General features: G+C 32.6%; 3 protein-coding genes across 4 annotated transcripts in view; all 3 read right to left on the bottom strand.

Moving 5' to 3' along the window:
* Positions 1 to 8,061: 8,061 nt before the first annotated feature.
* Positions 8,062 to 23,394, bottom strand: LOC127721581 (potassium voltage-gated channel protein Shaw-like). 2 transcript variants are annotated; one of them, XM_052228354.1, is made up of 4 exons: positions 23,293 to 23,394; positions 15,283 to 15,599; positions 11,334 to 11,636; positions 8,062 to 9,571 (listed from the first exon to the last, which is right to left on the bottom strand). In XM_052228354.1, exons 1-4 carry the CDS (start codon positions 23,330 to 23,332, stop codon positions 8,711 to 8,713), a joined length of 1,521 nt encoding a protein of 506 aa, XP_052084314.1. In that variant the 5' UTR covers positions 23,333 to 23,394; the 3' UTR covers positions 8,062 to 8,710. The 2 variants fall into 2 exon arrangements, with proteins under 2 accessions (XP_052084314.1, XP_052084315.1); XM_052228355.1 differs by lacking the exon at positions 23,293 to 23,394 and adding an exon at positions 20,216 to 20,360.
* A 36,744-nt stretch (positions 23,395 to 60,138) lies between these two features.
* On the bottom strand, positions 60,139 to 69,462 carry LOC127721584 (interferon-inducible GTPase 1-like). The gene is made up of 5 exons (XM_052228357.1): positions 69,113 to 69,462; positions 67,387 to 67,505; positions 64,963 to 65,050; positions 64,343 to 64,417; positions 60,139 to 62,299 (listed from the first exon to the last, which is right to left on the bottom strand). The coding sequence occupies exons 1-5, from the start codon at positions 69,141 to 69,143 to the stop codon at positions 61,158 to 61,160; spliced, it is 1,455 nt and encodes a 484-aa protein (XP_052084317.1). The 5' UTR covers positions 69,144 to 69,462; the 3' UTR covers positions 60,139 to 61,157.
* A 2,544-nt stretch (positions 69,463 to 72,006) lies between these two features.
* The window catches only part of LOC127722353 (uncharacterized), a 4,172-nt gene continuing 4,089 nt past the window's right edge, over positions 72,007 to 72,089 (bottom strand). Inside the window, exon 4 of the mRNA XM_052229238.1 lies at positions 72,007 to 72,089. This exon is cut by the window's right edge and continues 25 nt beyond it. Within this exon, the coding sequence (XP_052085198.1) occupies positions 72,007 to 72,089 (83 nt within the window).

Here is a 72,089-nt window from a genome sequence, read left to right as displayed (position 1 = left end):
GTAATTGTTTCATGAATCTTCAATTATGACATGTTGAACATACAGCGACATCTACGTCATTAATCAAAATGCTTATTATTCTTGTGATTTTTAGACAATCACAATGTATATCTTCAAATATCACATCTGTTTTCGTTCACGACACAATGCAAATTATTAAAATATACTAGAAATATATATATAACATTTATTTATTTTGATATCAAATAGGTAGATTTGTAAATGTTAGATGATCTTTACAGGATTATCTAAAGATGACCAATTTGAAATAAAAATAGTTTCTTGTTTGTGGATTTAATTGAAAACTACGTGAAATAGTTATAAAGTTTTTATTGTTGATGATCCTAGCAATGGTTTAAAGCGAACTTTCTCGTCTTAAAGGGACATTGGCTACGAGATATTAGAAAAATAAAAATATGATTTTTGTTTGTTCAATCATTAATGAAAGTAAAAAAGTGAAATAATAATTCGCTTTCATCAGCCAGTTTGATTCAATTTTGTCAAAATAAGCGAAGAAACATAACTGGTAAATTATTCACTTGCAAGTGAATAATTCGACCTCATTGAATCCGTATGGATGTGACCTTTAATTTAACCCCTAAGCTAAAGATGTTTTACCCATGAACTAGGCGTGTTCACCTATCAAAGGGAAAAGAATGTCAACATTGGAAGTGAAACAAGGGTAAACCATTTGGTTGACTGATTCGATCCACAAAAAAAACATTCTTATACAGGTAAAAACGGTGATTAACATATTTGTTTAACCTATAATATGAAATCAAACAGACATAGAAAAATCAAATTGCACGAGTTCGCTATCTATTCATATCTATGTTTATGTTTATATCGGGTTATGTGACTGTCGGCAATTTTCGGAGGTCACCTCGATGGTTAATTAGATGGCGTCAACTCTAAAATACACACGAAATACTGAAACATATTATCGCGTTCATGCATCGTAAATTGTTTATTGTAGACTTTTTATAATTTGGATATACGTTTTAGTATGTTATAAGTCGAATATGAGAATTTGAGTCAAATCGGTGAACATGATTTTGACAGCTAATGCCCCTTTAAGGATGTACACTTCTGAGGAGCCAAAAATTTCTAGAATTAAACTTTTTTTCTTAACCTGATTTTTGGGTTTATATGACTGTAAAAAAATAATTGGCGAAGAAAAAATCATATGGTGGTGCACTTCTTTTTTTGCTACGGCCCTTTGAAAGTACCCAATTTTGATGATTTTCCCATTTTTCATCAGTTTTGCCCATTTTTTCATATCAAAATGACCGTTTCAGTTCAAAATTGGTTTACTTGTGTATGCAGTATAGTAGTAGGTGTCGTAAAAAGTGAACAGTCTACGATATTGTCTCATTAAGGGAGCTACCATTTGATTTTTATGGGGAGGGGGGCAGTGATGAAATTTGAAATAAAAGGCAGGACAGGAGTTTTGAGTAAAAAAAATGCAGGATGAGCAACTTGGCAAAAAAAAGTCAGGATAAACTAATAAATAAATAGAATAGAGTGAAAAATAAAAAGGCAGGACAGAAATTACAACTAAAAAAATATGCAGGAGAAAATGTTGCATTCTCTTCCTCCCTTCCACACTCACACACACACACATAAAGATCAAATGGTAGCTCCCTAAATGGATTTTTGTAATTTCTAGTTTTTAATTTAACTCCTGGTACTTTTATTTCATAATAAGCAGTTGTTGTCATCACATTTCATGTTTGTTTACAATATATGAATCGTGACCATCGCGTTTAAATGTAGCAAAATTAATTCTATGCCTGATTGAAACCAAATCGAACTCACCCTTGATAAAGAACGTATTCATTTTATAATGAAGGTCACTTGTATAATGTCTGAAACTGATATTGACAACCATGTGTAAATATATAGATTTAGAGATTAAAGTTTGTCTGGAATTTGAACTGGTATTGACAAAATGAAGATATCATGACGAGAGTTATCTGAATGGTCATCTCTTGGGAAGATATACATTATGAAATTTTACAATAATTTCTATAAGATCATGATTTTAAATGCATAACCTCATTAATGATCGTTCATTTAGCTTTCATTTAACGTCATCGTTACTTTGTTTGGCCAGTTTTTTTTCAGGCTAATGTTTCAATGATATTTATATTTACTTGTTATTGTGTTCTCGTTCATGGCCCATACTTGGTTAATTACGCATCATTAGTTTACATCTATTCCCTTGCGTCACCAAGGTACCAATATTTATGGTGCCATTCTGAGGTTGTATATCGATAATTTGGAGAACAATACTATCATGTTTGATGTGCAGAACCAAGCTATTAGCCTACTACAGACATAATGTGGTAATATGTCACCAGGTCAATACGAAGAATTTTGCCATATCAAGTACATATATATTCGAATTCCAGCACTTTTCATTTGATTCTATTAAAATGCATTATAAAACTTTAATCTTAGAGCTAAAGTCACTATCATTGGCATGGTGAAATATAAACAGCTGTAATATTGTTAAGATAACTTAAAGGCTTATAACGGCTGACAGTGTATAATGTCTGTTAATACCATGAAAGCATGAATCAGCTCAGTTTGAAATATTTCTGACATTAATTTTATCTACAAAAAAAGTCAGAAGATACAAAGGGGATAATCATAACTCACCAATCAAAGTAAAATAGACATGAAAAAACAACAAAAGAAAACAACAAAACACAAACTATAGTCTACACAAAATACAGAAATATAGAAAACAAAAAGCTGAACAACACGAACCCCACCAAATACCGTGAGTGATCACAGGTACTTCGGAAGGGATGCTGTATGATTAATCCCTGCCTTAAACAATATATACGTTATCCATTCTTTTCTTTTATGTAAAATGAGTTAGACGAATTTCCTGCCCTGCTTTGGCTGTACTTTGTTGTCCTTTTTGGTTTATTGCTATTCTGCTTTTAAATAAGCTTTGGATTTCCAAATATGTTGGCCTCGAACATCACTGAAGAGACATTTATTGTCGAAATGCGCATCTAGTGCAGAAGAATGTACGGGTGCCACATGTGGAGCAGGATCTGCTTACCCTTCCGGAGCACCTGAGATCACCCCCAGTTTTTGGTGGGGTTCGTGTTGCTTAGTCTTTAGTTTTCTATGTTGTGTCATCTGTACTATTATTTGTCTGTTTGTCTTTTTATTTTTGGCCATGACGTTGTCAGTTTGTTTTCGATCTATGAGTTTGACTGTCCCTCTGGTATCTTTCGTCCCTCTTTTATTCAATGTGTCTTTAAGTTTTGAATGAGAAATATTTGTGTAAAAGGTACAGAAGTCAAATATTTTGATACTTTTGAACGGGGAAGTAGACTTACAAATTATAGGTTGTACATATATGTACTCACTCAATTTTTAGTATTGACATCTGATTTACACCACCTCTGCAGTTTATGAAAACTGTCTGCAACAACAACGTCAAAAACTCGATAACATTCTGAATTTTAGAAAAATTGTAAGAAAATCCATAGAATCCTTTAAGTGCAATTAATTGTTCCTTTTTAAAACATTTAAATTAAACAAAATTTCACCAGCTTTAGGAATCATAATTCGGAGAGTAAATACATTTCAGTAGAAATTGGTCCTAAATCATATGCCTGTTTTAATTTTGCTTTTTACACATGATAGGATCGACAAAACTGAATTTATTTTGAAAGTAAAATTTAAAAAGACAGACATTTGGTGCTTATATAGCCAATACAGTGTGCAACATGCATAAAATAAATAAGAAAAAAGACAAACAAAAAAATCTTTAAAAAACATGTATTTAAATATAAAGTTACATACAAAATATAAGTTCATATTATTATAAGCAGCTATAATAAATGAGGGTCTAAACGGATGATGGGGTTTACAGAAAAGAGAATATAGGACGAAAGTACAGACATATGGGTAAAAAAAAGAATAGAGAAAAATACGTAAAAAAAAACCAAATAATAGAGAATAATGTGGTGTTCAATATAAGAAGGCAACATCCACTTTATTTGAACTTTGGTGGATAGTTGTCTCATTGGCAATCATACCAAATCTCCTTATCTTTATAAAGAATGTAAAGAATACAGTAAAATGGCTTATAAAATAAAAAAAATACAGAATTATGGGACCCCCAATCCAGAAACTCATAAATCATAAACTGCTTACGTCGTTTTGTATTCGTTATATTGAAAGTGCAAATCAAGATAATGGTTGATTAACTGATTGCTGCTGCTTCACGTCCAGTGTGCAATGTTTTAATGCATTTTCAGGACGAAAACACATTTACAAATAATACAACTATAAAAAGGTTTTCCAGACTTGGGTCTACCAGCATGAAGGTTTGAACATTTGAAAGTGAGGAGTAGTGTTATTTTTCTAGTTCCCTTGAAGCGGGAAAATAGTTGAAGCAGCTTTTTTTTTTACACGAGACAACTATTTCTGGATGGATCATATTGCTTTCCTAACTGTCATGTCGATTTCCCGTTGTTGAATTCGGATTCACAATTAACAACGAACGTCCCATTACCGTGTTTCTGTGTCTCCGACATTAATATATACTTTATAGCTTACATTATATACTATGCACGTCGTCAGATTTCGTGTAAACAATGCTTTGTTTGTCAATAAAGATGCTTTATATGCGGCAAAGTGACTAGATCTATATTAAAATTATCATGCAGATCTTTGAGTAAATTACATGTAACATCAGTCAACTGTTTTGTCGTCTGTCTAATCATTTTAAACTTAACAGTGAACTGTTAATTACGGAAGCGTATTAGTCTCCTTTTTATTATTATTTTTTTTCAAATTGTCGACTTTAATCTTGGAATTATCAACTTTCATCTTGGAAATATCAACATTGATATTGGATTTATCAATATTAAACTTGAAATTCAAGCTTTCATCTTCCGACCCTCATAATTGCGACACTGGTTTTTCCGACTTTCATTAACCTAGTGACACTCTGAATTGAGAGCATCGTGATTTTTGGCTCACTGGACTCTCGCCTCGGCCAAACAGATCACTTCAGTTTGATGTGCTTTACTTTTCTTTTTGTTCGTAATTGCGATTGCAATTATCGATGCACATCATTCTTTTCAGCAATATAATATAATAAATGCATGTACCGCATACATAATATACAAATGGTAGAGAGGGTTACTTCGAATTTGTTTGGTAGGGGTAAGCCATTTTTGACTAAAAAAATGTACCCATTTTTTATATAACGTTCACTACTATTTGGTACCGATATTTATACTTAAATATATACAAAGAATGACCTTTACATGTACTTATATACCTTATTTTAATTTTAAAAAGCATAGATTCAGGGACTTTATATTAATGTAAATATAGTCTCTGATTGATTAATATAACACAATTAGCCATAAATAAAATTTCCAATAACATATTTATAAAAGATATATAGAACATACCCCAAATCATTATAAAGTTAAATAATAATGAAGGAACAATGCATATCAATATAGAATGTCATCAAAAAGTAGTGTAATAAATTATATAATCTCGCAAAATTATGACCCATATTTTGGCATACCGCGTATATCAATTAATAGGAAGTTACAATCCCCTTTTCGTGGATATAAGGCTACGTGGAGCTATAAACAAGACTTAGATACACGTCTTTTTTATTTTACATTTTACAAAACAATTAGCCGCGAAAATAATTATAAGTAGACTAAGTATATATCGAGAAACACAATAAACTTTGTAAAGAAGTAAAATATCAGTCATTGTAAGGATTAAAGTTGATAATTCCAAGATAATTGTTGGAATTTCCAAGATCAAAGTTGGCAATTCCAAGATTAAAGTTGGAATTTCAAAGATTAAAATTGATAATTCCAAGATTAAAGTTGGAAATTCCAATATTAAAGTTGATAATTCCAAGATTAAAGTCGACTATTTGAAAAAAATAAAAAAAGGATGGCCCTAATACGCTTCCGTAAATAATGAACTTAAACAAGCACAAAATCATTTTAAGGATTATATTTAAAAACTCATACTAAAATTTAAAATAAAATAAGTCATTGCTAATTAGAAATTATTATAAATAGTCATTCATTTAATTCAATTGCTAGCTCTTCACTCGGTTTTTGATTAGGAAGTTTTCCTTAGAAGGGTTTGCTTCAAATGAGAACTAAAGTAGGCTGTCATATATGTTTTACTTTGAGCTTATAACGCATTTTGACCCAGGAACTGTCAATCAAGTGAGTGTGGAAAATTAAAGAAATAAAAAAAGCATAAAGTGTAAGACTCAAGGGAATTTATAACTTAATTTATCTCTAATTTTTACTACGAACTACTGAGGCGGATTTATGGGGGGGGGGGGGGGGGGGTACCCCTTATGGCGCTATATAATATATAGTTAATGAATGCATACACATTTACTACTCTTTACGTTGCCTTGTTTTTTTTTTTAAATCCTGGATCCGCATCTTATGTTGCTTGCATCAACGCCATTTTGGTCTCTTGTGGCAATCCTACCACATATTCATGTAATATATGTATGAAAGCTGGGACCGTTACCAGATGGAAGTAAAATAAATGCGATCATGTAAATTATCACTATTATTAATAAATGGTCGTTAATAAAGCAATTGATTATAATAAAATGTAATGCATCTATTATCACTAACCAATTTAAGCTATTGGGAGATCATTAATTTATTGCTTTAAAATAAAGGCAAACCATATATACGTCATAAATATAAGTCGTTTAACGGTCAGCCATCATTAAGGGCTAGTATACATGTTCTTCATGTATCAGGTCGTTAAATATAGAGTCAATACAAGGTCAATTTTAAACAGATTGATGGCATATTAATGTCCATTCACACATATTACAGACATATTATGGGCATTAGCACATTAGGAAAATAACCTAAGGCTTGCTTTGAAGTAGAACGACACGCTTGGTCGGATGTTAATATGCTAGCTCACAAGGTCAAGGTCTACACGTACAATTGCAATATCCTACCCGAACACGTTTTCTGACACAAAGTCAATAAATCTTAAAGTTTGATCTTACTTCTAAATGCCTGAATACCAATGTGAAACAACTCTTTAATTTCACACTGATAGGCACATATAGAATAGTGTGGGATTAACATGTTAGTGGGTGCACAACCTCCATAGACGTCTCTAGGTTTCAGTTTTGTTTGTTGCTGTGTAATTGACGTATACTCCACATTCCTTTTAACCTTATTGTTTTATAATAAGTTGTGTGTCATACATTTATAATTATTGTGCAAACTTAAAGCAAAAAAAAAAACAAAAAAAACAAAAAACAAAAAACAAACAAACAAACAATGCATGTTTAATGAAATACATGTATACGGAAATGTTTGCGCTAGTAATAGTTTCGCTCACTGCGCCCCGCCCTCATTTAAATCCGCTCCCGAAATGTTTACAAAGTAAAGTAACCACCGACAGAATGCTAAAAAAATTGTCTAATAATAAACTGTTCTCGTACAACTTAACAGTCTCCAAATTATTGATTTAAATTGATACAGCATAGCCGGAAATCGCAAAATCAAATCCGCTCACGAAATTTATACCAAAGTAAAGTAACCACCGACAGAATGTCTAATAATTAACTGTTCTCGTACAACTTAACAGTTTCCAAATTATTGAATTAAATTTATACAGCATAGCCGGAAATCGCGAAATCAAAATGGCGCAAATCAGAATCAGTCGGCAAATCTTTGTGTAGAAAACAAATCTTTAGCTCCAACATTGCTTAACATAAATCAATATACAAATTCTACCATATATTTAATTGATTATAATTTTATAATAAACATACATAAAAGCAAGATACCTACACATTTAAAAAATAAATAAAACCAACCAATCAATCAAACATGGTCGACGGTCCACCCTTATTAAAAGTGATAGACTAAGTGTCAAATTTTGTTTTTAGCGGTCTTCTTAGCTAAGAGGAAACATTTGTCATAAGCAGCTGTGCCAAGAGGTCATAATGCGCCTTTATTGTGTACATTGAAATTGTTGCAAAAATAAAATAGCTCTGTAGTAGAAACATGTACGAGAAAATATTTAGGCGCATAAATATTTTTTTGAAATATGAAAGTCCCATAACTCCGAAATGACAAATAAAAAAAATTTCAAAACCGAAAGTGAGTCTATTTTTACCAACCCAAACAGTGTCAAGTTTCAGTAATTTGACACAAGCATACTGAATCTAGTGCATGACATTTAAGAAACGCCTTTTATTTATCTGACGATCAAAGTCCCATAACACTATAAGCCTTATACATCATTGGCTTTCAAATATTCGACTTTAAGCGTTACTGATGAAGGTTAATCCAGAAAAGCGCGTCAGAGGCAAGAAATTTATAACGTGTTGTTTTCATTTTTTTTTCTAGAATGACGTACGTTTTTTTTTTAATCGAACAGTGTGTTATATTCACCAACTCCAACAATTATGTAAAATTTCTAGTGAATGAATCCAAGCACACTCAAGCTATGGTAAAATATGAGAAGAAAAAAACATTACTTAAACCTTGAAAATCAGAAATCAGTCTTCTCATTTAAATATCTTACTAATAAAAAGAACGCAAATAAGTTATTTGTATAGCTGCATGCTGCTAGTAACAATTGACGGACGAGCGAATTATTTTTTATATTTTTGCGGTATCCGTGGTCATATTTATCTGTACGAATTGTTGTTTTTGATAATTTCATTGCCACCAATAACAGGGTCCTCTAGAATCTCTGATTTTTCTCTTTTAAGTTTTTCGTCTTGGATTGCGAATTCTACATATTGGTAGTAGGTTATAAAATTATTAACTAAAATTGGTACTGAAAATCCTATCATTAATAAACCGCACATAGCCGTTAACGATCCAATCACATAGCCCAAAGCAGTCACGGGGTACATGTCACCATAACCAACAGTTGTCATGGTAATGAGTGCCCACCAAAAACTGTGAGGAATGCTGGTAAAAATTTCCTTATCATCTACATAGTAAATCAATGACGAAAATATCAACATTCCAACAAAAAGAAACGCTACCATCAACAAAAGCTCGCGCAAACTCGCTTTTAATGTATACACTAGAATCCACAATCCGGGCACGTGACGAACTAATCGGAAAATGCGCAATATCCGTGTTATCTTTAAAATGGTGATGATCCTGGTGAAAGAAGTGTGAGCTAGATGTTTGCTTATTGAAAACATAATGAGTTGAATATAGTCCGGCAAGAGTGCAAATAGGTCAATAATTCCCATTAATGATTTAACATAAACCAGCCTTTGCAACGAAAGCACAACTCTTAAAATATATTCAATGGTGAAAAACGCCATGCACGAATGATCAATGATGTCTAAAACCGGATTTGGAACTACTACTTCCGTTTTCGTTGTTGAATTCGTTGTTATATTTGTTGTGGCATTGTGCACAAATGAAATAGCATAAACAGTTTCCTTTACCTGAATACTCGGGTGTGTTTCAGCAAGGAATGACAGAATGGAGATCGCTACCACAAGTAGTGAGACCATTCCATAAACCTACAGTGTAAAAATATGAATTAGATACAAGAGTGATGAAATGATATATGTGACTGTAAGCTGAATGCGTGTAGCTATATCAATTTTTTTTGGATGGATAAAATTAGAGTTAAACGTCGAGTGGCAAATAATACATGAATATCAGAAGGAAATAGAATGATATGTATATGAAACTTACCAGGCAACAGATAGACAAGCTGAGTCGGAATTTTTAACGTGCTAGGATAGACATGTAACCCAACCACCCAACCGCAATCAATATTTTGTTTTTGTTTTTTTACTTCTTCATGTCGCGCGCTTATCCCAGAAGAGGTAAATACAAATGTTAAAGTCTTTGTTTGACCAGTCTGGGGATATCTGCCTTAGTTATTGGCTTTACCGCTAAAATGTCAGCCACGTCTAATCGGCTAGGCTAGTTTACAACGTAAAGGTTAGCAGGAAGACATGTCACCCAACCGAAAACAATATGTTTTTTGTTTTTGTTTTTGTTTACTCCTACTTGTCGCGTGTTGAGCGCAGACGAGGTAAATATAAATGATAAAGTCTTTGGTTTGACCAGTCTGGGGATAGCTGCCTGAGTTCTCGTCCTTTCGGCTAAAATGGCAGCCATGTCTGATCGGGATGAGGGCATTTACTCCAATGCATTGTGTTGGGAGATTGCCATTCTCGTTGAGAGGTATTAAGTAATGTTACACTGAGCCGGTATAAAAATGAAACGTCAGAATATAAAACTACTTATTTTCAGGAATTAATCCAAACAAAACAACGAAATATATATTGTTGAATTATATTATTAAAACTATATGTAAAATTCCATTGTGTGTACAATTATCGTGTTAGTTTTAGTTTTTGCTTCGGTATTTGGCAATATATGAGCTGCGTCGAATAGAAATCGACCTTATGCAACTGCACGTATACATGTACATGTACTAGTATAAGACATTGATTGATGTTGGAACATTCAAATATGAAATAAAAGATTAATTTTGGTCTGTTTTGTAGTGTTCTTATATCAACTCGATATTCAAATAATTACAGACTTTACATAGAGATTTTTTAAACCCGAAATAAGTTAACAGATGTATTAATATTCATTTGCATAAGGTCGATTTCTATCCGACGCAGCTCAATCATTTTAATTTAAAAATTATGTATTTTTATATCATCTTCAGTTAAATGTACATACATTGTACTACATAGTATTACATTTTCAAAATTTCTCCGCCAATCAAAATACCATTATGGTTTTATTTAAATCAAACTGAATATTTCTAAAGAAAACAAGTTTCAGGTTCAGCCTCTGCGCAAGAAATAAAGAAAATACGGCTGTAGCTAAACAACATTGTATCAAACAAATGAAACACTAAAAAATAAATTATATCTCCTTTATGATTCAATTATAAAAACTTAGCTTTTTCTTATCATTTTATAAGTAACCTTGAAAGAATAATCATGACACGATGCATAAATATATTTTTGATAACAGCAGGAAGAAAGATTAAAATTGATTTCTTTTAAACGAAGCTTAACTTCCTTCTTCCTTGAATTGATTTGAAATGGCATTCCAACTCCTCCTTTGCTTTAGTAAAAATATCCATTAATTCTTGAAACATCACAGCAACAACGCCTTCATCTATCTAGAGTTATACGTTTGACCATCTATCTAGAGTTATACGTTTGACCATCTATCTAGAGTTATACGTTTGACCATCTATCTAGAGTAATACGTTTGACCATTGCTGACTAATTTATTGACACTAACCTTTGCAGATTTTGACTTCTCTGGATGGTTGAGAATTATGGAGGCTTTCGAGCGGATTCTTTTCCATTTAGACATTTTTCTGTTTGTATGGGTATCGACTGGATAATCAAAGCTTCCATGGCGGTCCTTTTCCAGACGATTTAGGGCTCTCAGTGTAGAGTTATATGCATTGTAGTGAGTATAACAACATCTTTCTATGATGCTGTCCGGGATTCCCCAAAATTCCAATTCAAGTTTTGCTGCTGGACCGCACATGTATGGCGGCATATGAAGCTCTCCTGTACGGAGGTAATTCAGAATAGCCTGAAATAAGATATTATCATGTATGCATGTTTAACATCTAAGCAATCCCAATCGTTATCGTAAGTCGGTAACATCTTTATATGGCAAAATTCAGTTTCAGTTTAATTTTTACATATGTAAAAAAGGGGGAGGAGAAACGAAGGGGTAATAAAAAGGCTAAGTTGAGAATGGACAGACTACACCACTACCACTTATTTACTTTTCACTAAACACTACAAATACCGGTAATACTAAAGATTGGTCGAGTAACAGGCTAGGTACCCCATAAATAATTGGGAGTAATCAAGGTGTAAGTAGTTCCTGCTCAACATGTGGCCTTCGTCACAACGAACACTGCAAGAAAAATCACTCGATGATAAGTAGCATTTGGTGATGTCACGACGGTCTCCTTACTCTAATACGTGCTCACTTTGCCAAAATGTGTTCATTTAAATATGTTTTGGAGTTTAGTGCGACGTCCGTTTTCACTGAACTAGTACACATTTTTGTTTAGGGGCCAGCTGAAGCCCGCCTTCGCGTGCGGGATGTTCTCGCTGTGTTGAAGACTCATTGGTGGCCTTCGGCTGTTTTCTGCTCTTTGGTCGGGTTGTTGTACATGTCTCTTTGACACATTCCCCATTTCCATTCTCACTTTTATACTACATAGTATTACATTTTCAAAAATTTCTCTGCCAATCAAAATACCACTATGGTTTTATTTAAATCAAACTGAATATTTCTAAAGAAAACAAGTTTCTCGTTCAGCCTCCGCGCAAGAAATAAAGAAAATACGGCTGTAGCTAAACAACATTGAGTGACACAAATGAAACACTTAAAAAATAAATTATATCGTGATTCAAATATAAAAACTTAGCTTTTTCTTATCATTTTAAAAGTAACCTTGAAAGAATAATCATGACACGATGCATAAATATATTTTTGATAACAGAAGGAAGAAAGATTAAAATTGATTTCTTGTAAACGAAGCTTAACTTCCTTCTTCCTTCAATCGATTTGAAATGGCATTCAAACTCCTCCTATAAAAATATCCATGACATCAACAGATTCCTATACATGTAAAGTATTTCCAGTAAAGCTGCAACTCAAAAGTTCTTTGCCTTTTTATGTTTGATAGTTAAACATGTTCACTTTATGTTTGATAGTTAAACATGTTCACTTTATGTTAATAGAAAACAAAATCTATATAGTACGATAATGTATTCTATTTTTTTTTTACGAAAGACAGGTGAATGTATGTACAAATGTACAATCAAATTCGATTTAGATAGATAGATGATGTATCTTATTATCGGAAAATGTGAAATCAATTGAGTTTGCGTAGACGCAAATATTATATAATAGGAGGTACCAATCTTCGGAGAAAGATCAAAAACTATTTAACTATCGTCTTGTTTATGCAAGTTGATTTTATTTTCATTAGGGGAGTGATCATTTTAGAACATCTGAAGATATGTTAGAAAAATATAAAACACCTTTACATTTTAAAGTGTGTCAGGTAGTTTTATGGGATAGCATTTTTAATAAATTTTCAGTTAGCAATACTTAGGTTTCAAATTCTCTTGACATCAGTTGTTTCTGAGAGGTCCAGACTTAGATAAAACTATCTTTTTGTAATGAGAGAAATTTGCATTTACCTTATTCTCATATAATTTATAATTAGTGTATATTGCATATAATATAAACAAACAGTTATCAAATATTAATGCATTATTTGAGTACAAAACAGTTTATATGAATTACAAATCTAAAAGTAGAATGAATAACGGGAAAGGGGAGATAAACACTAGTGAGAGTGGACACAATCAACTCTCATTACGACTCAAAATTCGAGAGACGAGAACTTGCCATCCATTTCAGGACTTGAAAACACCAAATATACATGCTAATTAAGGATGAAGACGAATCAACACTTTAAGTCGAACAAAATACAGAGAGAAAAAGAGAATGTCAATTGAGCTTACAAGTTGAATATAATGTCGTGCTTGCTCGAAATAATCTTATTTAAAAATAATTCAAATCAAGTTCAAATTTTTACAATTAAAACTAGATATAATTATGCTCTCATCGTATCGTTCCTTCACTAAAAAGCATTCATTGACGATGTCATATGTTTAAAAAAAAAAATGTATATATTCCGTATTGCCAAACGAACGCCCATTTTAGCAAGGGTTTTACTGCCGGTCGGGGGAAGTCCAGAGATGACCACATTTCACATGCTTTTTGATAGACGGATAATGTTCTGATGACGTCGATGCAATACATATAAACAGAGGTACTTAAATTAGCGTATTTTAGTACAGAAATTCAACCAATTACAAAAAAATTGTCTATTTTATTCCATCTTATGAAAAAGATTTTGGGCTTTCATTTACAAGGGAGTATATCTAAGGTACGCAGTTTTGTTATCTTATAGATCTTGTAGTAAATTTATAATACAATCAAGTTAGGAATAGAACTAGTTTACTAAGCTTAATGACATGTTCCTTTTACTTTCTTTAGCGCATTCTTATAAAAGCTGATTTTCGTAATTTAATTTCACAATTCCTTTATCAAGTGTTGTTTCTTTTTTTGTCACATTTGATTTTTATGCATAATCCTTACAAAATACAAGTATTTTCATTAGCCTGTAGCGTCAACTTGATAAATCAAGCTTGGTGATATATATATTTATATGATATTTTTCACAGCTGCTGCAGCATAAAAAAACATACATTATAAATTATACTAAACAAGTCTTGTTGGTACTAAAATACTGCCTTAGTTATGTACTTGCCAGCAGGACAACAAGACTACTAATAATATATTTTAACTCTCGCTATCAGACAGCTAAATGCATAGAATCTGATCCAATAAATCTTTACAGCATAAATCACACCCTATTACCGGGTTTTTGCAAGGCAGATACAATAGGATCGGTGTTCTTGATTGCTATTAAAAACAATTACTTTAGCTATTGTGTACAGCATATTTGTGTCTGCATTTTCGATTGGCATTGCAATATAATAGAGTTTTCAATAGTGTAGAGCTGATGTTGGTCTGGTTACCTTTTGCATCTGCCGTATCGACAGCCAGTTATAAGGTTTGTAGGTGGACCTCCTAATTATGTTCCTCCAATTAAAGACATTTAAGATCTTTAAATCTTAAATAGTAATTAATTCAAAAACCAAATATTTTAAATGCGGTCGCTGCATTTTTTACCCATGTTTTTTTTAAATTTTTAAATTGATTTAAAAAGTTGCCTGCTAGACCCCGTATGCACCTATAATTTAGGCAGTACGGTCTATAACTATAACAGCCATACAAATATCGCTATATACCATATTCTCTGTAAATAACAACAACAAAAGGACTTGACCAAACAAAACTACTTTGATACACAACGTTTTTAAGTAGTTCAGTTTGATAAATAAAATACTTGACAATCGAGTTGCCGTCACTGTCAATACATTCAATGCATTACCATTTGTCTAACATTGTCTATTACTTTTAAATTGATAAACCAAAACTTATGAATATTTTTCAAAGTTCGTTTACTTCACTATACATACTATTAAATATAAACTGGAGAACAAACAACCACTTTTATTTTTTAATTTTTTATTTCTGAAGATTTATAGGACTGACACGTCGTTTTAGTTTCACTTACTTTGAACATGGCTGGATCCCTGTCGAAGAAATATTCCTTTTTATCAGACCGGAAATGCTTCCGAAGAAATTCTTCATTTGCCAATGGACTGTTAGGTTGACGGTAAAGTGTTGATCTGTACGTTTCGAATTTAACTCCTCCTATGTTAAATATGACAGTCTCTTTCGAGATCCCGATGTTAACAGTGATTTTCCCCTTTTCACTGTCGATTTTTGCCCCAGGAAGGAGGGCTATTAGAGGACTTTGCTTGTCGTCCTTATTCCTTTTACCCATCTTCTTGCCACACTTAGATTGGGAGGATTTTGATTTTGCCGAAACTAAAAAAGACATTGTATTTTAAAAAATTATGACAATAAAAGTAAAATTTTAATATCCCAACTATAAATAATAAAGACAGTGTACCGCAAAATCAACGAGTCATTAATTTTTATACTACCTGATAAGCTGGTATTGCCGCTTTCATAAATTAAAACGAGACAACTGTATACATAAAAATATTATTTTATAAATCTGGTCAAACCTGCTTCAAAAACTGAAAAACCAAACATGAAAATAAATGGTATATATTTTTTTTAAATGTATATATTTCTCGCTGTGATACATCCTCTTGAAATACAACTAGTTGATATCTAAAATTGAACTTACATGTAACCCCTAATTATTTTGTTTTTAAATCGGAAACCAGATTTAAATCAATTATATAAATATGAAATGCATGTGAATTTTTTTGAAGATCTTCTAATTATAAGTCATATACATATATACATGGTTTGATACAATTTGGTCTGTGTTGTAGTTTCTTTATAATTTAAAAAAAAATCTCCAATAAAAACCAAGAATATTTTTTTCAGAAGAACAAAACGAAATATGTCTTTTTTTGAAACGACCCCTCAAACATTATTTGTAGCACGTCTGGTTTAAATTATTGATATGCTTTAAAGTCATATGATCCTTCAGATTTAGCAAAAAGAATATGTTTTATATACATATACTTGAATGTCAAATATAAGAATAAGAAGATGTGGTACGATTGCCACCGAGACAACTCTCCACCAGAGAACAAATGACATAGAAGTTAAATATTATAGGTCACCGTACGGCCTTTAATAAAGAGCAATACGCGTACCGCATAGTCAGCTATAAAAGGCCCAGAAATGACAAATGTAAACCACAATAATTCAAACGAGAAAAACTAACGGCCTATTTATGTACAAAACAATGAATCAAGAACAAATATGATATACAGCTACAAACGACAACTACTGAATTTACTATAAAGCACGTATACATAGACTTTCTTTTAACAGAAACTCCCTTATTTCATCCAAATCCTTTGAAATGTACAGCTTTAATGAATTATTGTCTACTCATACTCCAATTCGCTGACACTTATTTCCGTTTGCAGTCATCTAAACCATGACATCTCTCGTTAGAAATTCGCCAATCAACCAACGCAAGTGCAAAGGAGAAATTGTGATAAGAAAAAAAAAAAACACAAACGCAGAGGAAGATAGCATTAAAAAAATGTAAACCAAAGTATTTAACAACTGTTATAACAAAATTAATTTAAGAAAGGGAACGCATGGAAAATAAATTAGGAAAAAAACGAAATGAAAAAAAAAACATCACTCTATCATCTCACTTATTTTTCACGTGCGTAATGATTCTGTGTTAATTGTTTATCAAACTCGAATGTTTACTAGTAGCAATCAACAATCACTGAATAAAAATACGAGGAATTATAATAGTTTCGTCCTGCATGAAATATTTGCCGTTGGACGTTAAGAAAGCAGCCATCAATCATCATTATTACATGTAGGTCTTAGGTTTTAAAAAGTATTTATATAAGCGATGGTTTTTCGATGTTGACTTTGTTGATCATATTGAAATACTGCTTCGGAATGTCCGTTTTTTTTGGGTGGTGGGGGGATAAAAAACACAATAACACAATTTGAATTTCTTTGTTTCCTGCGAACCAGACTCAAGCTAGCGAACAATAAGCCAGCGAACAATAAGGTGTATCAAGCTAGCGAACAATAAGAAATACGCGCCAAACTGATCATGCCTAAAAACCGAAGACTTGCATTAACATGAAACGTTCTTTGAATTCTGATGACAATCATTTCCAGTAGGAAGACGAAATGCAATACATTTTCACAAAGACTTTTTATTAAAAACTTTATTTTTTTATTTATTTATTTATTTATTCATATATTCAAGACAACATAATTGTTCTTGACCACAGGGCATCTCTTATAGGATTTGTAAAATTCCTTTTAGATTCTCCTCTCCTTTTTTGATTACCTTTGAGTAGAAACGGTTTGTCTTTATAATGATAATAGTGAATAAATAATAAAATTAGACTATACTTAACTAGTGTAAAGATAAAATTAAATCCACATGCTTATATGCTTTTTAAAAGAAAATACTATACCGATTTTGGAACGTAAAGTACAGAAATTTGTAGTCAGAATTATAAGTTGAAATAAAAGCTAATAAATATCCACAGTTTTCGTTAGGAATGATTGAAAACTGGCAATTTATTTATTACATTTTAATAGGAAATGTGTTTTATGTGACAATGACACACGTGACACGATATATGGATATAAAGATTTTAGCTACTTTAACAGACAAAATTTTCAAATCAAAGCTTTTCAAGGAGACATATTTAAAAAAACTCGGGGAACAGACGGAAAAACCGAAATCTGAAGAACAATTTCTTTACACTGATTTAAATTAATAAGAAAAGGATGCAATCACAACAACACGAACTATTTCATTTTAAAATTGGAATTATAACAATGTTATAATCGGGTAAACGGTCCAAAGTTGGGGTAGGTGACCCTACCCCCCTCCTACTTTAATTCATAAAAAAGTCCTTACGGCAAAGCTTTTGTCCACACTAGGTACAAATGATAGGCAGTTGCCTAAGATTACCTAGACCATAAGACCCAGGTTGGTAAAGTTACGGAACTTTTTTGATTGAGGTCCAAAGTTGGGGTAGGGTGACCCAACCCCCTCCCTTCTTTAATTCATAAAAAAGTCCCTACGACAAAGCTTTTGACCACACTAATTACAAACGATAGGCAATTGCCTAAGGTTGCCTTGACCCAAAGACCCAGGTGGGTAAAGTTACGGAACATTTTTAATTGAGGTCCAAAGTTGGGGTAGGGTGACCCAACCCCATCCCTTCTTTAATTCATAAAAAAGTCCCTACGGCAAAGCTTTTGTCCACACTAGGTACAAATGATAGACAATTGCCTAAAATTGCTTGGACCCAAAGACCCAGGTGGGTTAAGTTACGGAACTTTTTTAATTGAGGTCCAAAGTTGGGGTAAGGTGACCCAATCCCTTCTCTTCTTTAATTCATAAAAAGTCCCTACGGCAAAGCTTTTGTCCACAGTAGGTACGAAAACTTACAAATGATAGGCAATTGCCCAAGGTTGCCTCGACCTAAAGACCCAGGTTGGAAAAGTTACGGAACTTTTTTAATTGAGGTCCAAAGTTGGGTTAGGGTGACCCAACCCCCTCCCTTCTTTAATTCATAAAAAAATCCCTACGACAAAGCTTATGTCCACACTAATTACAAACGATAGGCAATTGCCTAAGGTTTCCTGGACCCAAAGACCCAGGTGGGTAAAGTTGCGGAACTTTTTTAATTGAGGTCCAAAGTTTGGGTAAGGTGACCCATCCCTTCCCTTCTTTAATTCATAAAAAATTCCCTACGGCAAAGCTTTTGTCCCCACTAGGTACAAAAATGTACAAATGATAGGCAATTGCACAAGATTGCATGGACCCAAAGACCCAAGTAGTTAAAGTTACGGAACTTTTTTAATTGAGGTCCAAAGTTGGGGTAGGGTGACCCAACCCCATCCCTTCTTTAATTCATAAAAAAGTCCCTACGGCAAAGCTTTTATCCACACTAGGAACAAATGATAGGCAATTGCCGAACTAAGGTTGGCTGGACCCAAAGACCCAGGTGGGTAAAGTTACGGAACTTTTTGAATTGAGGTCCAAAGTTGGGATAGGTTGACCCAACCCCCTCCCTTCTTTAATTCATAAAAAAGTCCCTACGGCAAAGCTTTTGTCCACAGTAGGTACAAATGATAGGCAATTGCCTAAGGTTGCCTGCACACAAAGACCCAGGTAGGTGAAGTTACGGAACTTCTTTTTAATTGAGGTCCAAAGTTGGGTTAGGGTGACCCAACCCCCTCCCTTTTTTAATCATAAAAAAGTCCCTACGGCAAAACTTTTGTCCACACTATGTACAAATGATAGGCAATTGCCTATGGTTACCTGGACCCAAAGATCCAGGTGGGTAAAGTTACGGAATTTTTTGAAATTGAGGTTCAAAGTTTTAATTAAGGGTTTAATAAGGGTTTACTTGAGTAAGTTGTGGCCTGTATTCAATTCAGTAGGTCTGCTCGATGTTCAATTAATTTCCATTCGTTAATTTATTTTTGTCAAAATGAAGTATCACGTTTTTAGTATGTAAGTATTGTAGAGTTCTCCATTCTCAAAATATCGGGAGGTATTACAATTAGATTATTTTGTTTTAAAATAAATCATCATCTTTATACATACCAGTAGTCTTACAATGCACGCATGTGACATGACTTCGAAAAAGTTTTTTTTTTTGCATATACATATATACGCTACTCTCATTTTTTCTTCTTCAAATAACTGTTTGTTTTTTTGTTTTTTTTTGTGATTGAGCTGGGGGAGGCGCTAATAAGACAGCACATTAAACTACATAATAAAATTAAAAACAGACATCTACCACATATGTGGGTGGTTAAATTTTGTTGTTTATTTTAATCTTTCCAACGTCAGCAGGGCTAGTATATACTAATTCACACTTAAAAACAAGTTATTCAAGAGTTTTAACTAGTTTAATAAAAATTTAAAGAGTAAGTTTGTGACTACTAACTTGTTCTGACGGCATGTAAGTGTTGCATGGCATACTTCAGCAAATCATGTAGCGTCCATTGTTTTCTATCAGTTCCGGTTTATCACAATCATATTTTTAGAGAAGAACAAAATATAGAACACTTTTTGTTTATTTGTTAAACGTCCCAAGTCATTTAAAGAATGATATATCTATTCACATGAATAACTTTAAAAGGACACATTATTAAAATTAATGTGATTTGTAAACAGGTAACATTCAATATCTACATTTTTGATACATTTGCATAGAGTCTAAATTACATGTAATCTGAACCTTATCTTTGATTTTAAAGGGAGTGTTTTATAAAACACACATTCTATTGGTTCCCTTTTAGCTCACACAGGATTATAGTATATGTTAATTTTTAGCTATCATGCTGACATGTTAATATAAATGCGATCCATGCATATACTAATATAAAATGATAAAGACAATCTTTTTGTGTGAATACGTACCATATTAAATTAAATTTTGTGAAGGCTTTGATACTGGCAGAAATCTTGGGTTTATTGGGCACTTTTCTCATGTTTTCCATCGCATTCAAATAAAATAAACCCAAAGGATCGATGGCGTAGAAATAATATCACATTGACTTCTCCCGTCCGATAGTAAGACCTATTGTGAGGGGACGTTTATTTGGTTGTATGGGATGCATAAATACGTAGTAACATTCAAATGGAGTTGGCACGCAAGTTGAATCCGATACTTCGTAACCCATAGTATCACACCCTGTCCACGTTACGATATATTGCTTCAAATATTTGAGGACGCAGGTGGCCTGTTCCTCGACTTAATTTCTGCTCCCCTATCCATGATTCGCCATATCTCTCGCCGTTCAAACAAAAAAATGGTCTCGCCCGTTGCAATTCGTCCCGTTTTACCCACTTTGCAGTACCAACATGTTCTAACATGCATTAGATGAGGTCATGCCCGTTCCAATTCATCCCGTTTTATCCACTTTGCAGTACCAACATGTTCTAACATGCATTAGATGAGGTCATGCCCGTTCCAATTCATCCCATTTTACACACTTTGCAGTACCTACATGTTCTAACATGCTTTAGATGAGGTCATTAATTTGCCCCGGTCTTAATTATGCATGAAATACTGTATTTGCCATAGGATGTTAAGGAAACACCGATCAATACATTCCCCCCCCCCCCCCCCCCCCCCCTTGCATTCATTTAATTCTGAGGTGAAAACAGAAAAAGTCTTTAAACTTAGAGGAATTTGAATCGGAAAGTTGATTAAAGAATTCGAAAGTTGATTAAACCTTGAAAACAACTAGAAGAATTTAAATAGGAAAGTCGATAAAAGCTAGAAGAATTAGAAGCGAAAACTGGAGAGAACCTTCAGGAATTTCAATAGGACAGTTAATTAATTATACATAGAATGTGAATATAAAATAGTCTATGAATATATGCTCGATTTAAAAAAAAGTGTGCTCTTAACCATAAAAGTGTGAGAAAATTTTGTTTTAGTTTATAATATTTCACACTATCTTGATCAGTTCCTTTGTGGTATCATCGCAAAGAGATGCATTTTATGACAATTAATTAATGGTGTTACTGCCAAGAGCAATTATGACAAATTCATGTATGCGAACCAACATTGTTTTTCACACAATGGACGCATATGCAAGATTTTACGTGTTGACCCCAACCCCCCCCCCCCCCCCCCCCCCCCCTCCCCAGCAGGTTACCATATATATTGGTACACAATTGTAATACTTGCATAGCGCCCATATTTCATCACTAAAGTACTAGCTGTATGTCCTTACAATCTTTTTCTCAATGTAAAAGTATTTGAATATATTTATAACAAATAAAGGCTACACGTATATATATATATATAAGTTTTTAACACAGACAGACACAAACATCCTTTTTTGCAGATAATTATTCCGGGATTCAGTCTTTTTGTTTTTGATAGGGGGTAGTGGTGGTGAATTGCATGCTTCATTTGATAGTATAATTTAGTGAGAAAAATAGCAATGAGTATAGTCAAGTGCATATAGTGATTTTGTGTCATAAAATAATACACCATATTCCTCTTTTACCAACGCATGCGCGGTGTAATCATAAGCGGTTCCTTTACAGAATCAAATAATGACGTATCTTTCCAATATACCAAGCTCTAGAAAACACCACGTCAAAAATAATATCAACATTTAATAGAAACTTTAAAGTCTTCTGTCAAGACCAAATGTCGGTAAAAAATAATACCGCATCAAAGAATGCAAAGTTATTGCAAGCAAGTATAATAGAATCACTCCCAGTTGTTTTGTCGGTTTTGTGTTTCACAGTATTTAGTTTATTATGTTCTGTTTTGTGAACTTATTTGTCTTTTCTATTCGACTTATGAGTTTTCGGTGTTCCCTTTGTATTTTCCGCCTCTATTTATGAAGTTGATGATTTAGATTACAACCATACATAATACATTTAGTATAGACGGCTGTATGTATATATGAAAGAATATGTAAAGAACCAAAAGAGATATAAAAAAAACATAGTCAAATCATTCTAATGTCAACTTTGCCGGAGAGAGTTTGAACTTTAGTTTCTCAAATAATTACTATATTTGTAAACGGATATTTTCAGAAAGATATGTTAAAGCTTGAAAATTTTAGTCGTACACTCAGCTATCTCTAACAATGGGTTGGAGCATTGATGACTTCACGGTTCTATCTAACTCAGTCATCTCGAAATTTGAGAGTTTGACACTGCGTATTAGTCATGCTAAATTACAATGATTGATTGTTGGTGTTTAGCGCATTTTTTTAGCATATGGAGGCCATCTTATATATACATGGAGGATACCGTAGTACAAGGAGAGAATTGCTGAACGTCAGCAGGAAAAGTGACAATCCTAGTCAATTAAGATCAGAGTCAATCCCACCTCAGTGTTGACAGGATAGTGAATACTGTAGAAAAACAAATTTTTTTCTCTTGATGAAGATGAATTTCATAGTCCACTAGGCCAAAGATGACCTACTTAATTAGGAGGAAATCTTTATGACACTTACTTTAAAAATAAATGTTTGTTATAATTCTTACCTTCTATTCCTCCAGCAGCTAAATGTGCATTGTCTTCCATTCAATCACCTTTGTTTATATTATAATATATGTAATACGCGTATACCCTTTGGCATAGATAAATGAAGATACTACCACGCAAACATATTGAAACCGCTTTAAATATATTTCTTTTCAAAAGTTAAATATTTTGACTTTTTTGCATTTAATGTAAATTTGATGACGAACCTGTATGTACTTCATGTAATGCATAAAGTTGACAAGGAGCACGTGGTGGTATTTTGTCAAACAATTTTGGGTTACGTGGTTACTTTAAAGGTAATTTAATTACCATGTTGTAAATTTGCATTCAATACGTGTTTTTGCGGTATAAAAATTAGATAAAAAAAGAGAGACATTAGGTAAAGTTTAATAAGAAAATAAAAGGAAGTTTTATCTTTATGTTTTGAACTTTTGAAAGAGTGGGTCACAAAAATTGATTTTTCGTCGTTTTATTTTCTCGTATACTATTAAGCATTTTAAATTGGTTTTGCAAGTTATAGAAGCCTTGTAGAAACTTAATGAGGTGGCCTTTTGCAGGACAAAACTTGTATTCCTAGCTTTGGTTTGATCAGCTCTTCGACGTTTGTACTAGGTTTATGGATTTTCAAATATTTTGGTCTCGAGCATCACTGAAGAGACCGTAATTGTAGAATTGCGTATCTGGTGCAGTAGAATTGGTACCGTTTATGATATCATGTCCCTCTTTTCATGAGGCTGTCAAAATTCCTGCCCTCATCTTGACCAATCCATTTTGTAGATCCTACATGTACATATCAAATTTATTGTTTAATCGTTCTAACTATAACTGAAATATTTGCTGCTTGACGGGTTGACAACACCGGTCAATAATAAACAAACAGTTACGTTAATTTTAGTAAGGAAAATTAATGTAAGCTACGCTTATTATTTATTATTAGGCCACAACAATTGGTTCCGACAGTGCAATATTATCATGAGTAGTCAAAGTTGTTAAACATCCCCACAGTAGCACAACAATTGAAGGTATTTGGAAAATTTGCCTTGTCGATTTTTGCAGATTAAATCAAGAAAAAAGGATATTCCTTTTGCTAATTTGAAGCAAACAATTTTTTTTAGATTGACATCTTCTTCTTCTCGAATTTAAGATTAAAACACTTATACCTATAATATATTTCTTTAACCAAATGATTTACCAAATGTTCACAAACAATTTGAATAAAACCAAATTAACATAAATAAAATTCATTCGTAATAGCCTTTGGCGTAGTTTTGAATGCTTTAACCTAAAATGTTAAAAAAAGGAGCTGTGGTACATGTATGATTGCCAAGGAGACAATAACAAACCAGATACTAAAGAACGAAATCGATGTAAACAACTAATGAAAACTTTGCAGCTTTCAACAATGAGCAAACTCATATCTCATAGTAAGCTATACAAGACACCAGCATTCCAAAATATGCACTGGTACTGTCGCAAAATTTGTATAAACCAAAAAGCATACAACTCTTAACATGAACCAATATTCGTATTATTTGAAAAATGGGGAAATCCTTACATAATTCAAAATACATGTAGCAGCTACACAACTTCAATATGTGTATAATACTTCTGTGAAATGTCAGAGATCAGGGTTAAAAACTGTAGGAAGGAGTAAATTTCACAAAATTCACACTATAAGTCTGATTTTACAACTTATGGTTTTCTAACGTAAGAAATCTTATTCCCGATATATTATTTGTTAATTTTGCCCGTTCAATGCCTTCTTAATATGAAATCGTGTCGATTGTAACAACATCTAAACCATACTTAATTTCTATTTTTTATTCTAAGTAGGTGGCAGACGATACCAAAGGGATAAAAAAACACACAAATCAAAGATGGACAAATAGACAAACATCAGTCTACAAAACACTAACTTATTTCAACTGTAAAAGAGGAAAAGCTTTTAAGACAGTTCTCTATCTACACTCCGCGGTATTTTACGAATACGAAAACGAAAAAATTCTGCAATGATAAACAATAAAAAGATCCTTAAATCAAAACTGACAATTCTGCATCAGTAAAGTTTGCATCAAGCTGCTCAAGTTGAGATTTGCCTTAATAAACACTTAAGTTAAGGAAACTCTTCCCTGGTATTTATGTATTACTGAAAAAATTATTACACCAGGGTTTTCGATATCATAAACTAGTCAAAACATTTACTAAATTTTATAATCGGTATAAGGACATCATTCGTAAATATAACTCAACATGCAGACATCTTATACGTTCGGGTATTTCACATCCAATCTTTTATGGTAATATTCTTTACAAAGCACAAAAATGTCAGTATTCACCTCAAAAGCTAACAAAACCTTTAAACAGACTTATTAAGAAGGGATATAGTTACGATACTGTTGTCAGGTCATTAAAGATTGCAAATTTTGCTTTAATATTGATTCACTTATAGGGTCTTTGCATCGGAATTAAACATATTTATTCTAAAGCCAGTTGTTGGCATGACACGGGTTATGTTCTTCTCATATATTTTATGATGGTATAATACTAAACCCCTAACAGGAGGGATTATGCCTGATATTCATATGATGAAGACATAATCTTTCAATCAGTTTAATTGAGGTCTGGAGTTGGCATGTCAGTAACATCTAGTAGTCTGTTGTTATTTATGTATTATTGTCATTTTGTTTATTTTCTTTTGTTTCCTATTCTGACATCGGACTCGGACTTCTCTTAAACGGAGTTTTACTGTGCGTACTGTTGTGCTTTTGTTTTTTCTACATTGGCTAGAGGTATAGGGGAGGGTTGAGATCTCAAAAAACATGTTTAACCCCGCCGCATTTTTGCGCCTGTCCCAAGTCAGGAGCCTCTGGCCTTTGTTAGTCTTGTATCATTTTTAATTTTAGTTTCTTGTGTATAATTTGGAGTTTAGTATGACGTCCATTATCACTGAACTAGTATACATATTTGTTTAGGGGCCAGCTGAAGGACGCCTCCGGGTGCGGGAGTTTCTCGCTGCATTGAAGACCCATTGGTGGCCTTCGGCTGTTGTCTGTCTATGGTCGGGTTGTTGTCTCTTTGATACATTCCCCGTTTCCATTCTCAATTTTATATAACATCTAATACTTAGTATTTTCTTGGTAAAAATTTAGCTGGTTTAAGTCACGCCCACAAAACTTAAGTGGTATGCATAAAACCCAATTTTGTTTGCTAACAGTGGATAAATGTATATTTACGTCCTACCATTTTGTGTTAATCTCACTAACAGACTAATTCGTTTTCCAAAAAGTGTTCACTATTTGTACACGCATGAAATTAGTGCTATTAATTTTCTTTTGATTCATTTGTACGCACATGCTGAATATAAATAATCTTGAACGTTGTATTGTTGAAATGTACAATGTTTTACATCGCCTGTATGAAGGATATTATAGAAATCTGTATGTACAAAAATCCTTATTTTCTTGGGGTGAGGAGGGGGCTTGGGGTTTTCAATAAAACAGATTCCGAAGAAAAATATTAAGTTGTATCTAAAAGGCAATTTATTTAATTACTGTTAACAGAATTTTGATATGGGTTAAGAAAGTCCTTCTCGACAATTTTTGGATAATTCCTCATTTTCTTCCAAGATCTATTTGAATTGCAGCTTTTAGTCATTTTAAGCATTAATTTTATAACTTGGTAAAATCTTCGGAAATACACGAAAAATAATCCTAAAACCTTTTTGATTGTTTTAAAAGGAAAGTGATAAGAAAAATGTTTTTCTCATGGAAATTAATGTAATTTTTTTTTAATGATCTGGATCCTGTATTGTTAGAGTTAAACAATATGCTCCTTATGTAATTGTTAGTAAATTGAATTATCATGAATACTATGGTAAAAGTATTTTGTACTTTAATGTTGTAGTTATCCTTAGGAAATAAATGAAATGCATGGTATATTAAGATTTGTACTTTCAAGATTTAAATGCGTTTTTTTTTACTGAAATGAAAACTAATAAATTAAATAAAGTGCATTGGTTGTTCAAAAACCTTAATAAAAAAGGAGTTGACAATATTTAGATATGTAAACTTCAAAGGGCAATTCATTCTGGTTTTTTTCAAATGCAACGGATGTTTAAAATAGACTTTGAGTAGGTAGTTATTTTTGTGATGTCTTTTAATCACAAAATATCTACCTTCTTATACTCATAAAATGTCAAATATAATAAAAATCCTTTTAACTTGACAAAAATATTATAATATAGTATATGAATTTGTACTTTAAAGCTTCAAAAGAACGTTTATTTTGAAATAAATAGGATAAAATGAAAATGTTGTTTTAAAATGACATACAACAATATCTTCCTACTCAAACTCCGACCCTCTATCAAGGAAATCATGATAGGAAATACAATCCCTGGAATATCGTATCAACTGGGAGATATATACTCCGTATGCAGGTGCTGCTGGAATGTTGCTACATAGAAATGGAAAGTTCACAATTGGGAATCTGAAATCGTATCTTTTGTCGTAAAGTTTTGTTTTCAACCGACCCTCATTGTCAATTTCTAGATGTAAATCAAGATATGGTCCCCATGAGAATGCCGATTGTTTGTTGAAAAACACGTCCTCCAAACGTAACAAAATGTTGTCAATCAAGAAATCTAGCAACTTGATAGTGTGAGTTTCAGAGAATCTTTTGTTTTAATTGGAGTGATTATTTACAAAGTAGGATTTATTCCTCCGTAAGACAAGATAATTGTACCTACGTTGGCCATTCTTTTATTATGAAACAAAGCAGGACCAAATCTTTCGATTTGTCTTTTAGTTTGGAATGGGGAATACTTGTGTAAGGTGTAGAAAAGTCAAATATGTCAATACTATTGCAAGATGAAAGAGTCTTAGATTGTATGTACTCTTAAATGTCTTTGGAATTTTTTAGTATCTACGTCTGATTTATGCCATCTCTAGAATAGGATGTTTCACAATAACTCTTAAGCCCGGCTTTGATTGCTGATAAAATTGATGTTGATAATTTAAAAAGATGTTTCGTGGAGCACTTGGAAGACTCAGCAATATAACGTTGTTTGTAAGGACACTTATGTAGTTTAGGTATCCAATACAGTGATGGAAGATCCAGTTCTTCATTTTTGGTTGAAATTCCAAAGGAACATAGAACAGACCTATGATTATCCAGGATTTACTCTTTGGTAAGTGTCGTGGGGTTATATGTTGAGTTTCCAAGTGAATTGTTAATACCTAAATCAATTATCAAGCAGTTTATGTAATGTCATTTACACACAACAACGATGTTGTTAGGGGCTTTATCTGCGGGGACAACAACATATTTATCATATACACGGGGTATAACAACCGTACATTTGATTCTGGACTGCATGTAGTCTTAAGTAGAAAAAAAAAAACAACAAGATGTGAGAATCCGCTCTTTTGTATACAAAAATGTATTGTTCACGTTGTATGCACTGTTTTAAAAGTCATCAATATAAATTAAAGAATTCCAATTTAAACTAGTACTGTACTAACTGAATGATGAACGCACGTATGTTTACAAACCTTGGTCAAATGTTGGTTACAAAATCTCCCTTAAAATGCAAACATTAAATAATAACTGAGATATGTGCTAATAGTTAGTGTATCTTTCTACAGAATATATCCCGCATACCTAGTTCATTGTAGTCATAATAAGTTTCTACAATAGTCATCATTTTATGAAATTGTTTACTGTACCGTACGTCAAGCGTGTTCGTAATAGTACTGTACCCGTTGGTAAAAACATAGAGAACACATATGCTGTCTCTTTTGAAATACCCATGTTTTATTTTTTGTAACGTCTTAAATATTTGAGAATTCTAACATTTCATATTGAATATTAAAACACCTGAATTTTGTATATATGCTAACTTCTTGCTGCCGCTTATTTGATATGGTTACGTTTCGTATGCCAGGAAATACGACAGCTGGACGTCTATGACGTCAAAAACCCAAGTTGAAGCATGGTAAAATTAATGTATAAACATTGAAGGTAAATCAAAGATTATCAATTTATAGTTGTTTTCAGATAGTTCCTTCAATTTCCCCTAGATTTAGTTGAAACACGGTTAATTTTCGTTTTGCAGTATTTGTTTAGAAAATATAACACTTTACTTAGGCTTCATTTTTTTGCTTGCAAGTATATAAATAGTGAAGAAAATTTACGTTTTTGTTTGAAGTAGAAATTGTATGTTACTGCATAAATTAATAAACAAGTTTTAAAAGTGTTTAAAATTAAAAATTATATGCTGTATAGACTTTTCATCATGTTCATAGCAAGAACCATTAAAATTGCATCGTTAGAATAAATGCACCGTATCCAATGCATATATGAAATGCCATTTTGTAAATTACTTCTAAACTGCTACGCTACGCATGTTATGTGTGGTAGAGACATGCATCATGACTCTAAGTTTAACTTTAAAGACAAATTGAAAAAAAAAAACAACACTAAAACCATTCATTGAGACAACTTTATACTGAATGCAATGAATGATTTCATTAAAACATTTAAAATTACATTTTCTGGTGAAAATATTTTTTTTTCAAGAACTGTTGATATTGAAGTAGAATTAGTACATAAATTTATGAAATTTTTGTTCAAATAGTTCAAATGTTGAAGATTACTCAGCGCTAATGAAATACATTTGTACTTTTTTAACTAATATGTGACTTTGAGATGAATAACAGCAATAAAACGCTGTTCCTTTGCTTTTTATGTGTTTTTTGCTGTGCATGTACTGATTTTGTGTCATGAATGAATCCCTTATTTTTCTATAATTTATTCGTTACTCAAAAAGTCGAAATCGAATACTCATTATGATTATGCTGATTTATTTACAATACATGTATATTTAACAAAAGCCTATGAATTGAATAAGTCGCTGCATAATGATGGTTTTTGTTGTTGGTATAGTTTAGCTTTAGATATATTCAATGAGAAGGGATAATTTGATACAGATTTTGAAACTTATGAAAAACCATATAGCAAAATTAAATATTCCTTAAAAAAGAAATCATACAGATTACACATAATATACATAAGGAAGCAGGAATAACAGGGCCAATGCAGTACAGCTCATATATAATACGAACATTTTTAAATCCTGATTTTGAGAACGCCTGTACATTGAATACGTATCTACGTAGTAAGAATAAAAAAATGTTACTTTTCTTTTATAGTTGATGTGTTTCCCTCGGTTTTAGTTCGTTACCCGGATTTGCTAAATCGAATTTTGACTATTGAACAGCGGTATTCTACTGTTGCCTTTATTTACTAAGTTTTCCCATTATTCATTTATAAATACAACATTGTTGTGTCGCTCGTGTCTAGTAAGAAAATTTTAACATCCTGTTTTTGAGAACGCCTTTTCTTTGAATGCAATGAATGCGGATCTATGTTTTAAGAATTTAAAAAAAAAAAAAATGTTACCAGGTTCTATTTTTCGATTTTGATTACCACATTTTTTGTTGACTAATTTGTTACGAAATCTTCTTTTTACGCCGAAAATCGCCTCTGTCAACTGGACCCTCTTAATTCGCTTATTTAGCAGATTGATTGCGTCGACGGATTTCGTAACTGTAACGTACATGCGATATAATAATCACTTGTGTCGTCATTCACGTGACACATTGTAAAGCCTCGACTCCTTAAAAACTAATGACGGAATTCAAAGAACTTGCACTGCAGCCGGTTGTACGAACGTTTCATTAAATTTAACGGCTCATTAAAGCGTCATTAACTAATGTGTCATTAAATCTGTTGTACAAGTAGTTTAATGAAGTAAAATATCATTAAACTGTCATTTAAAATCAATTAATTTAATGATGTCCATGGTGCATCATTAAGCGTTCATTAGCAATCAAAGATGGAAGCCAATATTTTGTTCGCCCAACTTTGACGCCAAAGACATGACTGCTTTTGTAGAGAACGGGTACACCATTTAGATCAAATGATGAAGTTAGATCACAGACTCTCTCTGTAGAGCTCCAAGTAAATGAAACAGTTTGCTTACAAGTTCATTACCACCTGTCAAAATACTGTTTCTAAATGACGTCATATAGTATTAAAAATGGGAGCGATTATATACGGGCACTATTTTGGTCCTGATCCGGATTCTTCAATCAAATATGTAAACCTCGTTGTTACACCTGAATCAACCCGATGAAAAAAGTAAATAAACATATTTTATCAAATGGTATAACAACAAACAGAATAGCGACTGCTAGTATGAGATTGCTTTGACGTCTGACTGCCTTTTTTAGGGACTTGCTTGGGGCATAGGATGTAAAAGCGCACTCCATAGAAAAAACATAATTGCCGATCCAGCGGACTTGGGGTTGTCCATTTCTATCTCTATAAATTCATTGCAATATATATATATTATATACCATTCGATTCAATATTCGTTTTTCTCCGCGAATATATATATATATATATATTATTCGCATTATTATCTCCCCAAAAAGAAAAAAAAAACTATTGATTTCCATCAACTCTCAATTTTCAGCAACTGAAAAAGTTTTCACGTGATTGAGTTATTTTATAACTGTAGACAATTCTTATGCATATGATATTAGAAGGATCCAAGAGGGCCCACTTATCTGTATTTAAAAGAGGATACAGGGATTTTGGGGTAAAATTTGGTCCGGGTACCCTCTTATAACATTGACAACAAATAAAATCTGTATTTGTAGGCTCTGGATTTGTATACGCTGTCCAGAATGAATTCATACCGATTTCGAGATAAAACGTGCCGCCCAAAGTCGACAATTGCCGGCATGTTTTCTCCATGAAGTGCGCTAGCTCTGGTGTCCAACGGTCCTAACCAAGATGTCTTGAAACAAGAAAATGTGTCCACAGTACAAAGATGAGATCGAACATTTATAGTTTTGACTTCAACATCATTATAAACTACATGTACCCTCACCAAAAACGTTAACTTTGTTAAAAGCATACTGTTTTGATCTGTTTTACACTATCACATTTTGAAGTTCAGTGAACCGAAAAATTGGGGTCAAGATCTTAATTCAGCATACAAAATAGAAAGACCTTGTCGTAAGGAACATGTGTACTAAATTTCAAGTTAGTGATGTTTACTTCATCAGCAATTGTGGACAAACTAAAATGTCTCGCCTGTTCTAGTGTTCATAATTGAATTTATATTGAAAGTATAAGTTTATACCACAATCATTTCCATTGAATAAATTTTTAAATGATCAATGTGCATTATTCAAGGTCAAGGTGAGATAAACTCATTCAGACTGACATGTAATCTGTACAATCATTTCATACACCACATGAAAAGTTTTTCAGAAACAAACCTCATAAAAAATTTGAACTTTGACCGATGATCCATCAAAATAAGGTCAAGGTCAAATAACACTTGCCAGGCAGACATACACACCTTACAATTATTCCATACACCAAATATAGTTCTACTATCCGTATAGCATATGAAAAAATGACCAAATCAGAAGCATGAGGAACACACATACCATATATTGTAATCCTATTACTTATAATAAGAGAAAAGTAACATAACAAAAAATCTTAATTTTTTGTCAAGTAGTCACTGAATCATAAAACTAAAGTCAAGAACAATGGTCATATGACAAATGGAAAGTTCATAACACAAGGCATCTATGTACAAATTATGAAGCAGATATTTTACCTTCTGAAATATTCAGCGTTTAAGTCAAAAGCAGCCGCCCCCGCCGGATCACTCTCCCTAAGTTTCGCTTTCTGCAACAGAAGTCAGGCGAGACAAAGACTGCCTTGACCAAAACCTAAATCTGTTTCAGGACGGACAGACGGACGGACGGATGGATGGACGGACGGATGAACGCACAGACCAGAAAACATAATGCCCCTCTGCTATTGTTGATAAATAAAACAATCTCGGATTAAGCAAAATATTTTTTTTTGTATGTTTTTTTGGGGGGGTTGGGGTATTCAACTCCCGTCATTTGGCACTGTTTTAACCGCGTATATCGGGGATTTGTAATAATTAATGGCCACCACTGATCATTCATGTCTGAATTATTACAAAATTCATCATATATCTGGCGAATGCTGAAATACCAGCCATATTAACTCCTGTGTTCCAATTCCCAGGGTTAGTATAATTCGAAATATGAACATTATCAAAGGCCGGTGAAACAAAAAAATATCAACTTCAAATGTATAGTTATAAATTGACTTTTCGCGGATAAGATTTAAAGAATAAATAAAACTTTCTTTTGGTGTACATGTATGTATGACATCTAAAACATTTTTATGCTACTGGCAGTTTCCTGCGAGTGTTGGGAGATACAGTGGGAGTAGATAAGCCAACATCATCAAGAGTTGTAAGAAAAGTATCCCTGGCCTTGACAGAACTACTCCCAGTTTAGGTGAAATGGTCGTCCGATGAAGAGAAGAAAGAGATTAAAAATGAGTTTTACAGAATGGCTGGCTTTCCAGGAGTAATTGTTTGTATCGATTGCACACATGTTTCGGATACAGCGCTCGTCTGAAAATGAACCTGTCTATATAAACAGGAAAGGGTACTCTCCAATCAATGTACAGACTGTTTGTGACAGGAAAGGTATGTACTTATATAAATACATCTGTCTGTCAAACATTTCCATCAAGGCTATATGCCATTCAGTCGTTAGGGTCTAATAAAACGTCGGACAGAAAACTGAACCACAAGTCAAGTCGAAACTTGAAAATTAATAATGTAAGCAGAGCTCACAATAAGATACCACAACTCCCCGCATTATGTAAAATACACCGTCTATGATAAACTACAGAAACTCTGGAATATCTTGAATACATGCGAAAACGATTCTGTGAAAGTTTTACAGAATTTTGTCAGCTGGATCAGTAGTTGCGAATAAATAAGTTCGGAACAATTGGGTGGACAGACACCCTCTCGCTAACTATATGCAACCTACTTCAAGAAGCAGTGGGTGTAGTACAAAACTATGGACAAAATACAAAATTTATAAGACAATGGGCGAAGAGAAACAGGCGTATCAGGTTTCGATGACATTTTTTTACAAGTGTACCAAATGTAAGATAACATCAAGTATTGGTTGCGTAAATTTTTAGACCTGTTCTTTTGTATTGTTCTGACACTATTTTACCCGCCCGCCCCCCAAACCCTTTCCCCCCTTTATAAAAAGAGAGAAAAAAACCACAACGCATTATACATCAATATACAATAGTGGAAGTTATATTGGGTTAAATTTATATAGTAAAATATCTTTATGCTAAGAAGATTCACAAATCTAGTAGAAAAAAGGCCAGGCAGTACCCACGACAGCCATATGTGAAGGATCAGCAACCTAAGAACCGTTTTAGAAATGGACAACAACGGTTGTTATTGTTCTTGGTGACAGTGGTTATGCCTGTAAACCATATTTAATTACACCATACTTGAGGCCATCTGACCAGAGCAAGAAAGATACAATGGTTCACACTGCAAAGTGTAGAAAGATATTAACCTTAGACCTATTAAGTATTTAATTAAATTTTTTACATCAATTCCACTTCATCAAGTTGACTGATATTCATTCAGTACTGTTGACTTATTGGATAAGCCGATCGGATCCAGGGGGGGGGGGGGTTTCTCAAATTCTACCCTAGTTATATACCTCTCTCACTTTCTCAGTCCCATGAAGGGGTACTACTTTGAGTTGATAATTCCAGAACTTTTATTATGGTGGAACAATATGTTATCAGGTGTCGATGGAATACTATACATCTACATAATGCTTCTTGACTTCAATTTGTTTAAGATTATAAGAAGGCACATGCTAGGGGATTTTTTTTTAAAATTATGAATGATGTATGCCTGAAGAGGAATAATCCAAATATGAACCTGGCGAAAAGTCGGTACACAATACAAAAAAATGCCGATTCGTTGTAATCTCATAAGAAAAAAACGTTAGACTCACAACTTTTATATGGAATTGCCGTGCCTTGTATAAGAATATAAATATCTATAGATGACAAACAGTTAATTATATGAAATGCAAGCAGAAAAACATATTATACCTGTTGTAGCAAGACTGGAATCCTTTTCAATTGCATCATTTGGAGAATCCACCCCCTGCAACCCAGTAAAACTGGGGCAATCCTTGTAGATTTCCACTATTTTCTCTTGTGTCTCGGACAAGGGTTTGGATGGTGGACCACCGCCAGTTTTCTGGTGGTCACGGGCCTTTTCCGTAAACGACTTGTTACCTCTTAATGCAAGTTGGACCATTTTGTCTTAATTTCTTTTGTTGATCTGGGGCACACACCTAAAGAGTTTACCCTTTTGGTAATGTGCTCCTAGACCAAACGCTTCTTTTCACGGAACTGGTACTGTGACTAGACTTAAATTTGTCATTTAATAATGTGATGTTTTGCTGTATCAGTTCCGTGATCAAGGTTATTTCAGTTGATTTAAAATTTTTGGATCTATTTCTGTGCGTTTTAGAAGCACTAGCAGAAATCTCCATAGTTGTTGATGGTAACCTAAGTCAACGAACTTTCTTTGTCCATTTTTTTTAATCATTTTTCATGTACTGTTCCTCTTGTTAATGCCAATTATTTCAATAAACATTACAAACTAATTGATAAGTCCCCGATTTGATCCCTATATAACAATAACACTTAAAATAAAATCTGCCACTTTATTATGCATCTTTTGTCCCTCTCCTGTACAATTACTAATGAGACATGATTTTAGCACACATGAATAAAGTCATGCAGTTGTTAGCACTTTTGATTATCAATAATCCTAATCATAGACCATATAAATATGTAGCGTCACATCAGCAAACAGTATTCAAAGACAATGTTGAACATCACAACAAACGGATCTGTCTTTACGTTTTCTGCAGACAAAAATGATTCTGTAGTTCTGATTGGATTATCATATTTGCTTGGTATATTGGTCATTCTGATAAACGTTCCGTCTGTAATAATTGTCTTACTTTCATTTTGCAGAAGGAATGATATGAAAAATATTCATGCACTTCTAAGTTTGAGCATTACTGATATGATGTTCGGATTTCTCTGGTTTATAGTAATTGACACAAACATTACAACAGCCAATATTCCGTACACAGAATGTGTCGTTCGTTTTATCATTGGCGCACTGTCTTACTTCGTATCCAATGTACATATATTTAACATTTCTCTTGACAGAGTTTGTACAGTTTGTATGAACGCTAAATTGTTTACAAACCACCGAGGAGCTATTACCATATGGACAGTAATTGGTTCATGGTTATTTGCTGCTGGTTCATTGGGTTTGATTCAAACTCTAAATGGTAGAGACAGTGGTGAGCGTGAATGTTCATTAAGTCGAGTTCTCAACCCAGGATTTCCGTATGCAGCTGCGTTACTTGCACTTATTCAAATTGGTATATTGACCAATGTTTCAATTATGATAGTTTTTTTTATTCGCCACCAGAATATGATGAAGTCAACGATAAAAAATGAAAGTAGAAGTAAAACTAGTAAAAGTGACATTCGCCTTTGTATTACAGTTTGTGTTGTTAGTATTGTGTGTACCTTGCTGAATGTACCATGGACAGTTTTAGTATTCTATGGATCAATGGTTGAATGGCCGTCTAGATTTGTCCGAAATTCTATTTTTTTCTTGACGTCGCTGACAGCACTTATCAATCCCATCCTCTATACTTATAGAACACGAAAATGTAAAGCCTTACTTCAGGAAAGTTCAGAGTTATTTAACCGTTGTATGAAATAAAGAACAGTGTTATGTAAGAGATCATTTTCATTTTACCTACCTTTGACTCCGGGGTATATGTAATGTTTTGACAGGTTACCTTCTCTGTTATAGTACATTCTGGTACTCGGTCATGTAAGAGCAAGTAAGACAAGTAAAATCTAGTTTACAATCGCTGTAATTTTGCGGTAAAATTAACTGTTTAATCTTTTCTATTCACGACAAAACCATCCGAAAGCAGTTATTATTTTCTTCCGATTGCACCGTTTGTAGCTTGATTTTACTAATCTTACTTATCATTAACTTTTACTTGTTATAAAAAAAAGAAGATTTGGTATGATTGCCAATGAGACAACTCTTCACAAGAGACCAAATGACACAGAAATTAACAACTATAGGTCACCGTACGGCCTTCAACAATGAGCCCATACCGCAAAGTCAGATATAAAAGGCCCCAAAATGACAAATGTAAAACAATTCAAACGAGAAAACTAACGGCCTAATTTATGTACAAAAAAATGAACGAAAAACAAATATGTAAGACATCAACAAACGACAACCACTGAATTACAGGCTCCTGACTTTGGACAGGCACATACAAATTGACCGATTTTCTACAGCCGTTCCAGATTACAAACAAAATAAGAAAAATGCGCGGCAAATGGATGAAAAGCGTGGATTTTCCCTCGAAATGGTTTATTTCTCATTTAATTGTGCACATTGTACGGAAAGAAACATACGGTAAGAAAAAAACATACAAAGTCATGAAGATTGCGAGATTAACAACTATTTGCAATACAATATTTGTATATTTGTGTACGGAACATAAGAAATGGGTCATGTCTAAATGCGTGAGCTGGTTTTGTTAATGTGTGCGACCCGGTTACATCCTAAAATTCCACAAAGTAGGACTTGGTTTCGTCATTGAAAATATGCATACTAGTACTTATATGAAGTACAATCTGACATTCAACAGTCGATTAATGGCTCGTTGCAAAAACAATTTCTATAAGACGACAACTTATTATTACATTTAAATTCAATTGTTTGTGATAATTCTTAACTTCTATCCTTCGAGCAGCTAAACGTTCATTGTCTTCCATTTAAACACTTTTGTTTATTTTAAGATGTTTGTAAAATATGTATACCATTTAGTAAGATATATGAAGATACTACCAAAACATAGCGAACTGTTAAGTATACTCTTTCAAAAGTTAAATATTTTGACTTTTTTGCAATTAATGTAAATAATACGACGAACCTTCATTCACTTCTATTAAAACACAAAGTGCTAAGGAGAACGTAACAGTATTTTTGTCAATCTTGTTTTCGTTTCGTGGTTACTCTAAAGGTTATTCAACACCCATTTGTAAATTTACATTGTGTTTTTGCGGTTTAAAAATCAGACAGGAAAAAGAGAGAGATTAGGTAAAGTTTGATAAGAAAATAAAAGCAAGTTTTATCTTTATGTTTTGAACTTTCGAACAAGTATGTCAAACAATTGACCTTTCTTCGTTTTGTCTATACCCTTAAGCATAACATTATAAACGCTTTTATAATATTATGCTAAAAGATATAGAAAAAACGACGAAAAGTCAACTTATAAAAGCCTTCCAACAACTTATTGAGTTGGCATATTGCAAAACAAAACTTCCACTCCTATATTGTGTCCCTCTTTTGATGAGGCTGTCAAAACGCTTGCCTTCATCTTGGCTAATTCATTAAGTAGATCCTACGTGCATCTATCAAATTTATTGTTTACCTTCTCTGAATATAACTGTAATACTTGCTACTGGACGTCAATCAAACAATAGTCAGTCATCAATAATTTGATAAGGTACATAAATGTAATCTTCGCATATTGTTTATCAACAGCAATAGAAGATCTGTATCCGCTTTTGTCAACATTTAGTGGTGTTTGATGTTGTGTTATAAATAAATACACCCAAAACGTCTGTTTTCAACGCATGTATAAAAAGCACCACGTAAAAAAATGGTATACATTTAAAACAACATCTACTTCCAAGACCAAAAAGACAAACATTTTAAGTTATAACTGCGGCCAATCTCTTTCAAGACTTACGACATGGGACAGGCACATGCGCAGTTGACAGGTTTGACTTGTTTATTTACTCCCCATAACCTTATCACTTGAATAATAAAAAAAACATGCATACATAACGTACATTAAACCATAAATCATTAAACAAGAAAGGGTGCATAAAAAGCACAGGTACCAGTAAATAACATTTAAAGTTCATGTTGACTCTTTGTCTAATTGCTGCGTTTTCATCATGAAGTTTACTCTGAGTACAGACACACCTGTGTATCTGGAAAAGTTTTAAGGCATAGCATGCCTTAGATAAATAAAATTTTACCAAAGGGTCCACATGATCCTTAATAACGCTTAGAACAATATAACTCAGTGATCTCGAAATTTGACACTTAATTACGATGGTTGATTGATTGTTAGTGTTTAGCGCAACTTTCAGCGTATTTTGTGATATATTGGAGACCAGCTTTTATTGGTGGAGGATAGCCTAACGTCGGCAGGAAAACTGGCAGTCCTTGTCAATTGAGATCATAGTCGAACGCACCTTGCCGAGTCGGGTTTCGAACTCACAACGTCAGTGTTGACAGGCTAGTGAATATTGTAGATCCGATGAGCTACTTTTTTCTGCTTAATTACGAGGAAATGTTCATGACAATAACTTTAAATATAACTGTTTGTGATAATTCTTACCTTCTATCCTTCCAGCAGCTAAATGTGCATTGTCGTCCATCTAAACACGTTTGTTTATAAATTATATTATAATATATGCAATATGCGTATACCTTTAGATACATGAAGATACTACCACACTAACATAACGAAACTGTTTAAAATATAGTTTTTTTCAAAGTTAAATATAATCACGTTTTTTTGCCTTTAATGTAAATTTTACGACGAACCTTTATCCACTTCATTTAAAGTTGACACGGAGAACGTAACAGTCTTTTGTATATTATATTTTCGTTACATGGTTACTTTAACGGTTATTTAACACACATTTTGTATGTTTACATTGAAAACGTGCTTTTACTGTATACAAATTAGATAAAAAAAAAGAGAGATTAGGTAACGTTTGATAAGAAAATAATTATCTTTATATTTTGAATTTTTGAATCAGTTGGTCACTTAAATTGATTTTTTGTCGTTTTGTATTTACCATCTAGCATACAATTTTAAACGGGTCCTTGCACGTTATAGAACCCTTGCAAAACAACTTATCGAGGTGGCCTTTAAAAAAGAAAACATGAACTCATATCTTATGTCATCGTTTCATGTGGCTGTTAAATTCTTTGCCTTCATCATGGTCAATCCATTTTGTAGATCCTACATGTACTTATCAAATTTATTGTTTACTTATTCTGAATATAAATGAAATATTTGCTACTGGACGTTACGCAAACAACAGTCAATGATAAAATAAACAATTACGTTAAGTTGTATAAGGTACATAAGTATAAATTGCGCAAAATGTTGATCTTTATGCCACAACAATTGAAGGTATTCTGTGATAATTTTGCAATATCGATTTGTGCAGGATAAATAAAGAAAAAGGATAGTTGTTTTTGCTAATTTGCAGGCTGAAAAAAAAAATAGAAAAAATTACATCTTCTACTTTTCAATTTTTAATTCTTAATACGAAATTAAGATATAAAGCGCATACACTTTAACAGCGAGTTCGAAATGAAAAAGGAGAAATTGTGATAATTAAACAATATACGCTATATGCAAAATCCATCTGCACAATCATATGATTCCGAGGGAGATTAGCCTTAAGATCTTGTAATGCATGATACTGGTTTCTGACTCTATTGACATGTTCTTTAAATTCAAAAAGTTGTGATTTAAAAAGTTTTATGAAACTGGCTCTATCACTTGATTTTGAAACAATGTTCATTCTTTGTCCAGCGTCGGTATTTACTCGAGACCATTCATCATATTGAAATGGACCACTGTCAGCAGGAAATAAAGCGTCTACGTCAAAATGGTCTGTAACATCTTTCACAAAAGCATCCGGACTGTCGCAATTAGTTATACCGATTTTATGTAGACAGCGGAATTTTAAAGCCATGTTTTGGTGCGTGATACATAAGCATGTGTTACAGGTAGCATATGAAACTAATGAGAAATTTATCGGACGATATTTACAAAATCTTGAATAAGAAAGTTTGATAGTTAAGTTTTCTTACCTAAACTTGAGAAACAGATTGTTTATGTGATCTGATAAAATGAGCTTTTGTTTCTGCTGACCGCTAACAGTTTTATAATCTGCTTTTCCTGGCATTACAGACGAGTTGTCTCCTCGGTTTAAAAACGTTTAAACTGCTGTTTTTATTTCTTCTTGTATTTCTGGAAGTCTCTTACGCAAAACTTTTTTCATTTTCTTTAACGTTGACATGAGAGATCTCCTACGGATTCCGAAAACCTGACTTGTAATAGATTTCATTTTGTATTTTTTTGTTACCTTCCCATTTTCTATGTTTTTGGTAAAGCAGGGATCAACAGCCTTAATTTCTGCCACAAGCACATTGTGAAATTGTAATTTACGTCTTACTGTTTTATATTTTGACAGCTCAAGACCGACATATCTCATTTCGGCATCCGCGGAAGTCAAAGGTGTGATGTTTTCTTTATTTTGTTGATTTTTGTATGATTTTGATTTTGATTCATTTTTTACTATTTTTAATCTACTGATTCTCTTTTTAAGTTTCCATACTTTTCTGTTGAAAGTCTGCAATTCTTTTTCCAGTTTGTGTATTTTTCTATTAGCTCTAGAAATAGCTCTACTAATTCTTTTTCTGGTTGACGTGCGTTTATTTGAAACATCATTTTGTTTAACTTGCTTTTCTTGTTTTTTTACTTGTCGATATAGCTTCACATTTTCTCTGTTGATTCTACGTTTTCGTTCTTAATCTCGTTTTGACAACTCGGTACTTTTTACATATGACTTCCTCGTTCGCTCATTCTCTTTTTGTAGGTATTCTTCTACATTTTGTAACCTTTTTCTTTCGCGATATTCCTTCTGATATTCAGCTTTCGTTTTTTTTCTTTGTTTCTGAAATATGAAAATTGGAGATGTTGCTGAAGCTGACATAAAGACAAAAAGAAACAATTATGAATATTTAATCATGTTTAAGTCATTGTACATGTAGTACTAGCTGTTATTATAGATGAACCCATGGCTGTTGATCGTCCAGTGGGAAAGAGTCAACTTTATCCACCAAAGTTAAAACAATCAGGTTGGAACTAATAAATGTCAACCGTATGGCCTTACACAATGAGAAAATCCCATGACGTATATTCAGCTATTAAAACGGACACCGACTTGAAAAATATGAAATAACTCAATCGTAAGATTTATGGTCTAATTTGTACTGATCGACACGCTGGACCGGATTTTTAACGATCTTTTGACTAGGACGAAGGGTTAGAACCCGAACCCTTCAACGCTCGAAGCTACCATTATCGGGACCACCGAGGTGGTTCTGTTATTTCAAAATAAAGTAACGATTGGTGGATAATTATTTGCTTAAAGTCATATGAAACCTCAAATTAAAAAAAGAAATGATGCATATGTTTTTTTTATAACTAAATGGATAGTTGTCATTATAAAACTTATGTACATATACTTTTTTCTGAAGAAAATTCTTTAATGTGTCCACATTTAGAAGAAGGTTACTTTTTTTTAATTGTTTGCTTCCAGGAAGCAATTCGCCGACATATTTTCTGTATGCAAGTGACCTTAGCGTGACCCTTCTCGTAAAAATCCGGTGATCGCAATACGCATGGATCTGTCATTAAAATAAACTATTATCTGATTTTATTAACCAACTTACTACAATATGTATAGAAATGCCCATGGTTTATAAAAGGACAATTTCGACAACTGGTCATTATGAACGGAGAAATTGCTACAGCCATGCATTACGAAATCTCAGTCATGCATTACGAAATCACACCCGTGCATTACGAAATCACAGCCATGCATTATGAACAGATGAAACGGGACATCGATTAAATCAAAATGTCTTTTATATCTTCAAATAAGTGACAACTTTTTTCAATTTTTTTTTAACTTAATATCATAAAAAAAAAGTTTAAATGATGTTCAGTGTTTTGTAACGACTTGAAACGGAAATATTACACAGCCTTTTTCGAGTACGACTTTCGATTATTATCACTGTTTCATTTCCGTCGATCAATTATCAGAACGCAGACTGCTCAGAGTAAGAATAGTTAAACTGTCTGATTTATTCTTCCCAGCTACTTTATATTTGCTAGATGAAATGAATTGTAATAGCATAAAATAAAGTACTTGGATGAGAAATCAGAAATTACATCTGACAATGTTGACCAAAAATCCATCGTGAATGCTGAAAGACAAGTTCAGCTATGAATTCCTGTATCTTCTTCACGGTAAGATTCTTACTCTTTGTTCAATCGAAGAATTAAAACCACTTACGGTAATAAAAGTGTTATGAACTGTCTTTTTTTTTGTATTGGTCCTGTTATAGATTCGTGGTTAGCTGTATTTGGATCCGAGACTCGAAGACTGTTCTTGAATGAAGTTGCCTTAGTTGGTTAATAAAAGTATCAATATATGGACTTTTTCATATTGGCCCTGTAACATGCCCTTGGTATTAATAATGGCCTCGGACAGTTGTAATGGCCCTCGGCGCTGCCTCGGGGCCATTACAACCATCCTGGGCCATTATTAATACCTCGGGCATGTTACAGGGCCAATATGAAAAAGTCCATACATTAATACTATAGTACATTTTATACACATGCACAATATCCATGCTTCTTTGTTGATGTTTACTAAGGTGACAATCGGTAAAATACGGCATCAAAATACGACAATTGATTAGCTGCCATATTTTCACATCAAAACAGACAGAGAGAAAAAAAAAATTGACGATTATACGATGTTTGCGTAAAAAATGATAAAATCGAAGACTAAGTTTATGATATATACATGCATTGGTTGAAGAATTGGATAAACATTATTTTTCACCAGTCACTCGTTTCATGTGACTTTAATGTCTAGTGGCAAATATTTTATGCCCATTAAAAATGAAGAGCACCATTACAGAGAATATTTTTCAAATAAATATTTGTTGAAATAAAGATAGAGATGTCAAAAATTAAGAAAGAGACAAAAGGTGACAGAAAGACAAGCAAGTCAGGATCCTATAAATCAGTGATTGTCGTTTGTTGGTGTGTATCATATTTATTTTTCGTTTATTGTTTTGTACATCAAACAAACCTTTAGTTTTCTAGTTTGAATCGTTTTACATTTGTCATTTCGCGGCCTTTTATAGCTTGCTATATATATGTATGTGTGTGTATCTGTGTATAGGTTTTTTCTCATGGTTGAAGTCCGTACGGTGACAAATATCAGTTGTCTACTTATACGTTACTTGGTATTTGACAGAGAGTTGTCTTATTAGTAAAAATACAACATCTTCTTGATTTTTTTTGTTAACAACAATACCGACATATTTTTACAAACACTACCAAGTGAGTACAAAATCCACCGCAATAAAAGATCAGATAGTGTGTGCGTAGTTATAAGCCATCTTTATTGGCAGCATCATCTCATTCAATTTTAAAAGAAACCATCAACAAGAAACTAAATAAAAATAATGCTTGTATGCAGTCTTACTCTGGCTATTATACAGCCCATTCTCTGGCAAAATGTACTGCCGAGTAGATTTTTTAATTTGTATTACTGTATTATTTGCACAAAAAATACGTATTCATGGTACATTGTTGATAAATAAAACGGACAATTCGATACTTATTTTACATCCGTAATGATTTTTAATAGTGTCAACTCGGCATGCCATACTTTATAGAAATGCGGACGTGAAAGAAAGCACTGTTCGCCAGAACTAAAGAGCGTATTTGCACAAAAATACGTATTCATGGTACATGTTGATAAATTAAACGGACAATTCGATACTTATTTTACATCCGTAATGATTTTTAATAGTGTCAACTCGGCATGCCATACTTTATAGAAATGCGGACGTGAAAGAAAGCACTGCTCACCAGAACTAAAGGGCGTAAGTTGTACTATTTTCGAAAGCTATTACAAAACAAATTAAAAGTCTTTCTAGTTTAACCTGCACCACACAAATGCACTTGTCAGTCTTCTGATAAATATTTTTCTCTAATTCTTCGTCAATTTATCCCTTTCTGCACCCATTGTATAAAAAAAATGTAATCAACGTGTGGTTCGTTTGATCTCAGTTCTTCATTGGTTAAAATCCGATTATGACGTCGAATTTTCTTGTTTTCCTCTGAATTTCCTATTGTGACGGCATGAAAAAAGACGACCATGCCTGATGACGTCACATAGAAAGAACACATCTTTTTGCAGATCAGTCGCAAAGAAGGAATAAGTTTGCCTGCGTATTGTTTGAAAATCATTAGAGAAACAGATTCCACCACCAAATCTCGTGTAATACGATATTTATCCACTCTCGACAGTTAAATTTGACTGTCTCGAGTGGATAAATATCGTATCACACTCGATGCAGTGGTAGAATCTATATGTATCGTTCGATCGTTTTGCTATTTTTTTAAATCTCGCTTGATAGTCTCCTAGATAGAATCGGTAGATTCTTGTAAACTATATTTTCTTCAAACTATGCAACGTTAGGTTCAGTAACTGAGTAAGGTGCAACATGGAAATCAATGTACGAAACATGCTTGCTACATTATAAAGAATCTATAAAGATCGACATATCAATAAGTTGCCCCTTAAAATATATTTTAACTAGCTGCCTAGGCATTTGATTTCTTAAGGTGATGACCAACCAGTACACAAAATGGGGGGACAGGGTTGAAACTGAATTGACATTTTCTTTAAACTACTAGAATAGCACCGGAGTCCCTAATATTATGTTTGATATGTTAACTTACACAGAAACACGATGTACGAGGTATTTTTTTTTAATATTTTTAATTTATGAAGTATTCACTGTCTGTTGAGAAACATCCCTTTGTATGTAGAAATTTTCACGCTAACTGAAAATAAAATTTAAAATAATAGGATTCTGTGTCGGAACAAACTTATATCAGTGTATGGAATTAATTGCTGCTACTTAAAATAGCATGCCAATGTGTCATAATTGGTAGACTAGCTATTACTACAAATTACCATTCATTATTTCACAAATTTAATGATTGCTACTGTTGGAATTGTCTCTCTTTACTCATCTGTTTCTATATCTTCACAGGACGCTGTATGTCTTCCATTCCCGGAAACGTCAAAATGCCATGGAAACGCGTGAAAATTCCCGACGTTTTTGAAGTGTCAACGGATATTACATTCCACGGAGATTACATTTCAAGGATTTTGCCATTTATCAAGAAAATAAGCATTTTTGTAGGGAAAAGTTGTAATAAATATTAATACGGACACCGATTCATACCTTTTGGATGTGCAATTTATATTCAATATTGCCGTAGAGTGAGAGACCCATATTCGCCGCATAATTCGTTCATTTCCACTTACATCCGACCTACATTCGAATATTTGGAACTTTTTATGAAGGTTTCAGAAATTTAACTATATGAAAAAAATGTTTGATAAAGAAATTATCTTCAAAACAAGGGTTAATTGTTCTTAAAACGAACGCAAACTCAAGAGGAAATCAAGTTGTTCGTGTACCATGGGGGACACATTTTCGCCGCAATGTATGATATGACAATCCTCATTATCCTGGTATATTATAAAAACGAATGTTTGCAATTACATGAATCAGCTTGAGAGATCATTCCTATACGATTTTTCTCACAAATATTTACTTTAAGAATGCGCATGATTGCCATATAAATCTTACATAATTGCCAAAATCATTTAAAAACACCTGCGTATTTCTCAATATGCGCGAATAACCTTGGAAATGGGATAAAGAGGAATATAAACAATTGTAACATTACAAACAACCTTTACCATCTAATTAGGCAAGTATTGGGTAAAGGCACACACATTTTACAAAAAAAATAGCAAAACGGCGAAAATGTGTCCAAGGCGAATATGCGCCACCCACTCTATGTTTATTAAACACCATTCTACGGAGATTACATGCTTAACAAATCTCTACAGGTTTAAAGTTTGTTCTGTTTTCTAGACTTATATGAATTGAACTAAATGACCATTGATATATGCACAAATATTTGTATTGTCCTTTAAAACAAATTTAACTCATTTGATGCCATTTAGAGTGGGGCGCACATATTCGCCGGGGACACAATTTCGCCGTTTTATGATTTTGAGGTGTAGAAACTTCAAAGGATTGCTGAAATGGAAGAAATATGCCGGTAAATTATATTTTTATAACAAATATGATTATTTTTGAAACTTAAAAAAATTTCGGCACTTACCGCAAAGGACCGAAAAACGGACAACGATTTTCGGCCAATTTCCTGAATGAAAAAAAGATTTCAAAGAAGTATTTCTTAGTAATTCTTTGACTGATTGCCCTAAATTTCAGTTCTTTACACCTTTGAAATGTCTGCTATTCATCTATAATGAAACTGATTTGATAAATAATTTAAAGCTGCAGTTATTTGGTTAAAATTAAATAGATGTGTAAAAACGGCGAATATGTGTCCCCCTATGACAAAACATCAGGAAATTTCAAATAGCCTTTAATCTAACTTTTCAGATGAATATTTTCAGAGAAACACGTTTTCAAGCTAAGCATATTTTGCTTTTGATGTTATCGTCATATAGAAATATCAGTATACTTCAAAAACTTAAAGGTCTGAACATAAACTGCAGAAAACATGGAAAATTATGGCGAAAATGAGCACCCCACTCTATACTGCTGAATATTTTGTCATGAGTGAGTCTTTTACTTGTTAACGGAAATTACACGTTTTCGAGGGAAACATTATCACGGCTGTATAACCACTATCGCTGTTAAATATGTACTAAACTTTATAAAAATAAAAAAATATAGATGGAAAACAAATATAAAAGCCTCATCTAGGAGTATAAAAAGGCACAGCTATATAACGCGAAGTCGTTAGTTTCGTCCTGTTACTGTAGGAATGTCCATATTTAGACTTTCAACCATAATTGAGACCTGCACATGCGCATTTATTGACACAAATATAAGAAATGTTTTGATGTAAATATCGAGGGATAGTATACAAAAATAACAAATGCTTATAGTCTTTTAAAATCTCGCGTAGTAAGAGTTCAAAGATCTGAGACATATCAGTTTCTTCATATGGGCGCTTTACCGGAGAAGCAGTGATAGTGTCTTGAAATATGAAATTTATTTGTATGAGGCTAAAAAACTGGGGGAAATGCGAGGTTCTTCCCTCTGTTTTGTGCCGAATACAAATAAATTTCATATTTCAAGACACTATACGTATATTGTCTTTATACTGAAATCGATAAAAAATATCAAAAATAAAATACGTAACAAATTTATTGTTAAAAAGAAAAAAAAAGTGTTCAGAATTTCCCTCTTGGGGTACCATTGTTGGGTATTTCCCTTTATAGCGTAGTAATTCATAAAGTCCAGGCGATAAGACATTGATATTTTTAGGAAATAGAAAGAGAAAATGAACTAGATTAATAACAGAGTGACATTTAATAAATATGGTATGTAAATCAACAATTTGAAGACATAAAGAGTTTGAATTTATAAAAGTTTGACAAATATTACTACACAGTGTGTTCTATCGAATTTTAGCGCGCGGCCATTACTGTTGAGGCGGTTTGTCCATGTAAACATTGAGGGAGTTGATGTAGAGAGTAGCGCCATAAAACATGGAATTGATACGGCTGGACATGTTGGTTTTCGAGCTAATGGAAGGTGCCATCATATCAAGGTTGTTTTGTTGGTTGACAGGCTGAGACGAAGATGAGAGGACTGTTGAAGCTGTTGTGCACGGTAAGCTTGGCCCGGTGGAAGTGTGACAAGTTTCTTCGCTGCTTGTATTACTTAACAAATTTTAAATTTTTCTCTGTTTGTTTTCTGAAATTGAACTGTAACTGTTTATGGAATTAACATTTTTGTGACCCGAAATTTGCATAATGTCCGTGTCAGGAATTTCATTTGATCTTAGTTTCTGAACAAGATACTTTCGGGAACTGTGGTGTGTTAAACGCTTGTTTTTATCTAACCCTCCTTCAATCTGCATGGTTTTAACTATTGAACCAATTTTTCTCTCTCCTATTTTCTGGCGTAGAAACCATATTTAGGAACGTGTGTCGGCCAATGAAATGGTGCGTGGCGCCAATTAGAATGGGTCCTCTGCATCACTAAAATTGTGTGGCCTCTTTGATTTATATACTTCATAGTACTTAATTGGATCATATATTTTAGGCGACACTTCTCTAACGTCTGCAACATTTGCCCCTGTTCGAGTTTTTGTCTCCCTTTCATTTAATTCTAGGTATTTTGTGCCATCAGATGCCGTGTTTTAAGTTACATCTCCCCAACTTATCATTTTTCACAATTTGAGAATAATAGTTTATTTATGAACGAGTTACACCAGTGGACTTGGTCAATCGCAGTTAACAATGTCATGATATCAGACAATCCGTTCTTACTTTGCGGTAGATTGCCAATGAGAAAACGATCAACCAGAGACCAAATTATGTGTATGAAAGCCTACTACAATGTATCAAAATCTATAAAAGGCCAAAATGTCATATTTGGACGAGAAAACCAAATGTCTTATTTAAATGAAGACTTTATTTCATGTTTGTTGTGTATTTATTCTTATGCATTATACTCCATTCACCTTAATTAAGTGACTAGTCTCATTTTTGTATTTTTTTTTTTTCAGAGATTCTGATTTGCTAGCTGCAAGAATTTGAACACCATACCATTCACTGACTAAGGAGTAGTTACATGTATACATGTCTGAATTTGATACATATTTGTGAGTGATGAAGTATTGTGCTAGAATTATTTATAGAATTAAAAACTCCAAGCTGTGACAAAAACTTTTTCTACTATGATGCAAAATTTCACTAGCAGTAGTTTATTACAGATGAAAGATGTGTCACAAATATAGAGAATTGTATAAAATGTGACGCTATTAAGTTTATTCTTCAAGTGAATTTATATGCATGTATTATTCAGTGAAACAAAAGTGACAACCAGATGCAGTTTGTACATTAAATATGGACTTCGTAACTGTTCGCCACAAAACATATATAACTATGCGGTCTGAAAGTGGCGTTATACACCATCAATCAATCAACATATAGATGCATTTTATGTACAATGTATGTACATTGTTTATTCACCTGAAGTTAGAAAATTTGATTACCCGTACACTCGAGCAAATGTGCAGTAAAAATGATCCGTGTGGTTTCTAAATATATTATAAAAATAAAATGTGATTTATTCCTGTGATTATTTCAGCTTTTTTTATGCTTGTTTAAAAGAAACGATGTGATGTGATACGATTGCCAATGAAACAACTGTATCGACGAGATCTAGGAGATAATGGTGTGTGATTTATGACGTATGTCATATCGCTTTAATATTGTTCTTTTTTTTGATGTTAGTTTTTTTAAATTCTCTGATATCAATTTTTTATTGCATTTAGCAATACCTGTCTCGGAACTTAAATATTATTTCATATAAAAACATACCGAAGGGAGTAGTGTTCTGAGACGCCTCTTAGTCCAAATTGAACACAATTGTTCAGCCATACTGTGTTGAGGAGGGCTTTTGGAGAATTGTCACCAAGAATATTCTTGTCAAATAGCATGCTGATCTCCTCATCTGTTAATAGCTGAGCCCTTTTAGGTTTGTTGCCCTTGCCTTTTTGTTTTAATAGTTTTTGCTTTGCCTTTAATGTTTCTCTGGTAGGGTGGAAACTCTCATCATTGTCATCTCTCATGATAGAGTGACCATATTTGTGACGCCTGAGTTTTCTCTCGACACTACTTATGAAGCCACGGATAGTCGACGGTTCATACTCTTGGCCATATTTTTTTCGTACAGTAAGAACAAAGTTAGAAAGAAGAGATTCAAGCTCAGCAACTGGTATTGTTTGTATTTCTCTAGTTTCATTTTTCTTTCTAAGAAACCTGGTAACCAATGCTAGGTCATAAAATGTTTTCTTTGCAGTGTTTTTGTTTTGTTGCTTATGAAGAAAGTTTTGTACACCAGTTTCATCAAGATGTAAAACATCTCTTCGTCAAACTATTTATCTTCAAGTTCCATGTTTCATATGTTGTGTTTGGAACAGTTGCAATACATGTATTTGCAGTATCAGTGGTGTGTGTATCACTATCAAGGGAGTATTAAAGACATACTTCAGTACGTCCTTGATCAGCCAGCATATCTATTTGGATGAGGACATTTTCTAGATCTTCATCAATATTTGAAGTTACATCTTGTTCATCTTCTAACATATTTAATGGAGACCACAGGAGATTGAAATTTGCGACTTCGTCCGACATTTTTCTGGAAATTTTAGCAGACGAAGTTTGGGGGGAGGGTTTATGGCATTGGAATATGTTGGCTTTTTAAGAATCAATTGAAAATGTCAAAAATTCTAAAAAGCAAATATATAATTTGTTCAATAAAACAAAACTATCGAATCTATTATTATTTTTATTATTAACACTGACAGTTGATCGACAGTTTAACGATTGTTGACACAATAGCCATGGAAGTGACGTGACATTATTGAAATAAAGTAGTTCCGGTAAGTAGGCGTGGCTAATAGGTCAGTCGAGGTCATTGACGTATAAAGCTTACGTTTATACGTATAGCTTTATCTGTATAGTAAAATAGCTGATTGCAGAATAATATCAACAACAACGTCTGTAAAGCGACACCTAATTATTCGGTGTAGCTTTATAGACATACTAGCTCGTCACTGTTACTTGTGTAAAGCATTGGCGGGTCAAGGATACAAGTAAAGATTGGGCGTAACTGCGAGGCAAACATTTTTATGATGATTTTACAAAATACAACGCATATCTAAGACACAATTACTTTTAACAAACACTTTACCAAATGTATACAAATAATTTGAATAAATCAAAATAACTAATCAAAATTATTTATAAAAGTATTTCGAGTGTTTCTGAATACTTAAACCATTAAATTTTGAAATTAAGAAGCTGTGGTATGATTGCCAACGAGACAACTATCAACCATACACCAATTAAAGACGAGATCGATGTTAACAACTAATGGCAGCTACGCATTCTTTAGCAATGAGCAAAACCTATGCCATGGCAAAAATTGTGAACTTGACAGGTACTGTCCTCAAATTTGTATAAACCAAAAAGCATACAACTCCTATCAGGAACCCATTCTTGCGATAGATAATTTATTAATTGATTTTAAAATATTATATTTATTCAAATATCTTGAGACCAACCCTTTACATAAATCAGCTTTCTTTCAACTATTATGGTAACTTCTTTTAAAAAAGGAATTTATATTTGCTGTTTATGTATGATTTTTAGTAAACCTTTGCCATATTTATATTTATACTTGCTGGCTATGTAGGAAACAGAACAGTGTTTTACATTCTCAGATTTTCTTACAACCTTACCTTTTAGAAAATCACATTCTAAAATGCTTAAAAGGTTTTGACAGTCGGGACGACTTTGCTCCATTTGCAGCATTTACAGGAAAGAAATTTGGATGGTCTGCTTACTTTTAAAGAGCAACTTTCCTGATAACAGGAAAACTATTTTCTGTTACAATCTGTTTCCGTGTAAGACTTATTTTACGTCAGTGTACAATCCCAATTAAAGTACAATGAAGTTATCAGCAAAACACATATATATACAAAATAAAAGATATACAGTTGCATGAATCTGGGTTGAACATTATGGGAAAAGTTGGTTCCAAATATTTGATACTTTCTTTTAATTGTCACTTATTAATAATACAATGTAATGGTTTCCAATTCTAGGAAAAAAACATTAAGCAGTTCCATAATAGCAAATGCAAAATTTGAAATTTTGCGGTGAAATTACAAGAATATGGGTTGAAAACTGTACGTGGATGTAGTAATAACTTCGTTTAAATGAAGATTTTGATAGAAATCAACTTATTTCCTGTCTGGAAAATGGGGAGAGGGAGGAATCCTTGCATAATTCCCAATTCTAAACTAGATGAAGCAGCTACACAACTTCAATATACGTGTTTACTTTCTTTCAAATTTTAGGGATATTGATTAAAAACTGTAGGAAAGAGTTTCACAAAAATGATACAGTCATTTGTAGAATTTGCTAAAAATGATTTAATTTTTTGTCTATTAAATGGGGAAAAACTGTAAACAATTCAATACTACATATATAAGCTGTACAACTTCAATATGTAGGAAGCCTGTGGGAGAGATTTCATAGACGTGGGTTTAACCGATAGAGGAGTTCATTACACAAAATAGGAACCGATATTTCCTCGCCCAACTAACAGAAAGTCGACACGCCCTGTTTGATCATATTATGCCTTTGTTTTTACAACTTATGACTTTCTAATGTAATAAATCTTATATCCAATATCTTATTTGTTATTGTTCCCGTTCAATGCTTTCTTAGTATAAAATCGTGTCGATTTTAATAACATTTAAACCAGTACTTATAATTTTTCTTCTAAACAAGAGGCAGAATACACCAAAGTTACAACAAAAAATACAAGTCATAGATGGACCAATAGACACACAACAGTGTAAAAAAGACACACGTAAAAGATGGACAAATAGAAACACAACAGTGTACAAAACACACACGTCAAAGATGGACAAATAAACACTCAACAGTGTGCAAAACAGACACATTAAAGATGGACAAATAGACAAACAACAGTGTACAAAACACACACGTCAAAGATGGACAAATAGACACAAAACAGTGTATAAAACACACACCAAAGGTTGACTACTAACCACTCAACAGTGTACAAAACACACACATCAAAGATGAACAAATAAACACTCAACAGTGTACAAAACACACACATCAAAGATGGAGAAATAGAAACACAACAGTTTACAAAACACACACGTCACAGATGGACAAATAAACACTCAACAGTGTACAAAACACACACATTAAAGATGGACAAATAGACAAACAACAGTGTACAAAACACACACATCAAAGATGGACAAATAGACACAAAACATTGTATAAAACACACACATCAAAGGTTGACTACTAAACACTCAACAGTGTACAAAACACACACATCAAAGATGGACAAATAAACACTCATCAGTGTACAAAACACACACATCAAAGATGGACAAATAGAAACACAACAGTGTACAAAACATCAACATCAAATATGGACAAATAGACACGCAACAGTGTACAAAACACACACGTAAAAGATAGACAAATAGACACACAACAGTGTACAAAAAACACACATCAAAGATGGACAAATAGACACTCAACAGTATACAAAACACACACATCAAAGATGGACAAATAAACACTCAACACTGTACAAAACACACACGTCAAATATTGAAACACAACAGTGTAAAACAAGACTAAATTCTTTCAACTGGAAATGTGGTATGCATGAAACATCTTAAACTAAGTATTTCCTTAGTAATATTTAAGCTGGTTAAAGTCACACCCACAAAACTTAAGTGGTATGCATAGAACCCCTTATGTTAAGATAACGCCTCAGATTGTCCTTAAATATAAGAAACCTAAGCAGGTACCTTTAGTTATAAAAAGAAATGAATAAGAATAAAAATAGTAGTATGCATTTCATGCGTTTATTTATCTTTTGGTTCATGTGTACGTGTATGCTTAAAAAAAATAGTTAGAACGTTGTATTGTTTAAATGCATCATGTTTTACATAGCCTGTGTGGAGGAGTCTATGACAATCTAAATGCACAAACAATCTTTATCTTTTTGATGGAGGAGGGTGAGGCATGGGGTTTTGAATTAAATAGTTTCTACAGAAATATATAATGTTGTATCTAAAATGCAATTTATGTAATTACTGTCAACAGAATTTTGTTAAGGGTTAAGAAGCTAATTTTTTCCAAGACCTATTTGAATTTAGTCATTCTAAGCATTTATGACTAGGTAAAATCTTCGGAAATACGGGAAGAAATGATCTTTAATCCTTTTGAACTGTTTAAAAAGGGAAGTGATAAGACAGTTTTTTTTTTCCTAATGGAAATTATTGAAAAAAATTTATTAATCCTGTATGGTTAGAGATGAAAAATATGTTGCTTATGTAATTGTTAATAAATTGATTTAACAGGACTATGGTTAAAGTATTTTGTACTTAATTTTGTAGTTTTCCTTAGGAAATAAATGAAGTGCATGTTATATTTAGATTTGTACTTTCAAGCCAAAATGAAGATGAAAAAAGAAAATATATAAAATAAATTGCAAGGATTGTTTAAAAACCTTAATAAATGATATTTGAATTTGTAAGCTTCAAAGGGCAATTAATTCTGAAATATGTTTTTTTCAACTGCAATGGATGTTTAAAAATGACTATGAGTAGGTAGATATTTGGTGATGTCTTTAAATAACAAAATATCTTCCCACTAATACTCATTACATTACAAATAATATAAATAAAAGTCGTTTTAACTTCAACAATATATATATATATATATATATAACAAGTCTGAAAGGGTACAACATCACCAAGAAATAATATAATCATGAACAAATGTTAGATATTTCGGATAACTAATATCCTTCTTCAGTAAGATGTTAAAATAGAACACGACAAATTTATACTATCATGTTTGTGTTATATGAGTATGTCCTGCTGAGTACTTGATCGACACACGGAATTAGAGTTTTAACGCACAAGCTCAAAAACAATCAGGAATACATATAGCACTGCAAAGGTACATTTTCTGATTCTGAGACAATCCGAGTTTGTTCTCTCTGCTAAATGCAACGAACGTGTCGGTTAAGGAACAAAGACGCAACTTTGGTTTGACCAAGATTTGGATCAAACTCATGACCTTCTGCACTCGAGGCGATCACAGCAAATCATTACTACTAAATTGATATATCTGTCCGATTCAATTTCAATAGAGACGCCCTTATAGTTAAACACGTGTACTATACACCCCCAGATACATTTTAAAGATTAAACAGCACAATTCGATCACATTTAATGGTTGCAATCACAGAAACCCGCTGACCATACTGTTAAACAAATTGAAAGACTTTCTATTTGAAGACTGATATGTCCAAATATATCAATTCGTTATGATAGTTGAAGGTATTATACCACCGTTTTCCACATATTAGTCTTTGTTAAATTGGCCTTTTAAAGAAATATTGTTTAATGAACTTTGTTTAATGTTTAATAAGAACAAGATTGTACTAAACTTAGCTATGAAGATAAATATTTCTAAAGAGTGAACAAAAATTTTGATTTGAAAAACGTGCATATAGCTTGCTGTTCGGTGTGAACCAATGCTCCGTGCTGAAGATCGTACCTTGACCTATAATGGTTTACTTTTATAGATTGTAACTTGGGTGGAGAGTTGTCTCAATGGCACTCATACCACATCTTCCTATATCTATATAATTTGTCTATTAACTCAACAAAAAGCTTAAAACTTTATTGGTTCCAGTATAGAATAATACACAGAATCTAAGGCACAATTATTTTTTTATCTAAATTTAAGATAAAGCAAAGTGATCAAAGAGAGGCGAAAGATACCAAAGGAGTTTAGAAACTCATTAGTCGAATTAAGCCTCTTCACTTTGGCATCTGCTGGTACCAGTCGCTTTCATAACAAGATTTCTACACATAATAGAAGTGTGCATGTGCACATGATTTGAATGTTTTACCTAATCTCAAGATACCAGGACTTTGGATCAAGTCCTTTATTTTTTTACTCAGAATAAAAATAAAAGATAGATCATCATACATAGTGTTAAATTTATAATTCCTTTTGGTGTCTTACAGACAGCGCCACATTTTCAATTTGTACTTCAAGATCACTGTATGTCAAATTTAAAGTATGTGGAACTATACTTAGGCATATGACAGAACAGAGGGGACATCATCCTTAACTAGTTCGTATTATTGTTTTTTGTTCTTGTTGTTGCATATAGCCACATGTATGACTAAATTATCTGTATGAATTTTACAATAGAAAACCATCCTTGTCAAGTGTGTTAAATGTTGTATTTGAAAAAAAAAAATGAGTTGTGTTGTGACCAATTCACTGTTGCCAAAAAACTATTTGTTTTACTATTTGGCTTTTTTTCCGTTATTCAATTATTTATTATTAGGTCTTTCCACTTTTCCGTGGAAAGACCTATTGCTTTTGTTCTGATTATTATCATTAGGTCTTTCAACTTTTCCGTGAAAAGACCTATTGGTTTTGTTCTGATTATTATTTTGTTTTTCTTCCGCCTATTTTTTTTCTTTTGCTGTTTTGTTGTTTCGCAAGATGTCGCTAAGATATTTGGATTATGATATCGAACAGTTTATACGCTTTCAAAACTGACACTGCTTAATCGAATACTTTTCCATGTAAGAGTTATCTTACTTCGCAACCGTATAAGAAACCGACAAATCTGTTTTTCCAAATTGCTCGTTATATCCTCAGGATGTTTTGTTTAATTTTAACCGAATCTGTATAGAGATTCCATATGAAAGTTATTTCCCTTTCTGTATTTGATATAAGTGAAATGTATTTGTTACTGGAAAACCATAGATGATAGAGGCCTAGGGTCATTTGATTTTCTAATTTTCAGAAATCTTATAAGATATCGACAAAATATTTCTACACAATTGTTAGTTGCGATATGTCGATCATATATATCAAAGACCAAGGATCGTTTGATTTGTGATTCATGGTTAATGACCTTGAAATTGAGGTCAAGGTCATAGTTAGATTTGATGTTCTAGATTTTGACCTTTACTTTAACTTCATATTTATACATGCTATAGCCATTGGACTTTTTGCATTTGGTTGCAAGCCATATAACTTTGAAAATTCTAACCGGAAATGACCTTGTGTGAACCGGAAGTAGCTATTTTTTGTGCTTATTTAATGTAAAAGTACATAGAACTATATATTTTTGGTATCAGTTTCAAGTAAACTATCAATTACTACCGGAAGTGACATTTTTCACACCGGAAGTAACAAATTATACTCCTTATTTCAAACGAAAGTGTATAGAAACCATATGTTTTTTAAATCAGCATACAATAAGCTATCATTTGACACTGGAAATGACATTTTAAACTTGATTTTAATATTTTTGTATCAAAAGATCTCCTTTCGGGTGGAAAGACCTTCCATTTGAACAATTGGTTTTTAATTATTTTTTTTTCTTTCTAACACGGGACCTAGGCTATCAATTCCTTTTTCGTGTGTTCCTAGAGGCAAGGTCCCACGTGTTTAAACACGGGAACTAGGCTATCAATTCCCTTTTCGCGTGTTCCTAGAGGCTAGGTCCAAAGTGTTTAAACACGGGAACTAGGCTATCAATTTCCTTTTCGCGTGTGTTTAAACACGGAAACTAGGCTGTCAATTCCTTTTTTGCGTGTTCCTAGTATGCGTTTAACCAACCAACCAACCAACCAATTAACCAATTAACCAATCAATCATTGCATGCATGTTTCGGTTCCATGTGTTTAATACAGGGTCCAAGATCTCATTTGTTTCTTGTTTCAAGAGACCCTATCCCACGCGTTTAACTAGTCAATCAATCATGTTTGATTTATATTTTTCTCTTTTTTTTCTGCATTCTCTAAAATAAGGTCTGTCTTTATTGATCAAAACTACGAAAATATGGGATTCAAAATAGAATAGTAATTCATATTTTCGAAATTTAAATGACTTACAAGTACTAACTAGTTCTATTAAATATATACTTCTAATGTTAAGCAAGACCAGGATGAGGTATCGGTACTTTATATATCCAACGAACAAATGTGAAAATTTTCAAAACGGTATGAAGCAATAAAAAAAAGAATGTATATTTGTTTAAAATTAAGACATACCTGGCATGAATTAAGTTTCATCTGGTCTAATACTTTTGTAAAATTTCGATCAATATTTTGTTGCTTATGACAAAATAACTTGCACTGGAAGTAAAGATTTTTAATTGCAAATGAAATGCAAATTAGCCTAACGAGATTGTCCTGATACTGTGCCCTGTTATGAGCAAATGTGTCCTAATTCTGTGCACCTATATTCTGGTTCTGTGATCACAATTTGTTTCGTAAAAGTTTTAAATATTCGAGAACAATGATGCAGAAAATGTATGTTCATGTGATCGATAGACAAAACTCCTAGCATATATATTTGGAGGAGAAAATTGTCCACATGAGTGATTTGAAATGTACAACAAAAGACAAATGTGATCGATAGACAAAACTCCTAGCATATATATTTGGAGGAGAAAATGGTCCACATGAGTGATTTGAAATGTACAACAAAAGACAAAAGTATTACATATGACAGACAACAACCTACGACAATATACGAAAAACTCAGACTCATGTCACGAACAAGGATATTCAATTTGCTTTCCATCGTAGCTTACTTTTTCTCATGGAATAGCTTTAAAATTCGACTTATCCGTCACTTCTACTTTTTTATTTGGGTTTCAAATAGAAATTACGTCAGCATTACACTTAACAATATGGCATACAGTTTAACATAAAAGACACATTTGTCCACTAAAACCTAATGCATTCGAAAAGAACAAGTGATATAATATGTTGAAAATCAAAATTAAGAGCAAACAAAAAGCCATTGTTTTGGTTCCGAATGGTTAGAATATAACGCTGTATTTTCTGTACTCATTGTTCTTTATTTCGTGACCAACTCAAACAGAGCAGCTTTGGTCATACTCTGTAACTTTTACATATTCATCAGCACAATTCTTCGTTTTCAAATCAATTATTAGTACTCATTATCAATTGCCCTAATCTTAGTAAACGCAATGTTATCAGATTAGAATTAGTCTCCAACGAACATCAGAATCAATATAAATTAAATAAAGTAAGTAAGGCAGCTTTATTGCGCTTGTTTTTAATTGGCCAATGCCTTTTTCGTGTTATTATAGATATGAACAGCATAGATACAATCAGTTCCGACCATTTTAGATTAAATAGACAATCAATGAAAATATCTTTAAAGGGGCACTAGTTGTAGAATTCATGTTCACTGACTTTATTCAAATTCTCGTATTTGATTAATAACCATGTAAAACATTTATTCAAATAATAAAAAGTCTACTATAAACAATTTACAGGGCATGGGCTCGATAATATGTAGCTTCGTTTCGTGTGTATTTTAGTCTTGACGCCATCTAATTAACTATCGAGTTGACCTGCAAACACCTCCGATGGTCATGTACGTGATATAAACATACACATAGATATAAATAGAAATCGAACTCGTGCAATTGGATTTTTCTATGTCTGTTTTATTTCATATTATAGATTAAAAATGTATGTTAATAATTGTTTTTACATGTACCTGTTTAAGAATGAGTTTTTGTGGATCGAATCAGTCAATCAAATGATTTCTCTTTGTTTCACTTTCAATGTTAACATTCTTTTCTTTTAAATATCCGAACACGAACATTTCATGCATTATCAATATCTGGCTATGGGGTTAAATTTCAGTTCACATGAAAACGGATTCAACGAGGTCGAATTATTTACTTGCAAGTGAATAATTTATCATCAATGTCTCATAGCTTAATTTGACACAATTAAAGCATACTGGCTGCTAAAAGCGAATTATTATTTCACTATTTCACTTTCTTTTACAATTGAACAAAAAAAGTTTTATATATCTCGTATCTAGTGTCCCTCACTTGATTTTTGATTTATGATTTAAAATAGATAATGATTTCACTCACGATGTGATTGCAAAATGAATTATAGTAGTAGTCGATTTACAATTGAAAACGATATTCTACTTATGACTAATATTGTTCGTTTCCTATTATTTCCAAATTCGTTTCTTTCTATATGTTGTCTGCTTAAAGATTTAAAGTAATGAAACTCGTTGAACTTAACAGGATTTTCAGAAAACCCGAATATAGTTCTTATAATTGTTTTGTAATGTACATATACATTGTGTAAGAATCCATTTTGAGTTCGTCCAACAGGCTTGTCAGGTACTTCTTGCAAACTCTGTACTTCTTAATCACAGAATAAATCGGCACTAACTGTACACCAAGTCCTGGCATTACTTCCTGAAAATCCTTTAAAAGTTTTATAATATGTTCGTCAGAGAAGTTGTGTTTTAAACCTGGGACATCTTTTGAGCATATGCTGTCTAGTTCAAATACTCTAAAATACATTGTAATTTCATTTCGTATATTACAGTCATAGTTGAACTCGTTGTACTGGTCTTGCCATAATGATGAATGAATATAGTTGAAATACATTGCATGTAAAAATGCCACACGGGGAAGTCTGTCTATTAAATCCTGGTATTTTTTCTGAATAATTTCCTCCGTAAAAGCAGGAATCGAAAACAGAATTGCTTCAAACTTTACCGTTGTTACTTTTTGTTGCATGAATTTAATTAATTTGCACATGTCGCCTACAGATTGTTTTGAATTTGAAATGATAAATACTTGCTCATCATTTAAAACTGGCATGCTTTCTGTTGCTCTGGTAATGGTATCCATGATATCTTTAAGAACTGTCTCTTCATTTTTACCCATTCGTTTACCATTTTCTATGTCTATATCAAGTTTTGTTCTCACAAAGCAGAACGGTATTTTTGCTTTTTGTAGCTGTCCAACCAACCATTCATCTTCGGGTGTTGGAACACTTACAAAAAAAATTATAAACATATCGTACTCTAATATTTTGACTTTTTCAAGAAATTTCTTTCTTGTTATGGTTGTAGTGCCATATCCTGGTACGTCGAAGTATACTATTTGCTTAAAAGTAGGATGTACATATGCTTTAACCTCCAGTGTTGTGTCTCCAAAACCTTCCTTCGCATACCCTTTGTCTCTATAATCAACACCTCTGATCGCATTTATAAATGAAGATTTTCCTGCAGAACTTTGGCCAGCAACTGCAAACTTTACTCTCGCTCTTTTCCATTTCGTTGCTTCCACCATCAGAAATTTTGCAGTGGCAATCACACCATCATTTTTTAGTCGGTTTATTATGTCATTTTCGATATTTCCCCTACTTTCAGTATCGATGATAGTTTCATCTGTGCTTCCTAATAAAAAAAAAATATATAGTATAATATCACAATTACTTCCTCGGTACCAATTGTCGTGGAATGGGGAAGAAATGAAAAAAATACTATATTAATGTTATGCTCCCAAAATGTTTTTTTTCTGGGTTTATCTGTATAAATAAAGCTCAACGCCGAATATATGAAAACCAGTAAGCTGTGAAAACCGAAATAGCTGAAGAGCTAGAAGACCAAAAAATTTACCTCAAATTGTCAAATCCGTTACGGTAAATTTTGCCTTTAGAAGTAAAAACCTTAGATCCATTGTAATTTATAAACCGGCAATTTCAAAAAGGTTTACTATAAATAATGGCAGTACCGATGTTCTGAATACCGAGCTGGTAATACCCTCGGGGAACTTGTATTTTCGTGGGTATTTATTTTCGTTGATTTTCAAAAGACGAATACAAGCCCATAGAAAACGTGCATTTAAAGGAACATCTAACTTCGTGGTTTAACTTTACCAACGAAATCCACGAAGTTGGTATCCAACGTACAAAAGTAGTTTGAACTGAATGAATATGTTGACTCGGTAAATAGGCAGATATCTTAGAAACTATGTACACGTGTACATTTTGTAATTTTTTTTCTTCTCTAAAACTGGACGTTTTTGTATTTTATATATAAGGCTAAACTTGTTTGATGTGGGTGTTAATGGAAAGTCTTTTGTAGAAATTATTAAGTACACGGAGAACAAACTTTTAAAGACTGATATCTATGATAATCTACTTTGGTTATATTGGGAACAGTGTTTTCTTAAACTTAAGGTTTTAACCAGAAACACGTTACATGGAATCATTTTATTAATCCATTTAATGGAAAAGCGTACAATCGAAATTCTAGTCAGTGCATTACAAAATAGTTTATTAAAAGGATCAAATATCTACTGATCGTATTCTTATTGCATGTGTTAATGAACAGGCTCTACAAACAGTATGGGTAATAAATATTATGAAATCCCGTTGGTTATAAGATATGTCCAACTTGCAATGTGCCACATTTAGAGCAGGATCTTAGTACCCTTCCTGAGCACATACGATCGCTCCGATGTTTTGTTTAGTATACTCTTATTTGTCTTTTGTTTGTTTTTCTTTTTTGACTTGGCATTGTCAGTTTGTTTTCGATTAAAGAGTTTGAATTCCCCTTTGGTATCTTTCGCCTCTCTTGACTTCATAAACATGTGAATACCTACCCTTATTTCAGAAATGCCAAAATATATGTTTTCAAAGTGAAAATAATATGTCCTACCATATCAACAATGTACAGTCATATGATTTATATATTTATGTGTTCATTACCGAAGAAAGATTTATATTGGTTGGATAAAATGTGTCTGTAACCAAGTAAAATATGTTTTTACTCGTATATACTTGACAACTTCAGACGGAGGAATAATAGACGGACGAAAAAAGATAATTCCTGTTTGATGCGATTATGTAAAAGTTTAGTGTAGTCAGCCAACATGTCATAACTCATTGGAATTAAAAAGACCATTCAAAACAGTTAATTTTTGAAAACAACCAAAAGGCTTTTTATACTCCAAAAATAATCTTTTCTTTTGCATGATTACGACATTTGGTAATAGTATTTCTAAAAGTTGTCAGTAAATTTGACATATGACATATAATGTAAAGGTCAAAACGCTTCCAGGAAAATAAGACGAGAAGAAAATTAATTAGTGTGTCCTTGAATCAAGTTCATAAAAGAAAGGGACCTTAACATTTAAGAAGAGGCTTGTAACTGGTGTGGATAGAGAATAATTATTTGCTATTTGATTAACAGGGGGGTGCATGGCAGTTATTGCAAACGAATTTATAATTTCATTCTTATGAGCCTTGCAGGATTCAGATCGCACCACACCAAGTTAACGACCGGTGTTCCTGTTGGAAAGAGAAAAAATACTTTCCAAGCACTTGAAGTTTATATGTATCCCTTAAATCAATATGTTTTAACTGTCTATATTCGTGAGGTTGTCAAGTTTTTTTTTTACCATAATTATAATTTAATAGTATTTTACTTAATTACCTGACGGGAAGTTTGTAGTTGACGCTGAAAATTCATGACCTCTTTCTTCATCTGAATCTTTTATTTCTTCTTCAACTGAAATCAAAGATATAAAATACCACAAAATGTATACGATGCACTTTCTATATAAAATTGCATGTTATTGGTTTGAAATGAATAAACAGAAAAATAACATGAAATTTATATATCGTAGTCAGTAGTTAAGTAAAATTATTTATTTTGATGATTTCATGTTGATGTCATATAACTGGTAGAATCTGATAAATGTATTTAAGATCTAGAAAAAAGTAAAATAACAAAAATACCGAACTCCAAGGGAAACTCAAAACGGAAAGTCCGTAGTCAAATGGCAAAATTAAAAGGTCAAACACATTAAACGAATGGATAACAAATGTCATATTCCTGACTAGGAACAGGCATTTACTTGTGTAACAACAAATGATGGATTAAACCTGGTTAAATAGCTAGCTTAATCTCTCACTCGTATGACAGTCGCATAAAATTTCAATATTTTGACAACGATGTATTCAAAGATCTGTAAACAAATTTTCACATAACCTGTTTAAAATATAATAAAATTTCAATTCGTATCAAGGTTTTTGCCAATACTTAATATTCACCTTCGGTCATTGCCGCTTTCATTTGTTCCATGTCATAATCCTTGACAGAACTAAGAAGTAAATTTACAGCTTCCTCTTCATTTCCGTTCTGATTATTGATTCAAATAAAAATAAATTAAAATTACTAATGAGTTAAATAATTGCAATTATTATTACTGTTGTCTGTCGAGTAGTGGACAGAATTGGAGACTATCTAAAACGATATTACAAAATTCGGTACACATATAATAAAATTTTCAATGTCTATTCAACTTAGAAATTGAGAGTTTCATTGATAAGGATATATGCTGGACGCGAATTCCCATAATTTTAGTCCAAGATATCTAGTGATTTTTCTTCTTTTTTTAAGACATCGAACAATCAACTTTATAAAGTTTGACCTATTTTACCGAAAGGACAAAAAAGATATGAAATGATTTGTAACTGTAATACTGCTGTTGTCTGCAAATAAAGGGAATAGTAGTTTACTGTTCGACAATGCAAAAACACTAATATTTAATCATAATATTTATGACTTTTTTTCTTATATTTGATGTATATGCATTTCAAGGTCAAATTGCATACGGATTATATTTTAAAAATATTCGAAGGTTTTTATTCTATATGGTGACTTCTTATATACAAAGTTGTGGCCTCATGTAGGACTCTTATAATCTTATCTGAGTTGATTGTGGTTGTTTTTTCTTTTGCTTGGCAAATCATAGAACATGACATGTAACCAGATTTAAGAAACGACCATTTGATATTCCCGGGGGGGGGGGGGGGGGGGGGGGGGGGGCAGGATGATTTGTTTTGGATCGGTTATTTATTTTTGTAAACTAAGAGGACAGATTATCTATTTTCTGCACTATTGAAGCAAGATTTTTCATTTTCATTAAAGCAAGGGACTGATTATTTATTTTCACAACTATATTTATATATTCGAAAACATACAATTTTAAAATTATTTGTTTATTATAAATGATTCATGTATAGTCAAGTCATTATGTACCATTTAATCAGAATTAATTATTATCCTCTGCAGAAATGAATCTCCTATATTCCCCAATGCATATACATGTATTGCATACATACACAGTATTAAAGTTTGTTTGTAACTAAGGCTCTTTTAAAAGTATTGGCAAACATGTTTTGCCGAGCGGAGCGATGCAAAATTTTTTTTGAAGGGTTTTTGAACCGCTGAAGGCCCAAGAAGCTATAGAACAAATGATGCAAAATCGTGCCTTCTGGATGTTCCCCAGACCCTTTCTTAAACTGAAAATGCAAGTTCTGTTTTAATAATTTTATGACAATATTTTGGTCTCAAAGCAAAATCACGTTATAGATTCAGTGTGAGACTTAAGTTTCTAGGAACAACATCAAAAGACAAATGTGCATGATAAAGCAAAAATGTAATTCACATAGTTAAGTCTGTGGCTGCTGTGTTTTTTTAAACTCATGATCAAGTTAATAATAAAATTACTAAATTACAAAATGAATGCAACACTAACAGAATACAGAAGGGCAATCAATGAACAAAAGACAAATAAATAAGAAACATTGATCCCGAAAAGTCAGGGGCTACGTCTGAGGGAGAACAGAACTTGCTTCTTGCAAGGCACTCACGGTGAACACAATTTGATATGGAGACAAGCGTTTGGTTTTGAAATTTCCTACATGAGGCATTTGTCTCAATGTAGTTACGGCCCTGATTTAATAAAAGTGAGGTAAGTGTTCCTGAGACAATTAACCTCAAGTTAAATGAAACCAATTTTCTGACATTTTAATAGATATAAGAAGATGTGGTATGAATGCCAATGAGACAACTCTCCATCCAAGTCAAAATTTATAAAAGTAAACCATTATAGGTCACAGCAAGTATATTTAAATAAAATTTATACTTTTATTATTAATTTAAAAGATATGGGAAGTGTTTCTCGATTTTTTTTTGGAAAAAAGATGAATTTATGAAGAATCTGGTGCCATCTCATACTTTCGATTAGACCTGCTGAGTTATTTATGTTCAATACATTGCAAGTCAGGTAATTTATTTTCAAACTACAACAGAACAAACCATTTATTTATGTGATTATCAAGGCTGAGTTATTTATTTTCAAAATCCTCCTCCCCCCCCCCCCCCCCCCCCAGAATATCAAATGGTCGTCCCCTTAGTAATCAATAAGCAAGATGAAGAGAAGTACATCGGCACCATTGTCGTTAATCATCGTATTTTTCCTTTTTTGGGGGGTTGCACATTTTTTTTAATTTGTAAACGACTGATTTACGTTTGGCTAAATTATATGTCACTGAAAATACATAGGACATTGGGTAGCAATCATGACACAAATCAGTAACATCACAAATAAAGCAAAGCCATGCGTGTCAAAAAACAATATTTTAAGAAATATTGGGATCACGGGGGTAGTGCAGATCATATAAACTTACGGTGTATTTCAAAGCGCCTATTGCTTGTTCTTTGGTAAATCCAACTGACGTTAATTTCCTTTCTGACTCATGACTTGGTATCACAGATGTTTGTTCTTCACATTGTGGATTCACTTGTGCTTAATTATGAAACAAAGTAAAAGAAATTGTAAAGTATATGTCAATAAGACAGCAACCCAAATACGCACATACACACAGACATGCTAAGGGGTCGTATTGTCGTCAATAATAGACACGTGAATAGACACTAGCTCAACTTCTAAATCGACTCAAAGATATGGTTCCAGATATTAAATATGAACAGGAAGATTAGAATAATGTTTTGAAACTCACGGGTTCAACTTTGTTATTCCAACCAGAAAAACAAAAACGTGTAATAAAAAACCCACCAAAAAGTGGATAGCAAACAAAAAACTAAATGTTAAATAATAGAGTATCCGTAAGATGTTTTATAAAGGAATAATAACTTTTATAAGTGAGGAAGAATGTATGTGGGGATTAGTAAAAATCGTTCATACCAATATTTTGAAGATGTTATAAACAATACACCTTCAGTTAACGTATTTCGTGTACTTTTATGTTGTAAAAATGTATTTTGTAAAATATATAATACTGGTTAGACTATAAGCATGGATATAACTACATTGTACTTTAAACATACATGTCATAGATGGCAATATATATTTTTTTTAATTCATGACAATGTTCTTATTTCACATCATCTTTTTAATGTGTATGTAAAGTAACACTAAAATTTTATAGATTTTAACAGCAAATATAAATAGGGTCTCATGACCAGAGACTAGCAGGTAAAGCTTTTTCTCAATTTTGTTCGCTTAACCACATTTCCCAACCGATTGTGAGAATATTTGTACTCACTAGTGAAATATCTGCTCTCGGGAAATAATAATTCGACATTTAATTATGACGTCAAATTTTCTTGTTTTTTGGAATTTGCTATTGTATCGTCATGCAAAAAGGCGATCATGTATGATGACGACACATGTAAAGAACACAACTTTCTGCAAATCTTTGTAAAAGGATAAAAATAATTAGGGAAACAGATTCAACAACTATAACTTGTGTATTACGATATTTTTACACTCCCAACAGTTAAATTTAAATTATTTGAAAAGCTCGGCAAGCCTTCCGGTTGAAATATTAAAAATGTAACTGACTTGGATGGAGAAATATCGTCACAAACTTCCTGCAGAAGTTGAATCTATATGTGTTTTTTGTTTTTCATTTCCCAAGTATGACTGTAAAACAAAGATTTATTTTGTTCGTAAAAACAAATAAAAATTGAAAAAACTCTTGGAAATTGTAAATTGTTTTAATTTCATGGTTTTTGTTAAGTTCAATTCTAAAATGACTTTGTCTAGATAGAGATAGCAAATCGTCTCAGATTTTGTTACGTAGTTTTGTGTCTCATTTAGAAAATGGGAGTTGATTTCAAGTATCTTTATATTGTTTTTATCTGTCATTCAGATGAGATCTGGACTTGAGGAGATTATTAGCTTTCCTTGATTTGAATACCTGTGCACAATATTGAATTAACGATAATAAAAAAAAACAATCCTTACAGTTTAGTATGGTCATTGCAAAATTACGTTTCAGTGTCAGTTAATAAATTCAAATATCGAACATATTCTAAACCATTAACATTACTTTCTTTTCATTTATCTGTCGCTGTATTGCTAGATATGTCTCCCTGTATTCAATTTACCTTCGGATAATGCTGGTTCTGTTCTTGTCATTGTATCATCATCAGTCGGAAGCCTTAGAAGCCAGTCTACAGCTTTCTCAATATGTCCTCCCTAAATATTGAATGAATGGAAAGTATAAGACTAGGAATACAACCGGAAAGATAAACTTTACTTAGTTTGAAATTTAAAAAAAAATATACATTAATGTATAATTAAATAAAATGTTTCAAGCTGTATTCTCCAATCCATTGACTTCCTCCAGATAATCACGACAAATTATCTTATGTAAGAAAAGTAGTAATAATTACATATATTTTTTTATCCTTATTATTGAAAATAAAAGAAATCAATTCTAAATTTGTATTTATTCAATATTATAAGTTCCTGCAATTATTTGAAGAAAATATGAAAGAGACTAAATTGTGTATAGGAGCTCAATTGCAATAGCATTTCTTGACAGTTAGTTTTTACACAGCATTTCAAAGCGGTCATTGCTTGTTCCCTAGTATATCCCATCGACGTCAATTGGATTATTGATTCATCACTTGGTATATATGAATGTTGGTCTTCGTTTTGTGACATGAGTTGTGCTAAAAAATAAATAATCAGACTTCAAACTGCTACAAAATGTAATATTTATATTTCTATATTCATATACACTGTCTGGCCCAAAATCTGTTTTTATAATATTTAACAATGTTGATTTGTGTTCACTCTAAAAATCGTCATATTTTATCTATCTTCTATGCATAACGATTACATTATAATTGATACGTTATATCAGAACAACATATCAACAAACTATTTGTATATATTATCTCATTGATATCAATCCAATAGAACGTTTCTATCACAAAAATTAAACATACATCGTTCAAAAATATTAAGGTTTCCACAAATATTAAAAAAACCCAAATTTAGATTTGCTGAGTGAGATAAATTATTGAAAGTGACAAAAATGCTACTTTCTTAGAGGTTGAAATGCAAATAGAAATTTTTCGCACTATTTTCTGTATTTAGTGTACAATAATTACACAGATTGCCTTTGAAGCAAACATACGTGTACAAAGACCATTCTGCGTACATGAGATTTTATCATTATGCATTTAGAATGTATTAATTAATATTCTAATTGTTTTTTTTATTATTTGAGAAAATCATATCTACAATGTAATCGTTCCAAGCTCATTTACATTGAAAGACAAATTTTAAAGATAAATGGAATACATTGAATTTTTGAAAGTTATTCTATTATGATTTTCCAATGAATATGGTGTATGTTATTGCAAAAGTGGTTACATTAGATCTTTTTTTATTTATAGAGCTGCATTCTGGCCTATGTTATCATGATGATAATATTGTTTCATTTAAGTGAAGGAATGTTTGTAGACACTGTTTGAACGGGCTTATATTATCCTTATTGTAAATAAATTCTCTAATAAAATTGAGAATGGAAATGGGGAATGTGTCAAAGAGACAATAACCCGACCAAAGAGCAGAAAACAGCCGAAGGCCACCAATGGTCTTCCATGCAGTGAGAAAATCCCGCACCCGGAGGCTTCTAAACAAAAATGTATACAAGTGATAATGGGCGTTATACTAAACTCTGAAATATATAAAAGAAACTAAAATTAAAAATCATACAAGACTAACAAAGGCCAGAGGCTCCTGACTTGGGACAGGCGCAAAAGTGCAGCGGGGTTAAACATGTTTTTTTTTAATCTCAACCCTCCCCTATACCTGTAGCCAATGTAGAAAAACAAACACACAACAATACGCACAGTAAAACTCAGTTTTGAAGAAGTCCGAGTCTGATGTCAGAATAGGTAACAAAAGAAACTAAACAAAATGACAATGATACATAAATAAACAAAGGACTACTAGCAGTTACTAACATGCCAGCTCTAGACCTCAAATAAACTGATTGAAAGATTGTGTCTTCATCATATGCATATCAAGATCCAAACCTCCCGTTATCGGTTAAGTATTATACCATCATAAAATATATGAGAAGAACATTACCCGTTTTATGCCAACAACTGGTCTTAGAATAAATGTGTTTATTTCCAATGCAAAGACCCTATAAGTGAATCAATATTAAAGCCAAAATATGCAATCTTTAATGACCTGACAACAGTATCGTAACTATATCCCTTCTTAATAAGTCTGTTTCAAGGTTTTGTTAGCTTTTGAGGTGAATGCCGACATTTTTGTACTTTATAAAGAATATTACCATAAAAAACTGTTTCATGTTTCAATCTTTATTAAATCATAACTTTCATTATTATCTTGGACCAAAATAAGGCATATTGTTTTATACACTAAATATAGTTTAGCTTCACGTTATTGTTTATACATCAAACCTTCTTACCATTGATAAAATATTTTGATAAAGTTTTAGTTAAGAGGTATTACAAAAAGTTAAGACAAAGGTATGTATTTTAATAGATACTGAAGAGAATTTTTTGTAGGATCCATTTTTGATATTAATAGGATAAAAGTTCTCAATTGTTTTGTAGGGACTGGAACTATGTGAATTCCTATTGATTTATCGTTATTATTATTAATCTGACCATGACTACCTCCCCTTCCTCTGATAGGCCACGTTGATATTGTAAAGGTCAATAATTGCAAAAGGGACAAGGAAATAACCATTAAACTTACTGTTTTCCCTGATAACATCATGAATAGGGCAGATAAAGTGTGTCCAAGTTAACAAAAGCAAACGCTTTTGTCCTGCTTTTCTGTGGCAACATCCTGAGCATTTTTTGGATTTTGAGGTTTTGCTTGTTGACAATGTGATAACTCTTTGAACTATCTTCCCTTATGTTTTGATATTCATTAATTTGAAAGAGTTTGATAATTTTGAAATGTACTTCCTTTTTTGCTTTCAAGATGCATTTTTTAGCTTTCTTTACATATACATACTTGTTGACAGCTTAAATTCCCTTCTTCTTGTCCTTCTGTTTTCATAAACAGGGATACCGAGAATCCTAT

Source organism: Mytilus californianus, unplaced genomic scaffold (assembly GCF_021869535.1).
Source record: "Mytilus californianus isolate M0D057914Y unplaced genomic scaffold, xbMytCali1.0.p SCAF_12, whole genome shotgun sequence".
NCBI classification, from domain to species: Eukaryota; Metazoa; Mollusca; class Bivalvia; order Mytilida; family Mytilidae; genus Mytilus; species Mytilus californianus.
Note: the sequence above shows the minus strand (reverse complement) of the source record. Positions and strands in the feature narration are given on the sequence as shown.

What these genes read in the sequence shown, in the direction of transcription:
- LOC127721581 (XM_052228354.1), bottom strand. Translation starts at nt 23,332, where the DNA reads ATGGAAGACAATGCACATTTAGCTGCTGGAGGAATAGAAG. An exon ending in AGCTGCTGGAGGAATAGAAG is followed by an intron (nt 15,600 to 23,292) that starts GTAAGAATTATA and finishes TGTCTTTTTTAG; the next exon opens with TTTCGGCAAAATCAAAATCC. An exon ending in GGGATCCAGCCATGTTCAAA is followed by an intron (nt 11,637 to 15,282) that starts GTAAGTGAAACT and finishes ATCTTATTTCAG; the next exon opens with GCTATTCTGAATTACCTCCG.
- LOC127721584 (XM_052228357.1), bottom strand. Translation starts at nt 69,143, where the DNA reads ATGACAAGAACAGAACCAGCATTATCCGAAG. An exon ending in GAAAGCGGCAATGACCGAAG is followed by an intron (nt 64,418 to 64,962) that starts GTGAATATTAAG and finishes CTTTGATTTCAG; the next exon opens with TTGAAGAAGAAATAAAAGAT. An exon ending in AACTACAAACTTCCCGTCAG is followed by an intron (nt 62,300 to 64,342) that starts GTAATTAAGTAA and finishes TTTTTTTATTAG; the next exon opens with GAAGCACAGATGAAACTATC.